At 41.3% G+C, this 71,266-nt stretch overlaps 2 protein-coding genes across 9 annotated transcripts; one reads left to right on the top strand and one right to left on the bottom strand.

Moving 5' to 3' along the window:
* Positions 1 to 12,324: 12,324 nt before the first annotated feature.
* On the top strand, positions 12,325 to 38,223 carry AGPAT2 (1-acylglycerol-3-phosphate O-acyltransferase 2). Of its 2 annotated transcripts, XM_074210722.1 has the most exons (6): positions 12,396 to 12,809; positions 26,829 to 26,962; positions 27,683 to 27,858; positions 28,233 to 28,328; positions 30,942 to 31,014; positions 33,495 to 38,222. In XM_074210722.1, the coding sequence occupies exons 1-6, from the start codon at positions 12,610 to 12,612 to the stop codon at positions 33,665 to 33,667; spliced, it is 852 nt and encodes a 283-aa protein (XP_074066823.1). In that variant the 5' UTR covers positions 12,396 to 12,609; the 3' UTR covers positions 33,668 to 38,222. The 2 variants fall into 2 exon arrangements, with proteins under 2 accessions (XP_074066822.1, XP_074066823.1); XM_074210721.1 differs by lacking the exon at positions 28,233 to 28,328 and having other exon boundaries at positions 12,325 to 12,809; positions 33,495 to 38,223.
* Positions 28,677 to 70,813, bottom strand: EGFL7 (EGF like domain multiple 7). Of its 7 annotated transcripts, XM_074210719.1 has the most exons (10): positions 65,928 to 66,630; positions 62,312 to 62,378; positions 55,523 to 55,672; positions 55,083 to 55,205; positions 54,216 to 54,325; positions 52,748 to 52,843; positions 51,867 to 52,049; positions 50,489 to 50,553; positions 45,105 to 45,270; positions 28,677 to 44,136 (listed from the first exon to the last, which is right to left on the bottom strand). In XM_074210719.1, the coding sequence occupies exons 3-10, from the start codon at positions 55,600 to 55,602 to the stop codon at positions 44,114 to 44,116; spliced, it is 846 nt and encodes a 281-aa protein (XP_074066820.1). In that variant the 5' UTR covers positions 55,603 to 55,672; positions 62,312 to 62,378; positions 65,928 to 66,630; the 3' UTR covers positions 28,677 to 44,113. The 7 variants fall into 7 exon arrangements, with proteins under 7 accessions (XP_074066820.1, XP_074066818.1, XP_074066817.1 ...); XM_074210717.1 differs by lacking the exon at positions 65,928 to 66,630 and adding an exon at positions 70,697 to 70,813 and having other exon boundaries at positions 28,677 to 45,270; XM_074210716.1 differs by having other exon boundaries at positions 28,677 to 45,270; positions 65,188 to 66,655.
* Positions 70,814 to 71,266: the final 453 nt, after the last annotated feature.

Genomic DNA, 71,266 nt, shown 5'->3' with positions numbered 1-71,266 from the left:
GTGGAGACTGTCAGACAGTCTTGGGGGGGAGGGAAGGGAGGAGGGGGGAAAAATTGTAGAATTCAGAGCCTTGCAAAAAATGATGGGTACATATTACTACTGTATATAATTGGAAAACAAAATGTTAAAATAAAAAAAATTTGTAGGTATATTGGATGCAACATTTTAACAGCACCATATTTTAGGATTTTAAATAGCTCAGCTAGAATTCCATTACTTCTACTAGCCTTATTGTTCACAGTGCTTCTTAAGGCCCACTTGACTTCATTTTTCTGGGTATCTATCTCTAGTTCAGTAATCATAGCATTTTGTTTATCAGTGATGTTAAGATCTTTCTCATATAATTCTTTTGTGTATTCATGTCACATTTTCTTAATCTCTCCTGCTTCTTTTAAATACCTATCATTTTTGTTTCTGATCATGCTCATTTTAAAAATTTCATTTTTATTTCCTTTTAAAAATTTCTATTTTGTGTATATTTTATAATAGATACAATATGTTAGTATAGTAGTACATGAACATGATTTATAAATTAATATGCATACAATGTGGGTACATTCTTCCATTAAAAAAAACTTATAGGTGTGCCCAATCAAAAAAAATTGAAGACTATTGTCCTGGAGAATATGAAACAAACTTAATTTGGTATAAAAAAAATTCTACTAGATTGTGCCTTCTTTCCCCTTCATATGAAGTAAATTGTACTACTACTGACTGTTCTTAATTTTATTTATTTATTTATTTATTTATTTATCTATTTATCTATCTATCTATTTATTTATTTATTTAAGTTTTTGCAAGGCAAATGGGGTTAAGTGGCTTGCCCAAGGCCACACAGCTAGGTAATCATTAAGTGTCTAAGACCGGATTTGAACCCAGGTACTCCTGACTCCAGGGCCAGTGCTTTATCCACTGTGCCACCTAGCCGCCCTGTTCTTTATTTTAATGTCCTTTCTTGAACCACTGTTGATCATGCAGTCTGTCCATTCCCAGTCCTGATACACATCTTTTTAATATCTCTGGTTATTGACATCTCTCTCAAATTTCAATGATTAGGTGCTATTTCATGAAATCTTCCTTAATTTCCTGAGATAAAAAGTATTTTTTCTTTTTTTTTTTGCAAGGCAATGGGGTTAAGTGACTTGCCCAAGATCATACAACTTGGTAATTATTAAGTATCTGAGGCTGGATTTGAACTCAGATTCTCCTGACTCCAGGACCAGTGCTCTATCTACTGTACCACTTAACTAGCCCTGGAGTCAGGAGGACCTGAATTCAAATCCAGTCTCAGACACCTAATAATTGCTTTAGCTGTGTGATCTTGGGCAAGTCACTTAATCCCACTTCCTTAAATAAAAAAATTTAAAAAGAAGATTCTGAGTGTCACATATTTCTCCTTCCCTCTCTTCCTTACCCCTTCCCCATGAGAGAGAGTAATCTGATATAGGTTATATAGTACAGTCATGTTTAATACATTTCCATTTTAGTCATGTTGTATCAAGCCCAGTTTTTGAAGCTGGATGTGATCAAACAAAAGATAGAAAGATTAAACATCAACATTTTGGGTATCAGTAAACTTAAAATGGATGCAAATGGGTGAATTTAACTCAGGTGATTACTACATAAGGGATAAGAATCCCTTAGAAGAAATGGAGTAGCCCTCATAGTCAATAAAAGGGTGAGAAAAGGTATCAAAAATCATATAATGTTATGTTTGAATCCAAGGTAAACCATTCAGCATCACAGTATGCTCCCACATCTGATCCCAGAGGGCAAAGTTGTTCAGTTCTGTGAAGACCTACATCCTCATGAATGATCTCAATAGGTGAGGGCATTAGATAGCCGAGTTCTAGATAGAAGAGATATTGCTACTTTATGAACTCACGGCACTATGTAGCACCAATATTTCCTTTTTATTTTATAGCCCCATCTCTTGAGTCCTTACCTTACCTTACCTCACCTCCTGCCTTGGGTTTCCTTGTCTCTGCCCCACTTTCTTCCCTGGCTCAGCATTCTAAAACAGAAATTTATTCCTTGGGAGAGGAAAAGTATAGCGTCAGCTACTTATAGTTCCATGGTCTCATGTGGGACTGAAACCAGGGGACAATAAATCAAGCTGCCCAGAAGATGAATAACCTTGATAGGTTCCCTGTAAAGCATGGGACTAAGTGACAGATATGTTCCCATGAGTCTTTCTGGCAGGAGCACCAATAGTTTCTTACTTAAGCCCTGGAGCTATCTTTCAGAAACTCACTTTATCCACAGGAGTGAGTTTATACAAATGAATTATAATTTTGTACAAGATAGGCAAGAACAGACTGGACAGCTCAAAATCTATTGATTTTTAAATAAATGCCCACAAAATGTTTATCTGATGTTTCATTTGTATGAATTCCAGTGAAAAAATTTCTCAAAAATTACAATCTCTCACATTAAAAGGTATGAAGGTAACCAGTATTATTAAAGAGAGATGTGTCTATTCCATTGACCTGACCAAAGTCCAGTTCATTGTCCACACCCTCTTTTTTTTTTCCACTACCTGGAGCCTGGCCAGCTCATTTCCGGCCATTTAGTTATTCAAAGGAGACTTAGTTGTTTCATGTTTGATCAGGGTTAACTTTGGCTCAGAGCCAAATTCTAGAACTAAATTCTTCCAACCCCACTCTCAGGTAAAGACTTGATGGGAAGTTAATGACTTTAAAAAAAATTCTTTCTTTTCTGGCATATATAATTTGTCCAGAGTGGGTTTACTCCCTGCTTTTTAGGCCCTGGATCTTATCTGTTTGCCAGAGAAATCTCCCTATCCTGATTTCATCCTTGTTTTCTGATTTGTTCTGAAAGAATGGGAGGAGAGGCCTTAGGGACACAAAAGTCAAAGCATACTATTTTTATAACATATCTCTTAAGAGACAGTATTTGAAAACAAAATACACATTTTGTATTTTACATATGTTCCTTTAGGTGAAGAACAGAACTTTTCCTCTGGAGGCCGATGTTGGGGGATGGGGGTGGGGGGGTTGAGTGTTGGATCTGGAGCTAAAAAATACCTAGTTCAAATCTGAACTCAGACACTATCTGAATGACCCTGGACAAACATATATCTATTTCATTTTTCTCACCTGTGAATTGTAAAAATAATCACACCAGCCTCCCAGCTCTTCTCAAACTATAAAGGATTATATAATACTAGAGATTTTTATTATCCAGATTAGCTAGAAACAAACCCCAATTAATAGACAGAGTGAGTTCTACTTATGCTCCTCTTAACTCTAACCCTTTATTCTTATCAGAAGTGAAAGTGGTATTGTTTAAAAGACAAAAATAAACTGTTTTCCCATCTTTATCCCCCCATTTGGGTGATTTAAGGGTAGATACTATATCTCCTTTGTGTTTCCTGGCTTTATATTTACTTACAGGTACCTAGTAATTATTAACTGAGAATGGGGGGTTGTCTTTTCTTTTAAATTTTATTTATTTATTTTTGAATTTTACAGTTTTTCCCCTGATCTCCATTCCCTCCCCCCACTCCCCACAGAAAGCAGTCTGTTAGTCTTTACATTGTTTCATGCTATACATTGATCTAAACTGAATATGTTGAGAGAGAAATCATATCCTTAGGGAAAAATAAAATAAAATAAAATAGATAGGAAAATTATATAATAAGATAACGGTAGGGTTTTTTTTTTAAATTAAAGGTAGTCTTTGGTCTTTGTTCAGGGGTGTTCTCTTTAGGAGAATAGCAGAGCCATAGCCATGCTCTAGGGACCAGTCAAATACTAAGTGCATCTCTGTTTTTTGGTTCAGAGCTCCAGAATTGGGGAACATGACATGAGAGGGAAGAGGAGTTGATCAGTTTGACTCTGAAGTACAAAGAATTCTCCTAGTGTAAATATACTCACCAGAGTCAGAGGGCATTAGAATGCTCCTTGGAATTCCTACCCCTACACTACTAGGTAACAGGAGATGCTTTATTATCCAAAACACAATTAGGACTGAGGAGAAGAACAAATCTGGAAAACTTAGCTTAGAGAAAATGGAGTCTGGCACCAGTCATGGAACTCAGATCAAGTCCTGGGATTTGGACTTGGCCTAACTCTAATCCAAGGTAGCACTTAACACTTCAATATGAAACGCTCCTATTTGTACCCTCAGAAAATTCTAGTCATAGAGGTGAGGGGGGAAGAAACTCCAAAAGTTAGGGGAGAAATTGAAATTGATATAATTACATTTTTTTGTTTTTTATTTTTATTTTATTCCCCCCAGTTACATGCAAAAATAAATTTCAACATTTCATTCCAAAACCTTGAATCCCAAATTCTCTCCCTTCCTCCTACCCTACTTCCCAATGCTGAGAAGTTAATTTACTTGATATAGATTAAAAATATGTTTTCATGAAATACATTACCACAATGGTCATGTTGAAAAAGTAAACATAACCCCTCCACCCAAAAAAAGAGAAACATCAAAAAAAAAAAAATAAGGTGGGGAAAAAAAGTATGCTTCAATTTGTATTCAGGTACAAGGACTTATGATAAAAAAAATTATCATCTGTCCAAAAGATATGATTAATTTTTAAACCAATTTTATCAATCAAAATCTACTTTTTAAGATGAGTCCCTAAAATAATGTCTGTCATGAGGTAGGCTTTTTATTTGTTAGTTCAAAATCATAAAGGCATAATATATAGCTAATATCCTCATTAATGAGAGGTAACATAGAGGAATGAATAAAATATGAGAACTGAACTCAAGAAAATCTGAGTTCAAATCATCCCTTTGATTAGCTGCTAACTGTGGGAAAAGTCACTGAGTCTCAGGAAATTATCTTAGTCTTAATTTCTGTATTAAAAGTCATTTGTCACTGAGCTAATAGAATAAATGCCTAAATTCTTTTTTGTATTGTCCCCAGGTGTGTTCTGACAGCTTTCCTGGGTAGGTCACAGCAATCGATTCTCCTCTAAGTCACAATAGAACAGAGTATGACTTTCAGATCCTTGACTCTCAGTCTGTGGGCACAAAAAGACTATTGAGGGTCTTTGGAGTTGATGCAAAGTGGTTCACCAAATTGTAAATCATTATAATTAATAAGCAAATATATCTTCTGCACACTAAATAAAAGATGTAAGCATATATGCCTTATTATTTTAAAATTATGTAGATAGTAGCTATGATTAAAAAATAAAAGCTATCTTAAAATCTTCTGGATTCATAGGACTTTTTATATGTTTTCTCAAACAATATATGCCAATATCATAATGCTATCATTTGACTCATATTAAAAGGTGGTTTTAGGCTTGGTTCTCATAGCTAAAAAGTCACTCCAAAGTGATCTCTGAAGTGGGAGCATGAGAAAAATACATTGTGGAATGGGAAGAAAATTTTAGAAGTTCTATTTTTAAATATTTTATCTAAAAAGAGCAAAATTAAGTTTTACTAATATCTTTTAACTGAATTGTCAATAGCCCCCTGACTCAGTTTCTATGATAAGCAGTTATAGTCATGTTTCTCTTCTCTTAGGTGATGTATCCTGAGGGGAAAAAATGTGAATTCCACACTTTGGGCAGATTATAATATATTTGAATTTGTGTTGCCCAAAACATCCTTATATAAAGCATGGAAAAAAAATAGATACAAGAGAGAAAGTAGTAACAGAAGGACCATACCCATGTGGCTTCATGTCAACTCATGTGGGAAAAGTAGGTCACTCATGATGGTCTCTTCTGTTTGAGGCTTACAGTACTTATTGATTCCTCACTTAAAGGAAGCCAGGCAATAGAAAGAAATAAAGTTAAGTTGTTGTAGGCTTTTCTATGCATGCTCTGCTCCAGATGAGAACCCAAATGCAAACTTTTCTTTGTTGTAAGGTAAGTTTAAAGGAAATAGAATACTTGCAGGTGCTCCAGGGTCCATAGGGAGGATTTCACCAATAGTAACACACACCTAAGGGTTTTCTCTGGCTACTTCCATTACACAAAATTGGTCAATGAGGTAAAAATAATTTAGTATCATGATTTAATAAACTGAACTAATGTTCTCCAATTTAGATCTATGTATTTTTGTGTTAACTTTTTCAACTATGACAGACATTAAATCAAATATGAAAGTAAATTTAGAGGCAATGCAGAATTCAGAAAGATCTGGTTTCAAGTCCTTGCTTTTACACATATTGGCTGTGTGATCCTGAGCAAATCACCTGACTTTTCAGAGCCCCAAACAATTCTCCAAGAGTAAAAGTTGCAGAGAAGATGCCAACATGCACTGGTACAGTTTTCTTCTCTGGGGATTCCCTATGCTACTAGTGAAAGCAGAGTTAATTCCTTTCTTATCAAAGTAAAATCAGGTCCAGACAGAACCATAAAGTGTTAAACTGAGATTTTCAAAATTAATGAAACAGATTTGATGACATTAGACCCCCCCAAAAAATAGTTTTCTTTACCATTTATAAATACAATTTGGTGAAGAATCATGCTCCCTGACTTCCTGAGAGGTTATGAAGTACAGGTATCCCAAACTAACGTTCTTTTCCACAAAATTATAGAATCTCAACTAAGAAAAGATATCAGAAGCAATTTGGAACAGGCCCAATTTATATCTGACCAATAATCCCGTGTATAAAATGTTCAACAAATATTCATTCAGCCTTCAGATGAAGACCCCAAGAGAGAAGAGAACCCAATATCTCCAGAGGCAATTCACTGACTTTAGGAAAACTCTTGTGTTCAGAAGTTTTTCCTTACATAGAACCCAAATTTGTCTATTTAACTTCCAACTGCTGCTCCTACTTTTGTCCTTTGGGGCCAAGAAGAGTCCTCTTCTATCAGATAACCAGCCAGAAATTCCTGCCATTACAGTTATTCCTTTAGGCAAAGGTTTTTCGTCCAGAAGGACTCAGTTAAAATATGGGAGTGTATTTGATTTCATTAGCAACTATTCCCATATGAAAAGAGGTTGATTTATCTACTTCTTTCAGAAAAATGAGCACAAAGGAGGGGAAAATGGGGGAAAACTAATGGGGGGGGTTGTACGCGTGGTTCTCTTGCTGTAATTTTTTCAAAAGTTCAAAACCTATTTTGTGTTCTGGACCCCTTTGGCAATCTTACTTACAGATCCATTCTCTGGTGGGGAAAAGGATCAATAAATAATTGAAGGAAATAAATTTCTGCTAGAGGTTAGTGAAAATAAATATGTAATTTTTTCCCCCTTCTAAATTCACAGACTACTAGATCAATTCAGAAATAGGGTTTGTAGACCCTAAGTTAAGAATTCTGCCTATGATATTCATGAACTGCACAGAAGTTTCTGATTTATTGCTTCTTTAGTTTCTTTTAAACTTAGAATGTGCAAGCCTTACACACAAGTCCTGCATCCTAGCCTACCTGTGAGACTGCCAATTTAAGTTGAATTAGTATGAAAATCTTAAACCTGTGAGTGGTCATTGAAACGCTCTGGGGAGTTGGCAGCAGCCTCATCTCAATTCCTCCCAAAATGCAGGGGGAGGGAGGGGTGGGGAGGACTGAGGAGAAGAGAGCTATTCTTTATTATTTTTATTTTTTGTCTGCTTTACTAAGTGTGGAGCAGGTTTTACTTCCCCATATAAACTCACTAGGAAGAAGTTGTATTTTTCACACTCTTTCTGATCAATAATTGAATGAAGAAATGAATGAAATGAATGTTAAATTGAAGGACTCGCTCATTCCATCAGTGTAACAATCAGGAACAATTTTGGGCTGTGTGCAAAGGAGAGTGCCATCTGTATCCAGATAAAGAGCTGTGGAGTTTCAACAAAGTTCAAGGACTATTCCCTTTAATTTAGAATAAAACAGATATCTTATTGTCTGATCCTGTCACCTCTTAGACTTCTCTTCTTTAAGGATATGATTTCTCTCTCATCACACCCAATTTGGATCAAGGTACAACATGGAAACAAAGTAAAGACTGACAGAGTGCTTTCTGTGGGGGGGGGGGAGAAGGAAGCAAGATAGGGAGGAAAATTGTAAAACTCAAATAATATCTTTAATAAAAATTAATTTAAAAAATAAAAAAAAGAAATGAACGTTAAAAAAGGTAACCCAATAGAGTTCTGTAAGGACCACCACCTCCTTTCTTATGCTAGTCTGATCTTTTTCTTCTGTGTATTCCCTAATTTTGTTGCTTTTATTACTACATGAATCTTTTTTTTCCTTCAACTTGGAGAACTCATATTTTTTGAGCTAGAAAGAGTTTGAAAGATATCCTGTCCAACCCTTTTATTTTTACAGATGGACAAACAGAGTAAATGACTTACCCTAGTTCCTTTAGATAGATAGTATCTACCAAACTTTATGACTCAAATTAGCCCTATCCCATCATTGCTTAAGCTTCAGTGGCAGTCTGGGCTTCTAGGGGACAAAGTCACAACCCACATTACTTATTTCAGAAAAGCTGAGTCTGCTTGTACCAACCTGCAGGGCAAGTTATTAATTCCAAGGCCATGCTACTTATACAACTTGGGTGGGGGGAGATGGATATCAAGTCATCTCATTTCCGTTCCTTTTCATAATTTCAGTTCCACAAACGATAACAATAATGGTGACTGATCTTTAGAGTGTAATTGATTTCGGTCTTGTGACAACCCAACATGGTGAGAGGCATTATGGGGAAGTGGAAAGCACATTAGCTTTGGAATCAAACTATCAAATACCTCAGTGACCCGGAGTAATTCACTTAATTTTGCTGGACTTCCATTTCTTCAGCTGAATAATGAGAGGGATGGACTAGATGACTTCTAAGGGCCCTTACTCATCTAGGTAGAACAGTGATGCTGCTGGCCTCTCTTCCCTAAACTGTAAAATGGGAATAATAAAATAATAATAATAATAATAATAATAGCAGCAGTTTATATCTCTCAGGATTAAATGAAATGTTTGTAAAGAGTTTACCAGTGTCTGGCACATAGGAGGCACAACAAAAAAGGCTATAATTATTCTAACTCTAAATCTAAGTTATAAAATACTATAAATATAATCATCTCCATTTTACAGATAAGGAAACTGAATATCAAAGAGGTTAAGTGATTTACCCCTGGTCATTAAGCCAGAATTTAAACATAGGACTCATTTCATTACAGATCCTGGGCTCTGCCTACCATACCATGCTATTTCTCAGCTGTCTGCTAACTTTTCTAATAGTGCCTGCATTTTCACAAGATATTCTCCATCTTATTTCTAATGTATCTCAAGCATTAATTTTCTTTTCTTCTTTTTCTTTGCAAGGCAAACGGGGTTAAGTGGCTTGCCCAAGGCCACACAGGTAGGTAATTATTAAGTGTCTGAGACTGGATTTGAACCCAGGTACTCCTGACTCCAGGGCCAGTGCTCTATCCACTGTGCCACCTAGCTGCCCCCAGTCTCTTTCTTGAGGGCCCAACCTTGTTTCTTTTAGGGCATGGGTTTTGGGGCTTATCAGTATGGTTGCATGCATCCTGTGGAGCTCTTATTCTGCTTCAAAGATTGCTTCCCCATTCATTCCTGCCCCAGCTGTATCTTTTCCCTAAGCAGCCTTATTCAGTTCAGTCCCTAGGGTTTGTGTGCCAACTCAGCATTAATTACCTGAATTTACCTTCTCTAGCAAGGAATCATGTGTTCTACACCTTCCCTTTCTTATTTCCTCCTCCCTTGGTTTGAAAAAAAAAAAGCTACTGGATCTTAGAAGTCAGTGGGTACAGACTATTATTAACAATTAGGCTATATTATGATTAGGGGCTATCTACCTTCTGACAACACTACAGGCCATTGACCTTTAAGATAGAATAGCCAGCAGGTCACTTTTTGGGTTGAGTCAGTGTTTAAAGGGGGAGTTGCTTTATTGAGTCAGGTTGAGAAATCTGGTGCCTTGGTTTAGTGGTTCAAATAAATGTTTAGGGGAGATAAGGAACATGGGGATACCCATAGCTCCTTCACCTATAACACAACCTAGGTTCAGGGATTCTGGAGTTTGTGGGACAGGTCTGTGAACTTGGATGGAAAAAAAAATAAAAAGTTTCCCTCACTAACCCTCTACCTGAAATTTAATATTTCTTTCATTTAAGAATGGAGACAACAAATCATTATTCTGAAAAAGGGTCCATAGGTTTCACCAGACTATCAAAGGTGTCCTTGACAAAAAGGTTAAGAATCACTGACCCAGGTGTTATTTTCATTTGCGCTTAGCTCTGAATTAAGGAAGGGGACTTGTATAACATGCAAAACTTGGTAACTTTTTATTTGTGATTTTGGTGAAGAAATCTAACCTTGCTCAGGGTAGTGAAGACATTGTATCCAAAACCTTACTAAGAGACCAGGCCATTACTCTCTTATCAACTTGTTCCAAGAATACTGTGGGCTGATATTTTATTGAATCCCAACTTCATTATTACAGATTTAGAACTGGAAGGGACCTCACAGATCATCTACAGTTCCTTGTTGTCTCACGTGAGGTAATCTTTTCCATTCAGATATATTTTCTTTAGGGGAAAGAGCATAATATACTATATCCCTTCCCCATGAAGGTGTTCAGTGAATACCTATGATTCATTGAATAGTAATGTTGGATTAATAAAGGCACAATTTGATAAGTATTATTTAATAGATTTTATTATTTTTTAATGTCTACAGGATCTGAATATAGAAATAAAAAGTGGGAAGGAAGGAAGCTCCTTGTAACTAGGTGACTCTAAAATGTATCCAACAGTGCAAGAGCCTTTTGTGAGAAGAGACCTTTGTACTTACCCTGATCCCCCTAATAACAGGGGAACGTTGAGGTATAGTGCAAATCACTGAATTTAGAGTGAGCTTTTATTGTTCAGTTCTGGCAGAATTAGTGAGACTATTTGTATGGTGTTTTCTTGGCTTTTCTTCCTTCCCATCAGTTTACAGATGAGGAAGCTGAGGAAAACATGATTAAGATCAGAACTCAGGTCTTCTTGATTTCCAAACTCCAAGCATGTTTACCCATCCACTGCTCTAACCATCCACTTCACTACCTAGTTGCCTTAGAGAGAGTTGGCCTGGTTTAAATATTTGCTCTGCTACTTATAGTGTGATGTTGGGCTTCTGTTTCTTCAACTGTATAACAAGTTGGACTAGATGAACTCTGAGGTCCCTTTCAGCTCTAAATCTAGAACTTAGTAATGTCTTTTCCAATGAATCAACAAGCATCTGTTAAGTTTCTCCTAGTTTTTACTAGGCACTGGGGATATGAAGAAATAATCCCCAGTCACAAACTTCCTTTGTGTTGGGGAAAGATAGATGCATATTAAGAATATATAGATGAGGGGCTGGCTAGGTGGCGCAGTGGATAGAGCACTAGCCCTGGAGTCAGGAGGACCTGAGTTCAAGTTTGACCTCAGACATTTAATAATTACCTAGCTGTGTGGCCTTGGGCAAGCCACCTAACCCCATTTGCCTTGCAAAAAAAAAAACCCAAAAAAAACAAAAAACGAAAATATATAGACGAAATATAAAGAAATGAATAAAAGTGAAGGGAAAACAATAATGAAGTACAAATAAGTTTGAGCCGAAACTTAGTAACAGTTTACTAGCAGTTGAGGGAGGTGAGGGAATATGATGCCATCTAAAAACGGAATTTCAGCAGCAAACTGTTACCTAACCCACTAGGTTACCCAACTCCTCACCCAAAGGACTGACTCAAGTAGCTTAAGTGGGTGACCCATTCAGGAGTCACTCACAGACTTTTTTTTTAGTTTTTGCAAGGCAAATGGGGCTAAGTGACTTGCCCAAGGCCACACAGCTAGGTAATGATTAAGTGTCTGAGACCGCATTTGAACTCAGGTCCTCCTGACTCCAGGCCGGTGCGCTAGCCACTGCACCACCTAGCCGCCCCTCACTCCTAGCCCTTAATTTAGCTTCTGCAGGGCCCTAGTCGGCTAGGTCCCGGCGGGCTGGCGGGAGAAGCGCACAAGGGTCCCCGGGCCAAGGGAAGCAACGAATGCGGCGGCGGCGGCTGTGTGGGAGCAGATGGGGCTCGGCCCGGGCCCTGCCACCCAAAGGTCGGGCCCGGGCCAGGTGGAACACCCTAGCTTGGGTGAGGGAGCCCTTTCCTGACGGCTCTTCTCCCGCAGCCCCGGAGTCCTGTCCCCCGGAGTCCATCCCCATCCCGGGGTGGCGGTCTCTCGGGGGCTGCATGTGAGAGCCGGGAGGGTGGAGGGGAGCAGCGCGGGGCGCGGGGGGTGTCGGGGGCGGGGCCGGAGGGGCGGGGAGTGGGCGCGGGCCCCGGGGGGCAGCGGGGCGCGGCTCGGGCAGCCTGGGCGGGGCGCGGGCTGCACCTTGCCCATTCTTTCGCCCGCTCCCTCACTCCACCCCCCGGCCGCCCGCGCCCGCCCCTCCCTGCCCCTCCTCCCAGGCAATAAGGGGAGCGGAGGGGGGAGGGGAGGGGAGCCGCGCGGCAGCAGCCAGGGCGAGCGCAGCCGGCCGGCCGTCGGGGGCGGGGGCAGAAGATCCAGGACATCCCCGGCCGGGGCCCGAGCGCGCGGGGCCCTCCCCGTCGCCAGCCGCCCCCGGCCCGGCGCCCCGGCGCCCCGGCGCGCCCGCCTTCCCCAGCGCCCGGCCGTCGGGCCGGCCGAGCCGCGGCCAGCATGCCCTGCCTGGAGCTGTGGGCTTGGCCGCCGCCGCCGCTGCTGCTGGCGCTGCTGCTGCTGCCGCCGCTGCTGCTGAGCCGGGCCGCCGGCTTCTACGCCAAGATCGGCGCCTACTGCCTGCTCTGCCTGCTCTTCTCGGCGGCGGCCAGCGTGGTCTGCTTCCTGCGCCACGGGGGCCGCACCGTGCGCAACATGAGGCAAGCGGGGCGCGGGGCCGGGCGGGCGGGGGCCCGGGGCCCGGGGGGCCGCGCGGGCGGGGGCCCGGGGCCCGGGGGGCCGCGCCTTCCGCCTCTCTCACTTTCTCGCCGGCTTTCCCTTCTTCCTGCCCCGCCTGCCCCGGCTTCCGAGCCCGAGCCCGCGCCCTCTGCCCCGGGGGGCCCGGGGGGCTCGGGAGGGCGCTGCCGTCACAGTACCCCGGCCCTGCCCCGGCCGCCCCCGCCGGGCCCCGCCTGGCCCCGCTCAGCCTCCCCCCGCCGGGCCCCGCTCAGCCTCTCCGCCGGGCCCCGCTCAGCCTCTCCCCGCCGGGCCCCGCTCAGCCTCCCCGCCAGGCCCCGCTCAGCCTCTCCCCGCTCAGCCTCCCCGCCGGGCCCCGCTCAGCCTCCCCGCCGGGCCCCGCTCAGCCTCCCCGCCGGGCCCCGCTCAGCCTCCCCGCCGGGCCCCGCTCAGCCTCCCCGCCGGGCCCCGCTCAGCCTCCCCGCGCCGGGCCCCGCTCAGCCCCTCCCCGCCGGGCCCCGCCTGGCCCCGCTCAGCCTCCCCGCGCCGGGCCCCGCTCAGCCTCCCCGCCGGGCCCCGCTCAGCCTCTCCCCGCCGGGCCCCGCTCAGCCTCTCCCCGCTCAGCCTCTCCCCGCCGGGCCCCGCTCAGCCTCTCCCCGCTCAGCCTCCCCCCGCCGGGCCCCGCTCAGCCTCCCCCCGCCTGGCCCCGCTCAGCCTCCCCCCGCCGGGCCCCGCTCAGCCTCTCCCCGCTCAGCCTCTCCCCGCCGGGCCCCGCTCAGCCTCCCCGCCGGGCCCCGCTCAGCCTCCCCGCGCCGGGCCCCGCTCAGCCTACCCGCGCCGGGCCCCGCTCAGCCTCCCCGCCGGGCCCCGCTCAGCCTCCCGCCCTCCTTCTTCGCGCCTGGGGAGGGGGGAGCCTGGGGGAAGCCCGAGTCCCTCTGGCCCGAGTGGAGGAAAAGTGGACAGAGGGGGGCGCGGTGTCCCCACTAGGTTGGACCGTGCCAGCCTGGGTGCTTGGCACAGGGGCTTGGGGGGCTCCTCGCTGGGACAGCTGTAAGTTCCCTGGGAAGGAGCTCCCAAATCCACCAGCCAGACCCTCCCAGAGCCATAAGTGGGAAGTGACTTGCCCAAGGTCACACCGCTGCGAGGGGTCGCGGAGTCCGAAGCTAGAAAGAAGACCAGCGACTCTGGTCGAGGGCCCCCGGTCTATTTGCTCTCCTCCCCTTTAAGGGGATTCAAGGCAGTCCTTTGTCCGGAATCTTGGTTTGGGGTGAAACACTGACCGTTTCTGTTACTCCTTCCACCTCCCCCACCCCAAAGATCTATCAGATAGACATCAAAGAGATGATCGGGGAGCTTGGGGGAATTCAGTAGCTTCCAGATCCAGTGAAGGAAGTGGGACTGGAATTTGCCTTCTGCAGGAGTTCATCAAAACACTCATTTAGGCTGACCTAACCCGGAGTAGGCATCATATTCTTCGAGTCCAAGTGCCACACCCATCCCAAATCAGACATCACCTGAGATAGGTAAATCATTCCAGAGCCAATGGGATCAGCCCTCTTCCTGAAAGTTAGTTGGAGCTGTGGCTTCTGGAAGAGGCTTGAGGGTGTTGTGGTTTTTTCTTTTTTCTTAAGGGACATTCTTTCTTGTTGTCTCATTGACCTTTGAAAACGTCCTAGTGTTTTTATTACTACATTTCCTTCTTTATCCCACTAGACAGGTTTCTGCCTCCTCTGTATAAAAAGCCCTTTTGCAAATTTTAAAATAAGCCGTATGCCAGTTGATGATTTTTTTTTAATCATCCTTATCAAATTGGCTCTACAGTCTGAAGCAGTGTCATTCTGGCCAGTCTTCTGAGGCAGCATGATAGTCTGGCCTAGTAAGATCCCTAGGATCCTGAGTTTAAAGCTGGAAGGGACCTTGGAAGCTATCTAGCCCAGCCCCCTAATTTGAAAGATAAAGAAACTGACCCCTGAGGAGATGAGATAACTTGCTCCAGGACACAAAGTATTATAAATTTAATGTTGGAAAGGATCTTTGAGACCCATCTATTACAACTCCCTCCTTTTACAGAAGATGAAACTGAGGCCCAAGCTCAAACTACTGAAATCAGCTCTACAGAGCCAATTGTTACATTTCCAATGTGGGCCTTTATACAATTTGCTACAAATCTGGACTTTATATATTTTATTGTCTACATCAGTGATGTCAAACTCAAATAGAAACTTAGAAAACCAAAAACTAATGTTATCTTTGTTATTGTATTTTTAATTACTTTGTTAAAAATTTCCCAGTTGCATTTTTATCTGGTTCAGACACTCAGATGTTTTGATGGCAGCATCTTTGACCTTTTCTGGTTTAGATTTAAGAAAGTGATGGGGGAAAAAATTCTTAAGTAATACAAAATGAACTTAAAAGGGTTTCTTGGCCATATTTTTTTTCCTCCAGAGAGCCAGTTATTAAAACATTTCTCAGTTCACCTCAGCCCACAGGGCTAAAGCAATTTGCCCAAGGTCACATAGGATCCCTCATGGGAGGATTCTTAGAGGTCATCTAGTCCCTCACCTTCGTTTATCTAAAGTCATATCAGGTAAAAGTTATTAGAACCCCAAATCAAACCCAGGTCTTCAGACTTCAAATAACTCTCTTCCACCTCATAGTTCCCTGGTGGACCTTGGTTGAGCAAGAGTCCCTGTAAAGAAGTGGTATACTCTAATTTAGCCTCACTTTCCTCCTAAATTTGTAGCTTGTCTTCAGCTAGATCTAATTCTTCTAACCCCCAACTTCAGTTTTGCAAATAGGAAAACTTTAGACCCAGAGTGAAAAAGGGACTCCATGCTCACATAGAGTGGCAGAACTGAGATCCTGATCTACAGTCCAATGATTTTTCCAGCTATACTTGGCTGATTAAGTTTAGCTAGGATCTTCATATTCTCCTCAGTTGGTTTTAGTGGGCATAAGCACATATTCAAACCTCCACTCAGCAGTCCTTTGGGAATAGATCTTGTGACCCCTCCAGAGCTCCTTCAGCAAAGAAAGGAATACTGTTGGGAGACACACTCTATGGAGGCATCCTCTATTGAACTTCTCTTCTGGAAGGTACCCAGGAATAATTTAGTGAAAAGGGTCCCCTCTTCACCAGGGCAAATATAGTCAACCTCCTATTGGACCCATGCCCTGTTGACTCTTGAGATACTGTTGCACCAGTGTTCAGAGGGCAAATAGCTCAGCAAACATTTGTTAAGTATGAACTCCTTGAGCAGGGATCATTTTTTGCCTTTTTTTAGCCCCAGTACTTACAGTTAGCCATGTGATTGTGGGGTTGAAAGGGAATAAGTGTTTATTAAGCATCTAGTGCTATAAATATTAACTTATTTGATCTCACAGCATCCTTTTGACATAGGTGGTATTATTATTCCCATTTTATAGCCAAGAAAACTTAAGGCATTCTTCAGTTAAATGACTTGCCCAAGATCATACAGTTAGTGTTTGAGGGTGCATTTAAACTTGGGTCTTTATTGATTCCATTATACCATCTAACTGTATCCTAGAAGGTGCTTAATAAATATTTTGAGGCTTTACACAGAACCCTGTAATTAGTGCCATTTAATAAGTAGAGCCAAATGCTTTCTATTCCCTTTTTAAATGACTTAAAATGAACCAGTTTTCCCCTTATTTTACAAAGTTAAGATCTGGAGTCTAACCTGAAGGAGAGAACTCTAGCTTAGCTAATATATATTGGTCAAGTCCAGTTAAAGCGAAACTATTGCTCAAAGTGAATGACACCAAAGCTAGCTAGAATTTAAATAATTTCTAACTGAATGGTTTAAGCTTCCCATCCTATTTGATTTGGGGGAAGGGAAGAGGGCACACTGGAATCCTGCACAGTGGTGTTTTCTTGAGCATTGACCTACGGTGTGTATAGTAGAGATAGAGGAAGGTTATAGCAATTTCAAGAGGCCTAGGATACACCTGGGTATGGCAAACAGCACATGGGTTGATTCTATTCAATTCCATTTTTAAAAAGCATTATTCAAAGATCTGCTATGCCCAGGCCTTGTACTAGACTCAAGGTTGCTGGGAGACAGACTAACTCTCTAGGAGCTTTTTAAAATTCTCCCCTGGGTGTTGGATAAATCAGTGCAAAATGTATATGAATACAAAATCTTTTGGGGGGAAGTGAGGAAGCAAGTACTAATGAAGGTGGGGAGGGATGTTTAGGAAAGGCCTCTTGTTTAGAGAGGAGGTGATTCTTGAGTTAAGTATTAAATCTTGTGGATTCTGGGAGCCACACTGTCTTAAGGGGAAAACTGCAAATAAGCCAGTATTTACCATTTCTAAGTCCTGTTGGGCAAGGCTTTATTTGAGAATTTTTGTATTTTTCTTCCAAACCTTCCTGGGCTGATAATACTGAGCACTTCAAAGAAGTTTACTGTATCCTTTAAACAACCCCCAGACTTCCAATCCATTCTGACCTGGCCTAAAAGGACCAGGAGAATGGATGGGCAGTTTATGTAACCTGCCTTGTAGCATCCCTTTTCTCATTCCTCCTCCCTTCCTCCCCCCACTATGAGTGTTAGGCAAAACTGAAATTTGTCTTCTCCCCTGCACTGCTTAATATCTTGTGTCCCTCTGCATCCTAGGTTTCTGGAGCCCTTGTATGCTCCCAGTCTCATAGACCTCGACCTTCCCCTCCATTTCACAATATACTATTCAGACAATGCTGTAGTTCCAGACTTCCTGGATTCTCTTTTTCACATTTCTTTCTCTCCCCTCAAAAAAAAAAACTAATCCTGTGCTCTCTGGGTCATGTTGTCTGTTGGGCAATTTCTCCTGGCATAAACTAATGGAAGGTGAGGATTAATGAGTATCCTTGATTATGGGATTTTCAGATCTTCTACCTAACACCTGGAGAAGATAATTTGAAAGAGGACAGGGACTTTCTGAGCCCCTTTGAGAATTTGCTACCTGATTTTCTCTTTTAATGTGGAACCTTCCTTGGTTACACTAATCAACTAGTTTTCAGTTAAGGGAAGGCTCAGAAGGACTAGGTCAGACCGTCGTATTCAAAATCATTGATACTTGCTTTGTCCTTTACTACAATAAAGAGAATATAGGGGCTTTTTGGCAAGCTAAACGTCCCTTGAGTAGGGGAAGGGAAGATGTGGTTTGTTAAGGCCCAATCCTGAGGCTTTGTGGGTAGCAAGGAAATAAATTTCGAGGTTGTATAGATTGAAGTCTGAGATTGAAGGATTTCATAATATTGCTTGACCCTGTACTGACTTGAATGCCTCAAGCCTATTTCAGTTCTAGATTTTAGCCCTTTCTGTGTCATCCTCCCTTCCCCCCCCCCTTCTCTTTGCCTCTGCTAAGGTTGACTATTTGTTCCTGTATACCTTCTCTCAAGGAAATTTGCATTTGGAACTGATCTCTGACCCAGGTCTAGGGATTGAAGAGTCCTGGTATTCTCCCCTTATTTTACAAATGAGGAAATAGCCTCAAAGTGATTGTGATTTATCCCCACAGTCTGTGGTAAAATATGGGATTTGAGAACCCAAGTTCATTGTCCAAATTCAAAACTCTTTTCTTCTACCTCTCATGTGACCCAGAGAAATTTAAACCTTATCTTGTCAAACCTGGGGAGTAATGATTCCTTGGAAGCATTCTTTGATCAGGAATGTTTAGTTGTCCCAAAGAGAAGGAGCCTTCACCAATCATGAAGAGGTTTGGGCTATGTCTGTGAGGCAAACTTTCTCTCCTTTCTCAATTGAGGTCCCCCCCATTTTCATATAGTTTATTCTAATACAAGAAATGTTTATTAAGTACCTATAAGTACAAGGATTGCTTTTTTTTAAGAATTAAATATTTTATTTATTTGTTTTTCCAACTACATGCAGCAATAGTTTTTACCAGGCATTTTTTTTGCAAGGTTTTGCATTTTACATTTTTCTTCCTCCTCCCCTTCCCTGACAGAAAGCAATCTAACATAGATTTATAACCACTTTAAATATAGCTCCATTTTGAACATATTGTGAAAGAAGAATCAAATCCAAATGGAAAGAAAAAAATTAGAGGGAAAAAATGACATAATACATGAGACAACTTTTAAAAATTGAAGAAGGTAAGCTTTGAATGTCATTTAAACTCCACAATTCCTTCTCTGAATGTGGATGATATTTTCTATCACAAGTCTTTTAGAATTGTCTTTGATTAGTGTATTGCTGAAATGATCATGTTCATCAGAATTTCTCATCACCCCATGCTGGTGGTGTGTATATTAGTCTTCTGGTTCTCTTCATTTCACTCAATATCAATTCATGTAAGTCTTTCCATTCCTCAATGGATGGGCATCCCCTCAACTTCCAATTCTTTGCCATTACAAAAAGAGTTGCTATGAATATTTCTATCCTTTTTTGTGATCTCTTCAGAACACAGACATGGTGCTATTGCTGCATCAAAGGGCAGGCACAATTTTATTGCTCTTGGGGCATAATTCTAAATTGCTCCCCAGAAAGGTTGAATCAGTTCACAGTTCCACCAACAATGCAGCAGTGTCACAGTTTTCCCACATCCCCTCCAACATTGATCATTTTTCCTATTTAGTCATATTGGCCAATCTCATAGATGCGAGATGGTGCCTCAGAGTTGTTTTAGTTTGCATGTCTCTAATCAATAATGATTTAGAGTAGTTTTTCATATGACTACAGATAACTGATTTCTTCATCTGAAATTTGTCTTTCCATATCCTTTGACCATTTATCAATTGGGGAAATGATTTGTTTAATTGACAATGCTTCTTGCCCACACATCCTTTCCTCTTGGCCTGGTCTACCTGTCCCAGGCTTTAATGCCCTTTTTCTCCTTCTAGTCACCTTTGCTTTACCACCCATCCTCCCTAAAGTTCAACCTTCCCAGAAAGAGAGGCTTCTGTGAAGCAGATATATGGTATGTTAAATTATCTTCTTAGTCATAGACATTTAAAAGGATTCTATTCCAAATTAGACTGAGCAAAAGCATATTTTTAGGATTAATCCATACTGACTGAGCCACTCTATTATGCCAAAGTAGGGTTAATTAATTCAGTTGACTCATTCTTGTATAACTGCTTTTCCTTAGTCCTCTAAGAATTGAGAGTCTGAAAGGAGACATGATCCTTTCCTTCATGGTGCTTACAATCCAGTTAAGGAAGCTAGGACTCAGCCATATCTTAATGAGACAGCATAGAATTAGTTCTACTGAGTTCTGCTACAAGCTGAGATTCCTGAACTTAGCTCCTGGAACTGAACAGGGACAATTCATCATAGAACTATCCTCCAGTTTCATTATTCGTTTCTCCCTTTTGATCAATAAATACTTTTGTAAGATTGGCTCCCTGCCCTTGTTTAAGCAATGGGCTCTATGCTGGAAACCTAGAGTAGACATTGGTTAGAAGTCACTTTCTAGGCTGATGTCCAAATATAAAAGTCTCATATCTTTCAAACAGGAGGCCTCTTTGCCCACTTATTCTTGATTTGTGTTGAATGTTTTCTATTCTATTCTTATTTAGCCTCAGAGGGAGCTGAGGTGTCCTCTACACAGAGCAGAGCTGGGCAACTTGATAAGGGAGGATTCCTTTCTTCCAACCCCTAAATTCTTATCTTTCCCACTAGTCCACATTTGTGATTTACAATCAGTACTTGATCCTTTCTTTTCTCCATTATCCCATTAAAATCTATTTTGTTGACTCTGAGGCTATTTTTTAATAGCCATGAGGAGACTGTGTGTGTGTGTGTGTGTGTGTGTGTGTGTGTGTGTGTGTCTAGTTTATATAGATAATTTAAAGGGCATTAACATCTGGGACAGGTGGACCAGGAAGGGCCCCTTGTAGAAGGGGGAATATGAATTAAAGGAAACCAGGAAAACAAGGCAAGTTGCTTGACCTCCTTCTTGTTTCTTAGTTTCCTCATCTGCAAATGAGTTTGACAGAATATCCTCTGAGGTCCCTTCCAGCTCTAGGTCCATGGACCTTTTGTATAGCTTTTTTAGTATATTTAGATACCAGTCGTTATTTCAAAGGTGACACCCAAGATTTGTGATAGTACAATAGAAGAGAGCACTGGATTTCAAAACCAGATTCGGATTTATTATTATCTGTATTATCTTGGGCAACAGCTTCAGGCCTCCTTTTTCTGGTCTGTAAAACAAAAGGATTAGATTCTATGATCTCCAAATCTATGATCTTATAGAGTACCATTTTCTATTGGTTGCATTTATATTTACTCAAAGGGAGTTAGAGAAATTAAAACGGGAGGATTGTCAGCTTGCAGACTTATGTTGAAATAGATTACCTTTCCCCTACTGAACAGAAGGGTCATGGTGAAAGATGATACCATTTTATGCTGCCTCCCTAGAGGAAGATAGTCGCCCATCTAGAAAGTCAGCTAAATTAAAAAGATTTTTTTTGTTTGTATTTTTTTGAAAGTTGATTGATTGGAAGCCAAGGGACCAGTAGAATATACATTTTTTCCCTTCCCAGGTTCCCACTTTGCAGTGACTTCTTTCTTGTTTCTAGGCATAGAGGATGGTCCAGAGTTTTGAATTTGCTGCTTTCCCAAGCAGAGGGAAGAATGATAATCACATGCTTTATCTGATTGTAAATAGTCTTATCCCAGATCCTATTTCACACCTTATAAGAACAGACATGGATTGGACAGCTCACACTAAAAAACTAGGGTTGCTTTCAAGGTCGGCCTTGAACATCTTCCAAACTAACTGCTGCTGACCAGAGGAGAAAGGCTAATTCTGTCCAGTATGGCACAATGGAAAGAACCTTGGATTTGTAGGCCAAAGAGGGCTGTGTTTGAATCCCACCACTTAGTCTCAGAAGGTATATCCTTTGGCAATTCAGGTAGTCAGTCAACAATAATTGTTTAAGTTTTTACTATGTTCCAGATACTGAACTAAGACCTAGAGACACACACACAAAAAGGAAAAACTGAGACACTGCCCTCAAGAAGCTCACTTTCTAAAAGGAGAGTTACTACAAAATAGTTACACTGTAAAAGAAGGTAATCTTGTAGGAAAGGCACTAATAGAATGGGAGGAAGAGAGGGAATGAAGAAAGATCTCCTGAAGAAGGTGAGGAAAGAGAATTTTATTTTTATTTTTTTCTAGTTACATACAAAGATAGTTTTCAACATTCATTTTTTTTGTAAGATTTTATTTTATTTTTTTTTTTAGGTTTTTGCAAGGCAATGGGGTTAAGTGACTTGCCCAAGGCCACACAGCTAGGTAATTATTAAGTGTCTGAGGCCGGATTTAAACTCAGGTACTCCTGACTCCAGGACTGGTGCTCCACCTAGTCCCTCCTTTTTTGTAAGATTTTGAGATCTATGTTTTCCTCCCTCCCTCTCTTCCCTTCTCCCTCCCCTTGATGGTGAGTAATCTGATATAGGTTATACATGTATAACTATCATTAGCCATGTTGTAAAGGAAGATGCCAAAGAAAAGGGAAGAAATACCATGGGAGGGGGAAAAAACATAAAACAAATTTTAAAAATTGAAAATAGTATGTTATGAATTGCATTCAGACTCCAAAGTTCTTTCAAGACAACTTTCTTGGCCTGGGAGTCTTATAGTAAAAAGACTTGGAGTCCGGAGGTGGGATCATATTTGAGGAATAGCAAAGAGACTAGTGTCTTTGGCACTACAGAATACATGAATGATATGACTAGAATGTAGAAAGGGATCAGGTTGTGAAGGTTTTGGGGTTTTTTATTGATAATTTATTTTATTTTCTAATTAAATATGATGAAAATTTTTCAGATTCATCCACTTGCATATTTATAAATTAAACAATTTTCTTTCACCCTTCCCACCCTTTCTCCTTAGTGGTTAACAATCTAGTGAACATTGTATTGTACATATACATTTGGATTTAACATATTTACATATTAGTTATATTGTGTATGAGGAATTGGGATTAAGGGAAAAGAAAGAAAATCATGGGATAGGAAGGCAAAACATAAGAGAAATTTAAAAAACAATAAACATAGTGTTCATTCAGCTTCTTTGTTTTGTTTTGTTTTTTGGTCTGGATGTGGATGGTGTTATCCATAACAATGGTTTCCCAGGGTTATCCTAGTTCTCTGAACAGTGGAGAGGAGCTGCATCCATCTGTTCTTGTTAATGTGTACAGTGTTCTCTTGGTTCTGCTCCCTTCACTCAGCATCATTAATGTAATTCTTTCCATGCTTCTCTAGAGTTGTGAAAGGTTTTAAATGCCAAAGAGAGGATCTTCTCTTTGATCTTGGACATCATAGCAGCTGGAGTTTATGGGGTCAGGGTCAAATCTGAGCTTTAGGAAAATATTTGGCAACTGAATTGAAAGATGAATTCCAGGAATTCCAGTGGGGAGAGTGAGAGTGGGTAGGTAAACCAACCAGAATATTGAATTAGTCTCAGTGTGAAGGTGATAAGGAGGACAAGTGTTGAGAAGATAGAAATGAAGATTTAGCAACACATTAGGTGAAGTAAATGTAAGATTAGGTAAGGTAAGTGTAAATGAGGAGGCCAGAATGACAACCAGGGGAACATAGACCTTGGGTATAAGAAGGGTTTTGGGGAAAAGATAATGAGTTCTGTTTTGGAGACATTGCATTTGAGTTGCTTATAGGATAATTTAGTTCAATATAAATAAAACATTTGGATGATGTGAGATTAGAAATCAGGGAAGAAGTTAGAGTTAAAGAGAAATAGATCTCATTATAATTTAGCTCATGGGAACTTATGAGATCACTAAGAGAAAAAATAGAAGAGGGCCCAAGAATGAGACTTGGGCAATATCCACAGTTTATGGGAGGAAAAGTGGTCAGAAAGCTAAGAGAATCGAGAGATGTGTCATAAAAACCTAGAATGGAGAAAATATTCAGCAGAAAGGATGATCAATGATATTAAAGCTTGTGAAGTGGTCAAGAAGGATAAGGATTTAAAAAAGGCTATTGGATTTGTCAGTCAAGATCATTGGTAATGGAAGAGAGCGTTTCAATGGAATGATGAAGTCGGAAACCAGACTGCAAAAGCTATAGAAGAGACTGAGAGAAATGAAAGTGGAGGAACCAAGCATAGACTATTTTCTCAACTAGTTTACCCACTAAGGGAAGGAGATAGATATTTAGACTGGTAACTCATGGAGATACCTGGATCAAGTGAGGGTTTTTAAGGATGGAGAAGACAATGGGGATATTTAGAGGCAATAGGGAAGCAGGCAGGAGATAAGAGATTGAGGATTAGTGAGTTGGTGTAGATTCTAGAGGAGACAATCTGTTGAAGAAGACAGGATGAGATGGGATCAAAAGTGCACATAGATGGATTTTTCCCTTGACAGGAAGTAACTTTTTTATATGTGAAACAAGGCTGAAGGAGATAACAGGTATGGGTGTCTGATACAAGGTGAAGAAGAGGTGAATAGGGGGAGCTCCTATCAAATGACTTCAAGAATTTTCATGAAGTATGGAGTCAAAGTCTTCAAGTGAGGGCCAAGAGGAAGAGACATAATGGAATACTTGAAGACAGTTTTGAAATAGCAAATATAGTGAGTAAGATAGTGAAGCTGTTGAAAAGCTTGCCTAGCTGCAATTAGGGGTCCATTAAGTTTGTGTAAATTTGTAGTTAATCTAGTGAGCTCCATTCAGCAGTAGGTACATAGGAACAATAGTGAGAATATTCAGAAGTCAGAGTTTTATAAGGCAGGATCAGTGATATCAATGGAATGTTGAGAATATTATGGAATTGATAGGGAGTCAGGGAGGTAAATGAAAGAATGAAGCAAAGGCGTGCCTTGGGAAAGATTTATGAGGGATTGGATGTTATGGTGAGGATAAAGAGGTTTATGGTTCATCTGGCAGAAAGATGGAGTTATGAAAGATTGCAACCAGATAAAATAATTTTGCATCATGAATATGGAAGTAGAATCTTTGTGGGTGATGGTAATATCAAGGTATGGCTATCTCTATGTGACATAACTGAAGTAGAGTAGAGAAATAGGTAGTTCTTGGGAATGGAGTAGATTGAGGAACCAGGAAGTTCAGATATTTGAGGGAGTATCAATTGTTGAAGTCCATCCCTTAATTTGAGGACTGAGGTTTGGGCAAAGAGAGTCTATAGGCCAAGCATTGAACTCTTTGAAGAAGGAAAAAGAATATCCAAATTTACTGAGAAGCACAGATAAATCTTCAAGTAGCAGAGAGAAGGGTTGCAAAAATTACATTTCAACAACTATCCAATTATTCCCATTGAATTGGCTGAAAAGTTACCCAACAAAATCAGCCCAGGAAAACAATAAGCTTCCTCACTGCAAAAAAGATTATCCAGAGTAACAGAATGGTTTGCTGCAGGCTTCTGTTAGTTACTATAGCTAGTATTATGTGAGCAGGACAGGTCACATGTGGGGTTCCATTCTGCACATCTGTAGCTTGAAAAGATTAAAGAACTCTCTGTCCCCTGTGGACCCTTTGGAAGGATCATCCTTTACTCATTTCTGTATCTCTGTCCTTTGATTTCAAGATCAGACTACAGCACATTTCCTTTATAAGACTCAGCACATATCATCATGAAGATGTTGTTGCTCAGACATGTCCGTCTTGTCCAGCACTTTATGGTCCTATTTGGATCATACCTAGTTTGAGAAGTGGTTTGCCTTCACCAGTTGATTTTACAGATGAGTAAACTGAGGCAAGCAGAGTTGTTACTTGACCAGGGTCACACAGCTAATAAGTACTTGAGGTAGAATTGAACTCAGGTCTTGCTGACAGAGAAACTTGAATGTTAGACTACCTATATTCTTGCCTTCTTTCTTCCAATTTTAAGTTTCTTTTCTCCTAAGGGTAAAATTTTCAAAAAATTTTTTCAAAACCAGCTCACATGTTCATAGTCTTAGGGTTGTGTTCCAACTCTTCATGATTCCATTTGGGGCTAAGCTGCCCAAGAAACCTTGGAAAAGATTAAATCCAACCCCCTCATTTTATAGATATGGAAACTGAGTCCAAGAGAAATTGAGTTGCTCAAAGTCACAATGATAGGAGTGGCAGGGTCAGTATTTGAACTCCAGCTCTTTTGTTTCAAAACCAGGGCTCTTTCTACTGATATCTCACTACATGCAGTTGTTTGGATCTGCCCCAGAACAACAGCCCTAAGGAATCTCACCCATGACAAGCTCTTTTAAGAATCACCTCCCTCTACCTAACTCCTACAAGATCGATTAGACAAGAATTGTACCCATTTTACAGATGAGAAAACTGTGTTCAGGAAAGGTGAATCAACTTTGGGGGCACACAGTGAAGTTTGAGGTAGAACTAAGGCTGGAATCTGGTCTTCCTGATTTTATGCTTCGCTCCTCCATTGAATCTTAATACCAGTATACGTGTTTGTATCTCTCTCATCCTTTCTGTCGTATAACTTGTATTTATTTTCTCTGCTTTTGCCCATTATCAAAATCAGTCTTTTTCTCTGACAATGGCTAAAATAAGTTGGGGGGGGAGAAAACAAACATTTATTAAGATCTGAAGTATTTAATCTTATTACACCCATTTTATAGTTGAAGAAACAGAGGTTAAATGATTTGCCAAAAGTTACACAGTAACTGTCTGAGGCTAGATTTGGTGATGGTAATAATAATGATGATGATGATGATGATAACAAAAAATACTGGGTCAAGTGCTAGAATACAAAAAATAATATTTAACATGACACTTCCTATATGCCAGTCACTGTGGTGTGAGTTTTAAAATTATTATCTCATTTGATCCTTACAACAGCCCTCCAATGTAGGTGCTATTATTATCTCCTTTTATACAAATGAGGAAACTGAGGCAAACAGGTTAAGTGACTTGCCCAGGGTCACAAAGCTAGAAGATATTTAAGGGTGTATTTGAACTTGGGTCTTCCTAACTGTAGTTCACCCAGCACTCTATACATTGAAATGCTTCTGGGTGGTAAGGACCTCACATTCTCTATCCTCTCTCCTATAGTATCATCAAGAGATTTGTCTGCGTTTTTAAATACTTTTATGGCATTCGGTTTGAGAAGCGAGGTGAAGAGAAATTGCATGATGATAAGCCATGTGTCATCATCTCCAACCATCAGAGCATCCTGGATATGATGGGTAAGCTGGGCCTCCCCTAGAATTCCCCTGGAATATGGGTTGGGGGGAGGAAGACTTAAAAGGATGGTGCCTTAGAAACTGTGTAGCAAATCCTTCCTCCCTAAATTTTACAAACTGCTGGCTGCTTTAAGATGTTGGGGTGTGCTAAGTGGGAAAGGTGGGGAAGAGATCCTGTTTCTGGATGGGGTTAAGACTGACTTATTGGAAGGAACCAGGATCATTGGGTTGGTTTTCATGAGTCTTTGTCTACAGTCTGGCTGAGATCAAAGCTGCTCTTAGAGATAAAAAGGGAAGGGATAGGAAGCAAATAAAGTTTTAAAATTATTTATTTCATTTCACTAGAAAGTAGTTTATAACTTTGGATTTTATTTGAGATTTCTTTTCATTTTCTTATTGATTAGATTTTTTTTTTTGAGATCATTGCTAAGTTAACCATTCAAAAAAGTTATTCTTTTTAAAGGACAGTTTAGAGTCTGGGCACACCTAATATGATCCTTTATGCTTTTCTTATGTCCTACTACTCTCTATATAATTGCAGTGAGTCTGACTTAGTTCTCATAGTTCCCAAAATCCTTCCTGTGTTTTTTGTAATTTCCATACCATCTTTCATTCATTCTGTTCCGTCTGCATTGACCCCGTGAATAGGCTAGCTGTGCCAGGAAGCTTCTAGGGTAGGATGCTCCTTTCTTTTCCCTCCCTGTGACTCTGCCCTGGTCTTAGGTTTGATGGAGATCCTCCCAAAAAACTGCATCCAGATTGCCAAGCGGGAGCTGCTTTACACAGGCCCTGTGGGCCTAATCATGTACCTCGGGGGTGTCATCTTCATTAACAGAAAACGGACAAGCACAGCCATGTCAGCGATGGAGGAAGTGGGAAATACTTTGGTCAAGGAGAATGTGAGTCTGGCTTGGTGTCCAAGGAGTTCCTACTAAAGGGCAAGTGCAGCATGGTAGAAACCTGGAAATTTCTTTTTCTAGAAGTTCAAGGCACTGGGTTCTAGTTCTAGCTCTGATGCTAACTAGCTGTGTGACCTTAATAAAGTTATAGAAAGGTTACTACTATTTGAGCCTCATTTTCTTTGATATGTTCAAAGTGAGTTTGAATAACCCTTTATCAGAGATGCTATGGAAAGGATTTCTGAATAGGGTAGGAGTGTGGGGGATGGAGTCTGACGACTTTTTAAGACTTAAGATTTTAGAATCCTGTGATCCTTAAAGGGGTTGATATCAGAAATAAACTCCCCCCCCCTCTTTTTTTCCCCCTATGACAGCTGAAAGTGTGGATTTATCCTGAGGGAACACGGAATGAAAGTTGTGACCTTTTGCCATTCAAGAAGGGTGCCTTTTATCTGGCTGTCCAGGCCCAGGTGATACATTTGGGGTCAAATTGGGGAAAGGCTTCTTTGTAGGGTGATCTTTTGGGAAGGGTAGGATTTGGGGTGAGGCAGTTAGGGTAATCCAGAACCCAACATTGTTTTTGTCTTTAGATCTCCAGTGCCTAGCTTGGTATTTGGCACATAGTACTTAATAAATATTTGATTGATGGGCAGAAGGAACTGACTTTTTCTTCCTCTCCCCATTATCTTCAACTCTCAGACTTTATTCCTGACTAGTCAGAGTAGTCACTCAGTATTTCCTCTAGGAGTGGGACAGACAATCAATTCATAACACATTTATTGCCTACTATGTGTCAGACACTGGGTCAAGTGCTTAGAATACAAAAAGAGGCAAAAGATAGTTCCTGCCCTCAAGGAACCTACAAATTAATAAGTAGTGACAACAAACAACTGTATACAGACAAGCTATATGCAGTCTTAGGGAGGAAATAATTAAACCAGGAAGACACTAGACTTACAAGTGACTGGGAAAGGCTTCCTGGAGCTAAAATCTTTAGTTAAGAATTGAAACCAGGAGGCTGAAAATGAAAAGGGAGAGAGCATTGAGATGGAGTAGCAAGGTCCAGTGTCACTGGATCCAAGTGTATGTGGCAAGGAGTGAGGTTTAAGAATATGGGAAAGGTAGGAGGATGTTGGGTTATGAAGGGCCTTTAATGCCAAGTAGAGGATTCTGTATTTGATTCTGGAGAAAATAGGAAGCCATGGAAATTTTCTCGAACAGGAGAATGACATAGCTGGACATGTGTTTCAGGAAAATCACTTTAGTGTCAAATGGAGAGAGATTTAAAGACAGGCAGATCCAAGAAGGTTATTGCAATAGTATAAGGGTTAGCTGATGAGGATGTGCACTTGAATGATGGCAGTATCAGAAGGTGGAGAGGAGGGGTCATATTCATGAGATGCTACTAAGGTAAAATGGACAAACATCAGCAACAGATTGAATATGGGGGATAAGAGGTAGTGGGGAATGCAGAATAACTCCTAGGTTTTGAGCCTAAGGAAGGATGGTGGTGTCCTCTACAGTAATAAGAAAGGTAGGAGGCTGGAAAGATTTAGGAGGAAAGATAATGAGTTCCATTTTGGATGGACTACTTTTATTGTTCACTGAGTATTGGGTTTGAGATGTCTGAAAGACAGAGATGCAAGACTGGAGCCTGACTTAAATCTATTTAACACTAGATTTGAATATCATCAGCATTGAAACTGTCATTATGATGATATCACCAAGGAAAGTAGAATTGAGGGAGAAGACCAGAGGGCCCAAAAGAGAGCCCTGAGAGATACCTGTGTTTAAAGCATATAATCTGGGTAAGGATCCAGCAAAGTAAGGAGTAGCCATTAGATAGGTGGGAAGAGAACCAGGAGAAAATGGTACCCTGAAAACCTAGAAAGGAGACTTAGATAACAGCTTCCAGGATTTTGATGGGGTGGTAGTTATGAATAGCATGAACCACAAAGGAGGTAAACTGATACTTAAAGCAGGCTAGAGAAGTTGTATCAGTAGTGAAGAGCCAGGTTTCAGTAATAGGTAGTAAGTAGAAGAAATAAGAGAAGAAAAGATTTAGAATGAAGGGAAGGGAAATTTATTGCTTATGGAGCAGGCATTCCAGATGACACAATGGAATGACTGGATGGTATTAGATTGAAGCTTTTGGGAGGGAGGATTGAAGGAGTGGAAATAAGGAATCAGTTGGGTGGGGAGTAGAAGGAGAAATAGATATGGAGTTTGGATTCTAACCTACCTGAGTTCAGAATCATTGGAATGTGAGGGGTATGACCAGGTATAAGAATGCTCATCACTCTCAAAGGGGGCTAGAGATCAGACTGGAAGCAAGCATAGGATAAAGCATCAAGCAGCAGTCAAATATGATAAGATGGGAGCCCTACTTCACTACTCCTCTTCTTTCCAAAGGGTAGAGATTTGGCAGGAAAAAGGGCAGAGTTGAAAGTAGAATCAGATTTCACTGTTCAAATTCTGATGTCCCAGCAGCAGAGGACTTTTCAAGTGGTGTTCAGTTGGACTGGATAGAACTCTTCACCCAGCCCCAGCTCTCAGCTGTTTCAGAAGGGACCATAAGAGAGGACTACATTTTTTAAGCTTTATTTTTAAAGTCCTCTTGGCTAACAGCCATTGACTTTGGGGTTCCTGAAGGTGGGAAAATCTTTTCTGTGAAAATTAGGTGATTATTTCTAAAGCAAGTAAGAACAGTAAGGCAGTTGGTCTTTAAAAGAAGTCTAGAAATGGCATAGGAATCACATGATCCTATCTACAATCTCAGCATTCTCCACTGATGATGGTGGAAAAACTCAGATGACAAGTGAGTAGGGTGGATAGTATTTGGATTTTGTTTGGCAGCAGATGAGGATTGGTTGATGACTGGCTAGGCTTTCTCATCTCTGGGAGTGGAGAAGCCTTATAAATGAATAGTTCTCCTGGGCCTGTTTCCAAGGGAGTGGCCCCTGAGAGAGATGCCTGAAGCCAGAGAGAGGCCTACTACCTTCCATCTGTCCCATCATGAGAGCCCCATTTTTGAGCTTCTCTCCAGTTTTTTCTAATTGATGGTTTGTTTGCTTCACCTCTAGGTACCTATCATTCCTGTGGTATATTCGTCATTCTCTTCCTTTTATAATCCAAAGAAGAAAATCTTTACATCAGGTACTTTATGTGACTTCCTGGGTTATGTCTCTCTGTCATATCCTCCTTTCATTGATCTATTTCTCCTTCCTGGGTTGTTAGCCAAGAAGCCCTCAGAATTTGAGTTGAGTTTCAGTAAAATTTGTAAGATTGAGGGGCAGCTAGGTGGTGCAGTGGATAGAGCACCGGGCCTGGAGTCAGGAGTACCTGAGTTCAAATCCGGCCTCAGACACTTAATTATTACCTAGCTGTGTGGTCTGGGGCAAACCACTTAACCCCATTGCCTACCAAAAAAAAAATCTGTAAGGTTGATTGTTTTTATTGAGCCCCTGTGTTAGTTATTATAGAAAGATTTTTGCCCTCAAATTCCCTAGGTATTTGAGAAGAGAGAAACCCAAATTCTTTCTCTATTACTGAGAGCATAGGATTTTGGATGGTAGAATAAGTTAATTAATTCCCTTCTTCCCCCATTTTACAGATGAAGAAACTGACCTAAGAAGGGAGGGAACTTGGCTTGTCCAAGGTCACATTTACAACAGGGGTAGGTCAGAACCCATGTCTCCAAAATTCCCAGATTAGTATTCTTTCTATGGATCATACTTCTTAATTGGTCCTGCTGGGCTCTACCATCTGGGAGGATAAACAAATTCATCAGGTTTGCCTTTCCCTAGGGACATAATAAAAAGAAGGCACAGAGCTGACCCAATATTGGCAATTGCTAGGATATTAGTAGTACTGAACAGCTCCCTATGGGCATTTTTGTGTTTGAAATCCTGACTCTTGCCTTGTACTGGTTACTTTATTCTGTCCAGAAGATACAAATAGGTGTGTCAAAAGATGGGTTCAATAGAAAAGAAAAATCAATTTGAATCTCCTGAGAGGGAGATATGTTTTGTATTTTAAAAGGAAAAAAAATCTCTTGGTCTCCAAGCAGGAATTAGGTGAAATAAAACATTGGGTATTTTAGACAGTCCCATTCATCCAGTAATTTGATACTCCACAAAGCATTTTTCATACTCATCTGCTAAAAAACATCCTTTGGAGAGTGATAGTAGAGCCAATCTGGTAGATGAGGAGACTGAAGTAAAGAAGAGTTGACTCAGTGTCTCTCTGCCTTTCCTAAATATAATGAGCTTGGATTAGTCACCTATTACATAAAACCTTCTTTGTCCAGAATTAGAACCAATGAGATTGGAATGGCTTGATGGATACTTTTCTTGAGTTGGAGGACCAAGGAAAATCAAGCAAGCCCATTGTCCAGGAATCACTAGAAATGAGAGGCACCTAATGATTTTGGATCCTTGGGATAGAAGCTTACTCTGAATGACCCCAGATAATTACTAGCCTTAGTATATATGGCTTAACACCTTTAAATACACAGCCTGCCTGGGAGAACAGACCAAAGTCTAATCCAGGGGAAATAGGTTATCTGTCCTTTTCTCCTATCTTTGATCGTCTAATCAAAATGGAAGCTGTTCTTCACTTGACCCACAAATTTCTGATTTATTATAGTCGTAACATTTGAACCTCAATTTCCTCATTTGTCCTGCCCATCCCAGGAATTTTTGTGAAGTTTTAGTGATTATTGACAGGAGAGCACTTAGCAGAGGGTCTGGAGTCCAGCACCAGAGCCATTCATGGAAATTACTGTGTATGCCTTTGCCCCAGCAGTCTTGAAGTATAGAAGATTCAACTTGGTTTATGAATCCTCTAAGTAGGCTTTGGCCCTGTTGATAACAGGTAGACAGATATAGCTGTACCAATATCCAGAATAATTGCTTTCTTTTTCTGGAAAATCTTGGGGGTTTGGAGGAAGGAAGAATCCAAAAATTGTAGGTCCAAACCACTGGCAAGAGCCAAGGTAAATCATTATATTGGATGTGCCCAGAGTAGATAAGTAGAATATCTTCCTTCCTTGTTCCTATTGTCCAGGGCTTCCATGAGCAGATAATCAAGAACAAAACAATAACCCAACCAGTTATGAAAGACTGTCTCTAGGGGATGCTCCAGAAATAGCCTTTTTTTGGGTGGGATTACTTTGGTATAACTCATACCCAGCAGACTTTCAAATATCCCCTCCTTTATAGGCATCTGCATGTGTTTCATCTCTGTGTATGTGGTTTATATAAAAGGAATAAGACAGTTGTAATATTACCTTAAATTACTTCTCCCTCTTGCATTAAACTATGTCTGTTGAATCACTCTAGTGTCTAGCCGCAAGCCTTCCCTGATCTTTTCTCTTCCAATGGTGGCAGCAAAGAGCTAGATGGAAATGTCTGGTGGTGGGTTTGTGGGGTGGGGGAGGGTCTTGCTTAGAGCATGAAAACCAGCTCCTGTGACCTGTTTGGTTGGGGGAATGGGACTTGCCAGGGTCCTTACACATCCTGTGGTGCTTTAAGAAGGGCTTGACCTAAGGCACCAGTATGCATCCAAGTTGACTCAACAGTAATCCAGCAGCAATAGCAGCAAGACACATCTCTCTCTGCCCTTCTTGTTTCTAGGGAAGATCAAAGTAGAAGTGCTGGATCCAATCAAGACAGAAGGCCTGACAGTGAATGACATCCCAGATTTACTAGAGACCTGCCGTTCTGTCATGAGAGAGACATTTTTCAGACTATCTGACAAGCTGAATGAAAATGGGACCAATGATCCAACCTCGCAGCCTGTGCAGTAGCCCTAGGCACCAACCCCTGCCCCTCTGCCCAGGGTGAGAGAGGATGAACAGAGGAACCCCCCTTCCTGTGGCCAAGTCATAGTTAACACTGTCCTGGTGCCTCCCCTTGGCTTTCATTCTGGGTCACCCTCTCCAGAGGCTCTCTTCTTACCATATTCCTTTGGGCCTTCTCTCCCTTGTTAGCCATGGATGTGGTTCTCTACACTATACCTTTCTCCTCATTAATCTTCCCTTCAGTTGGCCCCTGAGATATCCTCTCTTTTATCCCACATGCTGAGTAGTGAAGTCCTGTGCTGTGGGTGACCCTTACTAGGAGAACCAGATTAACTCTGGAGTTTGAGGTCTTGTCCAGGCCAATGAACGACTTTGGGGAGAATGGGGTGAAGCCACCTGTCTTTGTGGGGCTATATGGTATGACTTGTTGCCAATAAGTGAAAATCATACCCCTATCATCCTTACTGTGCCCACTGGTGTCCAGCTCAGGTATTAGGAACAAATTTTCCAGGCTGCCATCGGCACAACAGGTCTGAAAATGCCCAATCTTCTACTTGTTCTCTGAGCCTTTTTGTCTCTTACTACTCAAGTTCTGGCACTCTGGGGAGCTACCAAAAAAATCCCCCTGAATGTTAGCCTATGTTGCTGACAAAGGCCAAGACCCCCTTTGGTGATGCCAGTTCCCACAGACCTATATAATTAGAGATGGCACAGCCATGTCCCTGAATTCCCTACCTGGTTATTCCTGGCATATTGTTGTAGAAGTGGTTGGGTAGATGGTGATGAAGAGAGACCTATTTTATGTTAGCAGTCTTATTGCAATGGGCCAGGGTACATAGAACTCAGAATACTCTCCTGTTTAAAGAGACACTCTGTTCCTTCCTAGACTGTGGTCAAGGAGAGAAGTGAGAGAATGGACTGAGCAATGAGTTCCCTCTCCTCCCTGACCCAGGAAAGTTGGGTCAGCCTAGTTATTAGAGATGTGAGGCCTTTGAAAGTAACTGGCCTGCAATAGAAGTTCCTCCTCTAAGGACTAGGACAAGGAAAATTTCACCACAGCTTGTGGAGTTAATGGAGGCATGGGTTCAGTGGATAGTTTGACTTTAGTCACCCAGTCATAGGAGATAAACTGATAAGTACATTGATTTTCTCTTGTGTTAAGTTTGAATGCCATCTCTGATAGCAGAGTAGCTTGGTAGCCTGGAGGAAACAAAGTTCAAACTTTCAAAGGTAACAAAGTCCAGACCTTGGCCCCTTTGCTAGTGCTCTGGTGGTGGCTTTCCTGTCAGACTGCCCAGATGAATCCTGAAGGGTATGTTGTGGGGAGATGCACTCATGGTCCAATGTTCCCTTGAATCTGGAATTGCCAGGCAGCCTTTGGTGGTAGTCTTTCTGCCTCAGGGAGGAGGGCAGGGCTTCGATCTGGGTCTTCTCTTCTGCTCACACTTCAGAGGTCTTCCAAAGATCAATATCCTGCCTTACTCTATCAGTGTTTACAGAGAAGAAAAGTTGGGGAGTGACCTGATGATCATGAGGAGGAAAAGTTCAAGCATCTTGGCTCTAAAGCAATTTAGAATTTAAATCTAATAGCACTTTTACTGAGGTGGGAGGGCAAAACCAGAAGAATTGAGGTGAGGGAGGGTAAGAGGGAATCCTGGTATCTCAGCTCTGGAAGAACAGCAAATGGGGTCCATGACTGCCTGTTGAAATTCTGTTGGAAAAGTGCCTCTGCTGGTCAGGTCTAGTTTTGTGAAAAATGTATATTTGATTTAAATTGCACAATTTTTGTTTTTCATAAAGCAATTATTTGAAAAACTATGTGTGGTAGTCACTTGTGGAAATTATTCTCAAAGTCAAAAAGGGCTTAGTTTTGGACTTGCAATTCTTAGGGTTTCTCTGAGTCCAAGACATAAGGAGTTCCTGACTGAGTTTCTACTTCCAGTCCCAGCACTTTTGCATTTTCCAGAGAACCATGGGACAGTTCCAGAAAGATGATCCATCCTGGGGTGGGTAACTTAGATAATATCAGACCAAAAGACTTGCTGACCTCTGACTTCAATGGTATATGGGGAACTCCCTGAGAGAAGACTCTTCTCCAATTCAGGTAGCCCTCCTTTGCAACTTAGCATCTCAGAAGAATTGTCTAGAAACTTCAGAGATTCAGGGACTTGCCCAGATACCCATTTCAGAGGTTAGTTCAGACCTTTCTGGCTCTGAGGCCAGCTCTCCATTCCCTAAGCCTCAGTGCAAAACTGGCCAGAAGATCTGGGTTCAGATTTTGCCTCCAATGCATGCTGGCTTTGAGACTGAGCAGGTCACTTGATCTCTCAATGGTCTAGGTAAGACTCCAATTTTCAAGGTTCAGGGAAGGTACAGACCTACCTTGGGGGAGCTCCCTCTGCTAATGAAATACCAAATCCAAATTATATTCCATTTACTATTGACCTATGGAAAAAACTCTTGTTCTAATCTTACCCACCCCCCAGTCAGAGATGGGTGAGGATCTTTCAATTCTTATGTTTTGGATATTGGCCAAGCTCTTCACATACGGACTTGGTCTGCTTACAGAAGAACCCTGCACAGACTTAAAAACCAGAGGCATTGTTATCCTATTTTACAGATAGGGAAACTGAGGCTTAAGTTTAAGTGACTTCTCCAGAATATATCAGAAGCAAGATTCAAAGTCAGTTATTACCATCTTGACACACAGTTCCTCTAGATTGCAGAAGGAGACCAAGTCCTGTTTCTCCTGGGACCAGCTGTTCTGAACTCTATGCACAATCTTTCTACCTCTCACCCCCACACATACACAAAACCTCAGTGGTGAAGTTTAACACTAGGCTAAACTTGGTGTTTATGTGATTGATTCATCTGGGACATCCTCTCGAGAGATAGGCCATGAGCACAGTCACCATTCTATTTCCACTTTGGCAGATATGAACCAGGTTCATTGTGAAATTGGATAAAGTTTTCTTCTGTCCTTTGCCCCACTCCCCCCATTGTGCCCTACCAGTAGAGTAGCCTGGAAATCACATACAAAGTGCCCCAGGATTTAACATATACCCCTCCCAAAGGACTTTGCATCTTTTAAAAGATAAATCTTTAGATTTAATTTCATGCAAAAATATATCATATAAGACCAAGACTTACTGTGATCCATCAACCAATAAGAATTGATCACCTACTAAGTGCCAGTGCTAGGCTAGGATCTGAGGATATAAAGACAAAAATTAGGTAGACCATGCCATTCCATCTATAAATAGATTTCATCTGTTTTATTTAAGCTTTTAATTGATTGCCCTCATTAGGGATTTTTAGCCCATTGTGTATTGAAATATTTGGAAAGGACTGACACATAGTAGGCACTTGATAGATGTTCCCTCCCTCTTTCTTCACCTGTATAATACTTCTAAAACTAAAAACCATTCTATATGTGCAATCTTAATTGATCCTCATAAAACACTGAGCTCCTGCTGTTACCTACACTTAGCCTAGATGGAAATCCAGTTTTAACACCCACAACTAATAACTGATGAAGAACTCAAGTACTCATATCTCCTAATTCCAAGTCTTGTATATATTCTTTTCCATTATATTGGGTTTAATACTCTTTGGGAGTGATAATTAGCATTAAGTATAATTGGTCATCTAGTTAAATTCCCAGGTGTTCTAATGACCCCATGAGAAATACACCAGCCATTTGTCAAGCAAAGCATCCATGAGGGGAATGAGAGTTCCTCCTAAGGGTTTCCTCCAGATCTTAGAGTAGTTTTAAGTTATTGAAGCGTATTATTCAAAAATAGCAAAATATTTGAAATGTGGGAAGTTATATACCTCATCTAAGTACTTTCAGTGATATATTTTTACTTCCTGGTTGCATTCTCAGGAATGAAAGGTGGCCCTAGGAAACATCAGGCCTCTGATATTTTTCCTCTCTACAAGTATTATGTTTATGTAGCATACATTATTCTTATTGCTGTGGATATGAAGATTATAAATCATTCTCCTTGCTGTCTTGAGACCTTATATTCTAGGGAGAGATACAACATAACACACAGGTTAAAGTATAAAATCTGGTAGAATGTAATTGGGGACAAAGGAGAGAAAATACTCAAAAATTTCAAAGGACCCTTGACTGGGAGGTAGAAGAGATAGAGTGGAGGGGTTCTGGGAAGTCTTCATAGAGAAGGAAGCACCAATGGGCTATTCTTAGAAGAAGGAGATGGTTGAATGCTTTTTGATGGGCAGAAGTTTAACTTTCAGTACTTAGACAAGGGAATTCTTCCAGGAAGATAGTCAGTTGTGCCAGGCTATCTAAGGATCAGATGGGTCAGTGCTGGAAGGAACCTTGGAACTCCTCTGGCCTGAAGATCCTAGCTCATCTATAAACATTTACTGGAAGTTTGCCAGACCCTAGGAATATAAAAAGTAAAATAATACCTACTCTCATGGGGCTTACATTTTAACTGGGGAGACAAGTATACATATAAAAATGTGTGGAATAATATAAAGAAAGATGTAAATTCAGGATAATTAAGGGAAGGATGGCACTAGAAGCTGGAACAGGGAGGGGCAGGGGTGGGGATATGAGAAAAGGTTTCATTTAGGTAGAAGGTATTTGAGTTTCATCCTAAAGGGAAAGAAAGAAATTCTTTGAGGCAGAGGTGAGGTGTATATTCTAGGCATGAGGGAAATCAGTGCAAAGACATAGAAAGGAGTTTGGAGTTCAGTGTGTATGTGTAGAAAGGCCAGTTGGGCTGGATTGTAGAGTGGGAAGAGGCATGAGACTTTAGGAGACGAGTTTTTCAAGGGCCTTAAAAGCTACCTAAACAGAAAAGTTTGTATGTGGTCCTAGAAGCAATAGGGAGTCTACTCGAATTTAATGAATAAGGGTGTGATTATCAGATCTTAGTTTAAGAAAAGTTGTTTTGGCAGTCACATAGAAATGGGCTGGAACCTGCCTGCAGGTAGTCCAAAGGTCTGTGGGTCACAGATGGGGTAATAGAGATGATATGGGAGGAAACTTCCTGGCTTATCAAGCTTCCTCTACCTCTCCCCAAGGTTCATCAGTGTCAGAGTCCTCTGTTTCTTGGACTGCTTGTCCTTCATTCTTGAAGAAAACCATGACATTAGGGAAATGATAAAAGATATACATGTGAATTGTATTCAAGTGAGGAGGTTCAGTTCTACTAAGTCACCAGCCTCACTTTATCCACCACAGCCAGTAAGCAGATATAGATCAGGATAACTGAAGAAGGCCCTGGATATGAGGTAAATCAGTTAAGTGACTGGCCCAAGGCTACACAGCTCGAGTTTGAGATCAGATATGAACTCAGGTCCTCCTGACCCCAGGGTTGGACTGTACCTCCTAACTGCCCTGCATCTTGAATAGCTTTAAATCTTTGCCCCATTATAATTTTCTGTCTTCCTAATTCAAGATGCTCAGCCCTCTCATCCTAAAATTTCCCCTTTGGAAGGAAGTGAGTTATGCTTCCTACACCTTATACCTGAGATAGAAATTCTTGCACCCTAAAAGTGCCGAATGAGGGCTCAAAACTTGGCAGCTTGCTTTGTAGAAGATGTTGTCATTAGTAATTGACAAGGCACTTTATTTGTCCTTTAGGCTAACCCTAGGATTTCCTGGCTTCCTATGGACACAGTATTAATATGTAAGAAACAAAGTGAGTTTGTAACTCTACCTGAGAGTTGTATTTATACATCAATTTATGAAGGACTATGATTTTGTTATCATCGAAACTCCCTTTGCTAATGCTACTCATAACTCCTATAAATTAGGCAATCTTTAACTATAGGTGGGAAAGACATTTGAGTTCTATTCCAGTTCCCTCTGACAATCTAATGAAGCCTACAGACACCTTCTCTGAATGTTTTTAAATGCATAAAATAAAATGCTTAGTATTATAAAGGAAAGCAATTATATTGAAATAAAAATGTTTTTTTCCATTCAAGTTGATGGATTCCCCTCTTGAAATTCATCGACTCTGGAGATCCACATGCTGCAAGATAAGAATCTCTGATCAGACAGTCTTAACACCGGCCCCACCCCCGGAACAGCAACTTACAGAGACTGAGTTAGGATGGTAAATTGAGAATTGGAAGAGAATTTATAGCTCATCAGATCCAACCCCCTTGTATTACATTAAGGAAACCTAGGCCCAGAGAGGTTAAGTGACTTTGCCCTAGATCATAAAGCTAGCGAGTGTCTTGAGGCAGGAGTCAAACCCAGATCTTCCTGAGTCAAACCCAGATCTTCCTGAGTCTATGTCCAGCACTGTAGTCACTATACCTCCTAGCTTCTGCCCTCACCTAAGTAGTAAGTAACGAAGCCAGTATTCAGACCCAAGTCCACAGAGTATAAAGCCAGTATTCTTTGCTTACCACATTACTCTGCTGCCTCCTGAGACCCACAGAGGTGAATTGACTACCCACAGTGAGGGATTTGAAACCAGGACTTTTTCCAGTAGAACATACTGGTTATTACATTGGTACCTTTGTTCCAAGTGACTGGCAACATTATATGGTGCAAAGTACTATTTACTTGGAGTGAGAACACTTGAATTTGAGTCCTAATTCTAACAAGTCAATGTGTGACCCTAGAGATCTAACTTCTCTCTGAACCTCACTTTCCCCATCTCTCAAATGGAGATAATACTTGAACCATATTCTTTTTTGGGTTGTTGAGACTAAAGTGATTTATAAAAGATAAAAAGGGGAAATAATTTCTGTATCAAATTTCCCATATTAGAGTTTGATATCCAAAACATAGAAAGAATTAACAATATATGTGTGTACAAACACAGAATTAGCAAAAACAAAAAAGTATTTATATTTTTGTTATTCTTCTTATCAATCGTGTCTAACTTTTTGTGATCCTTTGTTATTTTCTTGGCAAAGATATTGGAGTATCTGTTCCATTTCCATTTCCATTTTCTTCTCCAGCTCATTTTAAATACAAGGAACTGGGACAAACAGGGTTATGTAACTTGTCCAGTAAATCTCTGAGGCTGGATTTGAACTCAAGTCATCTTCCTGACTCCTACTTGTTGCTAATTCTAAGGCCCATAACTCTACTACACCACCTAGCTGCTCTGAGAATGAGTGCATGTGTTGACAGATACACATATAGATATTCTGCGTGTGTATGTATACACATATATATGTGTGATCAAAAGCAATCATAGCCCAGTAGATAAGTCAAAGATATGAATAGTTCTCAAAAAGAAGAATTGCAAACTATTAGCTGATTAGATGTATGAAAGGATGCTCTAAATCAAAATAATCCTGAGGTTTTACTTCATATCCTACAATTGACAGAGATGAAAAATTGGAAGGACTCAAAGTTGAAGGGTTTATAGGAAGATAGGCACACTAATACATTGTTAGTACAAAGATGGTGAAGCAGATACTCCATCAGACCTGGAGTCAGGAAGATCTGAGTTCAACTCCTACCTTAGATGTGTATTAGCTATGTGACCCTGGACAAATCACTTAGCTTCTGTGTGCCTCAGTTTCTTCCTCTGTAAAGTGGGAATAATAATAGCAGCTACCTCCCAGGGTAATTGTAAAGATTAAAAAAATGATAATTATAAAGCACTTAGCATAGTTCCTGACACCATGGTAAGCTCTATATGAATTTTATCTGTTATTATGATCTATTATTATTATTATTGTTGGAACTGTGAATTAGTACAACAGTTTTGTAAAGCAGTTTTGAATTAGCAAAACAAAATGACAAAAATGTCTTTACCCTCTGACCTAGATATTCTACTACTAGACTTAAACCCTGGTAGTATAGTATAACAACGTAAGAAGGTGGTTAATAAGGAGAAAGAGCTCATACATAAAAAATGTGTATTTTGTGATAGTTAAGAGTTAAAAACAAGTAGATATCAATTGATTTGAGGAATGACTAAATAAAATGTACATGACTGAAATGGAATTTTACTACTGTGTTGTAAGAATGATGAATAGAGAAGCATAGAAAGATTTACACAATTTGATACAGAGAGAAATAAGCAGAACCAAGAAGAAAGCACAATGACAACAATGGAATGGAAAGAACTACCAAAAAAGCAATAGAAAGGGAATCTTGCTAAAATTACACAGTAGAAGCATGTCTCCAAAGAAGAGATAGGAGAAGACATCTGCACCCCATTCCTCTGGAGAGGTAGGGAGTTCAAGTGTGAGACATTGCACCTATTTCAGACTTTTTTTGATGTATTAAGCATTTTTTCTTTTTAAAAAAACTATTGTTTTTTGTTGTTGTTGTTTTTGTAGGTTTTTGCAAGGCAAATGGGGTTAAGTGGCTTGCCCAAGGCCACACAGCTAGGTCATTATTAAGTGTCTGAGACTGGATTTGAACCCAGGTACTCCTGACTCCAGGGCCGGTGCTTTATCCACTGCGCCAGCTAACCACCTCAAAACTATTGTTATTTTGAAGTAGTTTTGGGGGCATAGGAGGGAGAGGGATACAAGGAGAAACTTTGGTGATATTTTAAAAGAAAGTTATCAGTAAAACTTTTTGAAGGAAAAAGAGACATGTGAGCCTCTATTGTTATCTTCTGTCCTCTTAGTGACCTCTTGAAGGAAGTATCCAAATCATTTTAAAGACAGAGGAACAGAAGTTCAGGAGACTCAGTCCAAGGCAAGAAAGTAGTTGATGTTCCAGCTTTCCCAACTCTGAAGCCAGGCCTGTTAAGGGGGCATATTCTCCTTAAACCAGGGAGTGTGCTATTCCTTTTAGGAAATTTGAATCCTGTTCCCTCTGGGAAGGTTTTCCTCGGTGACACTTCCCTGTATCATGTATTCCTACTGGCAAAGACCTATGGAGCTAGTGCAGTGGTATATATCATGGGGTAGCTTTTATCTGTCTTCCCAGAGTGCAGCAGAGTAGAAATGATCACACTTCAAGAGACTTGGGTTTCCTTCTTCTTTCCCAATCACAAAGGGACATTGGTCCTGAATAGCAATGAATGAAGGAGACATCCCCCTGCATACACACACACACACACACACACACACACACAGAGACATAAATGCCTGTCACCCAGCTCCAAATTTCAAAGGAAAAGCATTGTGAGGGTCAGGCTAGACTTCAAAGACTGACAAAAACATTGGCCAGATGCCATGATGCCAAAATACTCCCAATTATATTTGCACAGTCTGATAAAAGTGATTTTATTTTTACAATATTAAACAAATACCAGTTGCTCCTGCATGGATCAGTCCAGTGAAGCAGTGAGATACAATTATACTATTTTACCCACTGGACACTGCTGCCCTCTTAATTTCCCTGAGTTGGGGTGCCTGTCCTGAAGCTGGAAGCCAGTCAGCAGGATGGCAGCAGAAGGTCAATGGGGAAGAGATTGCGTACCTTCACCCAGATGCCATAGGACAGCTTGCTCTTGGCTAGGTCCTGAATGACGAATGGGTGAGTCATCCCCTTGCGGGTGGGTGGGCTGCCCTCACACACAAGCTGAGAATAGACTTTGGCACTGGTTGTATCAGAGGTAGAGGCTGCTGTCCAAGTAGGGAGCAGCTTTAAAAGGAGGAGGGAGGGAAAGACATCAATGGAGTTGGGGCCAATCAAGACTCAAGATAGGACTCCCTACCCTTGGCTCAGGCCACAGTATACATGGGAACAAGGTTGTGAGCTTGATTCCTGGACCAAATTCACATGGAGGAGAAAAAAAGACCAATTCCTTACATACAGATCGCATGCTTGATTTGATGTCACACAATTGTGGGTTATTGACAACATAGGGGGATAGGAAATACTTGCATGACTTGAATCAACTGAGCTCATATCCTCTTGCTGGCAGCTCAGGATGTGCTCCACCTTGGAATGTTATGGAGGGGAAATTGGCCTGGAGTGTCCCAAAGGAACCTTCCAACTCCCCCCCCCATAACACACAATTTATATTTGCCTTTCTCAAATTCTGACTGTTGCTTCTTTCAAACTGTCCCTACTGGACTGGTTTCTAATCTGATCTATGCCCTCATAGTGCCTTGGTGCCAATAATGCCTACCTTCCCCAAACTAGGGGGAATGGGTGAACACCACTAAGATGGGGGAACTTTTTGTATTCAGAAACAAGATGGGGAGACGGGAGGAAGATCCAAGTCCCAACATCATGAAGGAAAAGGAGGAGATATAAGGAATTGGTGAAACTGGATCAAGGAAAAAGATATGACTGGGTATCAATTCATCCTAATATCACAAACTACCCCTGAAGCCTGCTTCTTAGTCTGTTTGTGGAAAGGAGCCCAGAACGTTTTCTTAAAAAGGATTAATGGTATGTGGCTTGAGAATTAAACTCAATACAAACATCCTGAAAAGGAAAAGATATAGCAGGTTTCCTGTGGTCCCATTCTGGGATCTTGACTCTCAATCCCCTACCAGGTGAGGCCTCTGGGGTTAGCTGGAAGTCTTTTATTGCTTATTTTTGCAGGAACCTAAACAGTAGGAAGAAGCAGAGGAGAAACTGGCATCAATGGGGGCAAAGGAAGTCAGAACCCATGTGACCACCATTATCTTCAGAGAAATACAGCCCTCAGTGCTCTGGCTTCCTCTCCAAGAAATGAAAGATGATGTGTGGGCTTCCATCTTTATCTGCATCCCATCCCTATGGTCTTCCCAACCTTTAGAACAAACGGATGAACCTGAAGCATGTTGGGCACCATATTTATTTTAAGAAGGCAGGGATGGTAAAACAGTGCCATGGTCTCTAAAGCAGGACTCATCAAAAACTTCTTAGGTTTTTTTTTCTCCCTCAGCAGCTGACTTAATGATGGTCACTCATTGATTTGGCCAATGATTTGCCAGGCATCTGTTGGTTTCTCTGAGCTTTAGCCACTACCATACTATGCTAGACCTCATAGGTGGGCAGCTGTGTTAATGTGCCTTGGGCCACGTCAGGACTAGACTGAAGCCTTCCTAAGAATCATTGTGCAAGGTACCACCTTGCTTTTGCAAGCCCAAAATCTGTTTCAAGCTGATATACATCAGTGTTGTCAAAATACCTCTCCTTTCCCTCTCCCCACTCCTTTTCTTTTTCTCTCACGCTCTACTTGTGCTTTAAGGATCCCAACTAACATCCCAATTCCTCTGGGCATCCTTCTAGGATCAACCCTAGGGACCCACAGGGATTTCAGACTTATCCCTGTAAGGGAAATAGAGAAGAACACAACTGGTCCCTGCATTTAGTGAGCTTCCCAGCATGGTAGAGAAAAAAGAGTCACTACATAAAAAGATTATGAGCCAGCAATACAAAGGAAGGCTCAGTATGAGAAGTCAATTTGTTTCTTCCTTTCCTCATAGGGGAGGTTTCACTGGAAAGTTTCACTTAGGTGGCTCACTACCTGCAGACAGAGAGAAGGAAAGGACAAACAGAGAGGAAGGGGCAAAGATGCCATCCACTTACAGGTCTCTAGCCGTTCCTCCAGGAACAGAATCTGCTCACTCAGGGAGTCTATACGGTCCAGCTGCTGGAAAGAGTGGGATAGAAGGCTGATGTGGTCGGAAGACAGCCCATCCTCTGAGGCCTGAGGTGCCAGGCTTTGGAAGGGAGCCAGCATCAGCTGTAGCTTCTAGAGGAGAATCAGTAAATCCAGTCATCAAATCAGCCAGTACACATTAAGCATCTACTGTGTCCTAAGCCTCATGCCGGGTGAAGGCAATACAAGTACAAAGAATAAAATAATTCATATCCAAGGGATTATATTTAATTTCAAGAGAATATATTCAAACACAAGCTTATATTCTAATGGGAGAGAGAAATATATTTAAATGTATAACAAAGTTAATAAATACACATTTACATATATGTATACACCCAATTATCAGTAAAATACAAGATTGTTTTAGAGGGAAAGAACTAGGGAATGTGATTTCAAGTTATTGTGGAGGATGGGGGGAGAAATGTCAAAAACTTGTTTCAGGCTTTCAGGAAAAGCCCAGAATGAGGATTCTCACAAAGCCTCTAGGCTGACTGACCCAGGATGACCAGCCCAGGATGCTATGGAACCTGTGCCTGGGTATTTCTTGTCCCAAAAGTTTTAGGGAAGAAATAGCTCCCCTGGGATCTTGGTCAAAGGATGGATCAGCTCTGAGTAAGTTCTCCTGTTCCTACCACTCATAAAATGGACCTTTTAGGGAATAAGTTTTAATTGGTTAATCATTGTTCAATCTCCCCAGCCTCCTCTGATCTTAGCAAATAGTCATAGGCTTTTAAAGTTCAGAATCCAATAAGGACAAGATCTAAATTAACAGATTTTGCTATCTCCTATCCCATCCCCAAGTGTCCAACTGTTAACAATAATAACATACTCTTATTTTTCTGATAATATTTCTATATTAAGTACATGATCTCATTAGTTTCCTTAATCTTTAAGGCCCCTTTATGATCTAAAATCTGACAACTTTGTGAAGGAAGTAGATAAGGAATTATTTTTTTCCACTCAAAACAGGAAACAGAAGACCAGGGACTTGCCTAGTGTTTCACAGCTAATGAGTAGTAGATCTGGGTCCACTGTATGAGTATGATGCTGGGCAGATGGATTTTGGGAAGTGTGGGTATATGTGGGTGCTTTGTTTCAGTTAGAACTGTGATTTCATAAATTTGGGAAACTCCAGTATGGAAATTCCTTTCACCATTGTAGAGCAATGTTTCATTTGTAACATAAACTGTAACTGTAACATAACTGAGGGGTTTCAGTGACTTCCTGGGCTTACACAACTAGTATTGTTCCTCTATCAGAGGAAGGACTGTTTCATACTCCAAAGACAGCAGCACTCTGCCATATAGGTTTTTTGTTTTTGTTTTTGTTTTTTGGCAAGGCAATGGGGTTAAGTGGCTTGCCCAAGGCCACACAGCTAGGTAATTATTAAGTGTCAGGCCACATTTGAACTCAGGCCCTCCTGATTCCAGGGCCGGTGCTCTATCTACTGCATCACCTAACTGCCCCTGCTACATAGTTTTCTAACTGGTCAGGAGAAGAGCTTACAGTGAGTTAAGTGGTGCTTTAAAAAGTGTTCTTCTAAGGTTCCTTGATGTGAGACTACCAAAGAGTTACAGGTGTGTGTGTTGGTGGAACATGCTGGGTTTATTTCAAAAAATCAAAAATTTTGATTTTTCTCTTGCTCTGGGAGGGCTAAGGACTATTCATTGGCTGTAGACTTTTGGATTAGGTGCCAGATTCCTAACCTGCTGATGTTGACAACTAGATAATTTGGCTCACATTCCATTGTTCTTCCCACTGTCTTCCTGTTACCAAATTCTTGGGCTTGGCTGATTAAACTGACTCACAGTTTGAAGAAGCCACCATACTGTCAAAATGCTAATATGAACTTTTAGCAAGCTGACACATGTGTCAGCTTTGGCTGTACCAAGTTGTTTGGGGCAGGGAGGGGGAATGGGTAGCATTTATCACTTTTCCTGTAAGGTGACCAGGCCGGGGAGTTTTATAGGAAGAATGAAAGGAAAGATGCTTCTCCCATCAGCATAGCCTTGACATTTTAGACCCATCAATTATATAGAGTTTCAAAGTTATTCATAAGTCATGCTAGGTACTGCAGATGGAAGGGAGAAGGGAGGCCCCATAGGACCCTGTAAGTGGTGGGGAGGTGCCAGGATGCACATCCTAATTGATGTCTTTACCTTGCACCTTAACCCCCATCCACCTTAAATATTTACTCAATGCTTAGTGTAATCAGGGTTGAGTACAGAATGTACTTGAGTTTGAGGTAATCTTCAGTGGTTAGCTCCAGTCACTACAGAAATCCATGTATCATTAATTGGGAGAGGATGGGGAGACAAGAGCACTGGATTTGGGTTCTAGTCCTAGCTCTTCTATTTAGTTTCCTGATTTATTCATTTGAGGTGGGGCAGGGAAGGCAATCAGAGGAAAGTGACTTTCTCAGTATCTCACAGCTAGTAAGTGTCTTAGGTTATATTTGTACTCAGGTCCTGTTGATGCCAGGGCTGGTGTTGATATAATCACTATGCTACCTGGCTTCCCCTAGTTTCCTAGCTATAAAATAAGGAAGAGTGCGATGAAACAAAAAATGTCTTGAAATAGATACTGTGGATTTTTAAAATATGTATATATATTTTGAGGGATTTGCATGAACTAAAGCTAAGTGAGATGAGCAGAACCAGAAAAACACTATATACCCTAACAACAACATGGGGGCAATGCTCATTCCATCAGTGCAACAATCAGGGACAATTTGGGGCTGTCTGCAATGGAGAATACCATCTGTATCCAGAGAAAGAACTGTGGAGTTTGAACAATAACCAAAGACTATTAACTTTAATTTAGGGGGAAAAAACCTGATATCTTATTGTCTGATCTTGCTATCTCTTATACTTTATGTTTCTTCCTTAAGGATATGATTTCTCTCTCATCACATTCAATCAATGTATACCATGGAAACAATGTAAAGACTGGTAAATTGCCTTCTGTGAGGTGTGGGGAGGAGGGAAGTAAGATTAGGGGGAAAATTGTAAAACAAATAAATCTTTAATAAAAGAAAAAATATGCAAAAATAATAAAATGTAAAGTTAAAAATGTAAAAAAGTATATATTTTGTATATATAGTATATGTAAAAATATTAAATATACTTTTAAAATATATGTATATATTTTGACAGCTATCTTAAAAATTACTTTTGTAGTCCTATGTATTTTATTTGATTCATTTAAGAATGTATTTTATTCATTTATTCATTTAAGAATACTCATTATAATGGTCATTATACTGAGGAATTGGTAGACTTCATCAAGACAGCTAAGAGGGTCAGAACACATACCTTGGACTGGATGGTCTCTAGATTTTCCTTCAGCTTTTAGCTCTAAGATTTTAGGATTGATGGATTCTAAGAGAGTATGAATGACTTAGTGCAGCCAGTCCTCATTAGCATCTACACAGAGCCTTGATTTATACAGTAGAGTCACTCCTATAAAAGCTATACTCCCACTGCATGTAACTAAAAAATATCATCAACTGAATTCTGTTCTAAATTCTCCCTGGGGAATTTACTACCATATATGCCTTTGACTTCAAAAATCTCAACTTGGAGAAGATTATTTTTTGTTTTAGGTTTTTTTTTTTTGGTTTGTTTTGTTTTTTTTTTTTTGCAAGGCAAATGGAGTTAAGTGGCTTGCCCAAGGCCACACAGCTAGGTAATTATTAAATGTCTGAGACTGGATTTGAACCCAGGTACTCCTGACTCCAAGGCCAGTGCTTTATCCACTGCGCCACCTAGCTGCCCCAAGAAGATTATTTTTAACTGCAAAATCTTCAAGGCCTACAAGAAGGCAATGTTACCCTTGAAAAGGAGAGAATTCCTAGTCAGGCTAGAAAACTAGAAACCACTTTGCTGAGGGGGAAGTTAGATTGTTTTCTAGGGAGAATTGATCATACAGGATTTTTGGAGTTGTAAAGCTTGCCAGTCACAAGATAGAAGTTGAAGAGCCGGGGCTACTTTATAATGCATATGACATACTATCAGTGTTTATACGTTTCTTTTCTCCACAACATTGTATTTATTTTTCATTTGGTCTTTGCTGCTTTGAGTTTGATCAATGAATTGAGGCTTTGTTGTATAAAACTCCCTCCTCCCCCTTTTAGTGGTAGAGTATGCATTGAGTTAAGAAATAACTTGAAAAAAAGTTCTTCCAAGATCACTTGAAATGAGTGTGTATCAGGGGAAGGTTCTGGGCTTCCAGCAATTTGATTTCTCTATAGCTGTATGAAGTCAAGGGCCTTTGAATATTTGTAGGCCCAGACTGAGTATCAGGCATACAACCTGCAGCTCCGGATCACTGTGATTAGCATATGAAAATTTCCTGAAAATTTCACTGCTCATTGAGCCCAAACTGAAAGTTGAGTCTGTAGTGAGACCAAAATTTTGTCAGTTATCAAAGGGTACAGAATCCTTGTTCTGCCTGGTTCAGAGACAATTCCCTCTCTTCCTTCTGAGTAGAATCTAACCTTAACATTTTTCCTTGAGTTCCCTTTCTCCCCACCCAGTCATTCCTTCATTTATTCTTGGGAGGAGAGCCACATGGATAGTTTTTGACTTATCTAGATAGTGTAATAACTTACATGTTGTGCTTTGACCAAGTTTTGTTTTTTTTTTTTTAGGTTTTTGGCAAGGCAAATGGGGTTAAGTGGCTTGCCTAAGGCCATACAGCTAGGTAATTATTAAGTGTCTGAGACCGTATTTGAACCCAGGTACTCCTGACTCCAAGGCCAGTGCTTTATCCACTACGCCACCTAGCCGCCCCTTGACCAAGTTTTTAAAAATTGTTCTCCCCAGGTAAGTGACTCTAAAAGGTGGTAGAAGTGGAGCAGTGGGGGAGAAGTAAATTGGATTTTGTCTTCTGCTAAGAGGCTTAGTGTCAGACTATAACTTCAAATGGCAATGTGGATAGAGCTAGCCAGAGTCAGGAATCCTTGGGTTCACAAACCTGCCTGTAGCTAAGGTGTGTAGGCAAGTCAGTTTACTCTCTGAAACCCAGCCCTGATTTGTGGGTCATGTGTGATCTAGATACTGTTGCAATAGGCTTTGGTGATGATAAATTAATGTTGCTCTTGAGGAAACTACCTAGTTAGGGCAATATTATATGGAGTAGCCTTTAGAAAGCCACTTGCTTTCAAGTGGAATACACATAGGAAAACCTGGGGGCGGGGAATATAGTGATCAAAGAATTCTAGGGAGGTATCCTCTGTAGATTTTTTCTAGACAGAGGAATTCTGTCTAAATCCCAAATCTATTCTAAGAAAACATCAGATGCTCACCTCCTCCAACACTTCCACTCGATTCCTTAGCTTTTGCATTTCTTCTTTCATTTCATCAGAAGCCTCTAGCAGAGAATGGGAGGGAGACTGAGTCACAGAAAGTTAAAAGACAGATTCATATTCCAAATATTGTTTCCCTTCCCTCACTTCCAAGTAGGAAATAGAAAGTGAACTCTGGATTCCTTCAAATCTACAAATTGCCAACCCACTGGGCCCCCAAAATATCTTCTGTGTCAACCCTAAATCTGCCCTACTTTATCAGAAGCAGCTCTCATTCTGTGTGCTTCCTCTCTGGTCAGAGATTAAACATGGATGAAAGTCCTTTGCAAACTCTAAGGCTCCATAGAAATGCCATCTATTAAGGGGCAGTGGGAAGAGCAAGAAATTTGGTGTCAGCAGGCTTTGGTAGACTCATTAACAATTCATTTGATATTTATCAAGTGCCTATTGCTTGCAAGCCCTATAACAAATACTAACAGTACAAAAATGAAAGGACAAAGATCCTGCTTTCAAGAAGCTTATAATCTTCTGAGGAAGTATAAATCAAACAAATACAATTCAAGGTAGAATATAATAGAGGTAAAGGAGAGATTCAGACAAAGTTCTATTTCTGCCACTATTCTGTATGTTACCTCAGGCAAGCCATACTACTTGGAACCTCAGTTTCTCCATTTGTAAAATGAGGAGGCTGGTCCTGATGGTCTCTTAAGATCTCTTCTAGCTCTAAGGCTCTTTGGTTTATAATCTCTGATGTTCTTAGTGTCTTATACATATAGCTACTCTTTCTACCCTATTCTCTACTCAAACCTGGGAGATAGGGAGTATACAATCCATTGCTGAGATCCATGTCGTCATTCTTGCTGCCCAGGCTGCCAATGGCGCATTATTACTCACGGTACGAGTTTGATGTGTCACAGCGCGTACCAAAAGTAATAATGACCCAGCGTCAGCCACCCATGTTGTGGCTTCCCTTGTGTGATGGAGAGAAGCTGGGAGACAAGCTTGGAATATTCCGAGATGATGAGCTGCGTTGAGCAGGTGTCCAGGATAGCATCCCTTAAGGTCAGAGAAATTCACATCCAGGAGGAAAGAAGACAGAGAAGGGGCCACCTCTTCCCTTTACCCCACCATGTAACTCCTTAAGTTTATTTGAATATCACACTGTTGTGTCCCATTTCCTCAACTTTCCTACAAGCTTCCTAAATACAAGGGCCAGATTTCCTATCTTCGGATCTCCCCAGGGTAACTAGCACCTGGGACTTTCCTGTCTGGTGCTGCCAAATGACCATTTAAGACCTTTTAGGTCTTAGGAGCTTGATTAGGTTTTGCCAGATCAAGTGAAGTCTCCCTGGATCTGAGGAGGCAGGCAGCATGTTACCTGGCTGAGGCTGCCTAGTGGGACAAAGTGTTGAAGTCAGTCCTGGGGAACCACTCTGGAGTTGGCATAGTCTCCCATCTGAAGATAGCTCATATCCTTCTTTGCACTGACAGTGGTAACTCCCAGGAATGTTGATGCAATTCTGGGGGCAGCCATGATCAGGTTGGCTACACTCATCCACATCTGAAACAGATGGAAGGAAAGGGGAGGAAGGATCAGGATGGGGTTCAGAGTTTACCTTTCCCTGCTGTGCCCATTCTATCCCAAGTAGTGATGAGTTTTGAGGTCCTGGGACTGTTCTGGGAGAATTGTTCCCTGGAATATAGGGATAGGAACTGCTGGTGCTATGGGCACCATATTCCTGGCTCACAAGAAGCTTGCATACAACTTAGTATTTAATTGCCATCCTAAAGCAACAGTAGGCAGTGAGAGGGGCTATAGAGGTGGAGCTATAGGAGAGTTTTTCAGGTCACAGGACATGAGTAGGGAGGGGACTGCCTGTGCTCATTTGGGGGGGGCAGGATTTATGTACTGACCCCTTATCTTCTGACCCATGGCCTAGCCTCCTGAGGATGGGTTCAGCTACTTCTGGAGAAGGCATCTCTTCAATAGATACTTTCCTAAGAATATGTAGCCAAAAAGTTCACATTCTCAGGGTCCTGAAGATGATATGGTCTGTCACAAAGGATCTGGAGCTAGTCATAAAGAGATCTGGGAATCCCAGCCCTACTACTAAATACTTGTGTGCCTGGGGGTAATGAAGCTTCATAAGATCGTAAAGTTATAGGCAGTGAAAGTAGATTGGAAATCCCAGATTTTTGGATGTAAAGGGATCACTAATAAAGAAATCAGACATGGGTACATCTTAGAAAGGACCTTACCTATTTGGCAAGTGTCTCCTCGCCACCCTGCAGGGCATTTGCATCTACCTGGCCTGGCACATCTTCCTCCATTCTGGCAAGGTGATTGGCAAATTGCTGTAAGAGGAAGGAAATCAAGGCACTGATGGTGGAGGCAACTGAGTTGTAGAAAAGACAAGCAGAATAGGCATTTTCCCAGCAATGAAAGGAGAAAATGCCCCCTTCACCAAAATGGTCACTATATCACTAGATTAAATTCTGGGCTCTAAGAATTGACTAATAAATTCTGGTTAATTCATGTTACTAATATTATATACAGAGTCCCTGCTTTCAAGAAGCTTATAATCTACTGAGGAGAGTATAACTCAAATAAATACAATTCAAGGCAGAATATGATAGGAGCAAAGGAGAGATTCAGACAAAGTTCTGTTTCTGCCACTGACTCAGTTTGTCATACTGCTTGGAACCTCAGTTTTTCCATTTGAAAAATGAAGAGACTGGACCTGATGATCTCTAAGGGCTCTTCTAGCTCTAAAGTTCTATGGCTTATGTTCTCTGATAGTCATAGTATTTTATACTCAATTCTACTCCCCCAGGCTCTACCCTATTCTCTACTCAAACTTGGTAGACAAGTTTATGATCCCAAGTGTCTCCCAAGATGTTCCTAGTATTCACAGTCCTTTTATCAGTGTAGATTCCAACCCCTTAATGCCTTCCATTCCTATGTATTTCTCATCCACAGTCTTTGGGGACTCCTCGATAGATACTATACCCAGTGTACCAAAGACCTTCTCCTGATTCTTTTACTATCATATGAATATCAGTCTAGCACTGAGGACATCTCATTTGACATCTCCTTCATTCTTGCTACGTGATCAACCTCCTTTTCTGGTCTTGTATACTTCAGATGATGCTATTTCTTAGCATCGTGGGTATTAGGTTATAGCCTGGTGGTTTTCTGTTGTTTGTTATTTTAATTTATCCCAGGTCATGATGTTCTGTAACTGACAATTACCTGAGATACTGGGGTTAATGCTTCAGTAAATACTAGGTCTCATTTTACAAATGAGGAAACTAAAGACTAGAAGAGTTGAAGGAATTAGGATGTGACACAGCTAATTAGTAGCTGAACCATCTCTAAAGGTATTAATCATTTACTAATTCCTCAGTATAAGACACTCCCTATCTTTGGTCAGGTAAAGCACAAAAAAAGGCTTAAATTGTAGTCAGAAAATCTGGTTTAAATCTACTATTTACTACCTGTAGGACCTTGTGCAAGTTCCTTCTCCCTCACTGGGTCTCAGTATCTCCATCTGTAAAATGAGGAGGTTAAGCTAGATGATCTCAAAGTATCTTGAAAGTCATTCTATGATCCTACAGGAGCCTATCTTCCAAAAACAAGGCTCTTCTCCCCATCTACCATCATTCCCATGGACCCTTTCTTTTTTTTTTTCTGACTTTCTCAGCCCACTAAGAGACCAAGTCTTACCTATGCCACAGCCAAGGAGCCCATTATTTCTTCTCCAGCCTGGGCAGCAAGAATATTGTTGTGGGGAGAGAGTCCGAGAAGTATATCTGTAAGCAGTCTTATAGATGGTCCTGTGGGAAGGTGACAGAGGAGGACCCAGATGATTGTTGCCTTTCAAATGCCCCACCCAAACACAATAGCCTCATTTGTCACTATGTTCTAGACAAGCCTTGATTCTATATTTTTTCACAACATTGTGACTCTTCTGTAGAAAATAGGATTTGGAGGAGAGAATCCCCAGGACCAATGATAAGACTTCTTGAAAAAGGATACCCAGTTTATTCCCAATATGTAAAGTGGAAAGTCTTCTGGATGAAGTCAAGAGATTTAGATTCTTTTCTTGGCTCTTCTATTCATCAGCTGTGGGATCTTGGGTAAATTATTTCACTCTTTTCTGTCTCTCTAATATAGGGTGGAATTAGATTATCTTTGAAGTCCTTTTCAGATCTAAAATCCTCTACCTTTTTGGGTCCTGCCCACAATCCTGAGGCTAAATTTACTAAAGTGTATTGGTTGCTGTTCTAGGGCTTATGTAGACTAGGTAACCAAGTAGCACACTGAATAAACATTGTATTTAGAATCAAAAAGACTCCCTCATAAACTCATTAGTTATGTAAACCTAGAAAGAGTGTCTTCTTCTAGCTCTCCTCTCAGTACTGCCTGGCATAGTGCCAGACACACCAGAAGATTATAGTCAATTATTTATTATTGGTAGGCTAATGATGTTCCTAGTGTGGCAGTTTTAGCCTGATGGATGTTAGGGGCATGGAGATAGCTTTGGGGTTTGGGTATAATCCTTATCTGGCTCAGCTGGAGTTGTTCACTTACCGATAGGTACTGCAAGCTCTATGATCTTCACAGGTGGTGATGTAGGGCTGGTAGACTCTCTGGATATAGGACTCTGTGATGGGAACAGTTTCCCTGGTGACTGCTATGGAGCATATCCTACGGCTGAACAGAAAAAGTTAAGGATAAAGCAGTAACAATTGGATCTTGTCCTGAACCTCTTTGGCAGTTTGGTGAAGCCCAGGAACCCTTTCTCAAAATCATGGGTTTAAATGCATAAAAGACAGAATTGCAAAGAAAACTCACAATATTAAAATGCAGTTGGTTTATGGATTCTAAACCAAATTAATGAATCCCAGATTAATAATCCCTGCCAGGGTAGGTATTTCAAACTATAAAATAGAATCTAGGCCATCAGAATAAATTTCCATTGCTCTATCACCATTCCTGCCCCCTATTTTTGCTCCATGACCATGATTTACCCTGGCCGGTAGAAATTCTCTGTGCGGCCCATTCCCAAAATGAAAATCCAAGTCGCTAGGAAGGCTCCAGGACTCCACATTTCCTGTATCCTCTGGATAGTGCTTTTCTTGTTCCAGTTCTTACCACATTTGCACAGCTACTGGGATGACCTGAAACCAGAAAACATGAGCCAGATGATCTCCCTTGACTAGGACTTGGTCCCTCTATAAGGAAGCATGAACTCCCCACTAATTACCCTCCAGATTCCCAATCACAAAAGTATTCTTGACATTTTAACTCTGTCTTTAAGCTCAAATATTATCTCCTGTGTTTAAGGCAACTAAGTAACACAGTGGTGGATCAGATGAAGAAAAGAGTTCAAATCCCACTTCTGACTCAACTGTATGACTATAGGTAAGTCAGTTAACCTCTCTGAGGTTCACTTTCCTCAGATGTAAAAGAGGAGAGTAATGGCAGTAGTGCCTACATCACTGGATTCAGATGAGATCATGTAAATAAAACAATTTGGAAACCTTAAAGCTTCTTATAAATATGTGTCACCATATGTCTTCCCATCTAGAATGGGAGCTCCTCACAAGCAGGGACCTTGTCTCTTTCTTTGAATGTTCTCTCTCGACAATGCCAACGTAAGATTATGCAAACTGGTGGCACTCCATAGTAAATCTGGTGCTATCCAACTCTTTACCACCAACCAGATATCTCTGAAATTGATATCTCTCTTCACCTTCTATACAGATTGTCACTATGGCATCCCTAAACAGCGAGACTCCATGATGTATTAAAATGGACAAAAATTTGTTCATCCTTATTTTAAATATTAAATAATATGATCTACCTTCCACACATGTTCTAATGATCTGAACAAAGTAGAGGAAAGAATACCACAGGTTGGTAATGCCTGGATTACTCCAAGAGGCCCATCACTGTCAAACTGAATACATTTTGGAATCCAAAGTGCCCTGAAACTTCTCTTCAGCCAGATGTTAAATTAGAAAGGCAGGGAAGAGTTAGCATCAAGAACAAAGCATCCTGGTCAGGCCTGGAAGCATTTAGAATAATGATTAGCTCAGAGAGCACTGACTAAAGGCAGGAGAATCCACTGAGACACAGAAAGTTGAAATCAGAAAGTTCAAACAAAGCTGGATACAGAGAAGCCTTCCCCCCACACAAATGCCTAAGTGCAGCCTGTCACAAGGACCTATTTTCAAGAATAAAGACAAGGAGATGGATTATAATAAACATGCTAGTTTTAGGGTAATGGGCACTTATAAGATACTGGAAACAAGTTTGGGGTTTTTTTTTGCCTCTTTAGATTAACACCCCCCATCAATGTTTCTTTAGGGACAGTGTTTCCCAAGGAGGTTGATTTAGAAAGTCTGCCCAGCAGATGCAAAGGAAACCAGGATGTATTCCACAAAGGAATATCCTCGTGGTCATATATTTAGATAGTAAAGAAATTCCTTATATGCTGGCCATGGGAGAGATTTCTAACTCTTTCTCAGTAGGAAACAACAGAATAAGGAACCCTGAGGAGATGATCCTAATTTGACCATTTGATTTTTTCTTTCTTTCTTTCTTTCTTTCTTTCTTTCTTTCTTTCTTTCTTTCTTTCTTTCTTTCTTTCACAAGGCAATGGAGTTAAGTGACTTAGCCAAAGTCACACAACTAAGTATTAAGTGACTAAGACTGAATTTGAACTCAGGTCCTCCTAACTCTAGGGCTGGTATTCTATACACTGTGCCACCTAGCTGCCCCCAAACTGCATAAATTGACTTCCTTAAATCAGGCCATCATCATCTTTTCTGGCTCTCCAACATCTACTCTCTGTTTCAGGTGAGCTTTTCTATCCCTTATTAGCCAGCATGGATAGGACTCACTCACCTACATCCCTTTGTTCACCCTCCATCCCAAACCTGGAATGACCTATCTGGTTGCTTTCTCTCCATTCAGAGTCCATCTTCTGTATGAAGCCTTCCATATTCCTTCAGCCTATAGTCACTTCTTCCTTCTCTAAATGCTACTCAACTACTGAAAGTACTCAGTGTTGGCAGGACATAATTCAATGCAGAATTATTTTCTCTTCCACCTGTGTCAACTAAATCACTACAACTAAATGGTGAGGTTCTTCAGGGCAGGAATCAAAATAACTCCTGTCTCCCCCATAGCACCTAGTATAGGCTGAATACAGCAATTAGATGCTGGAGAGAAAGTGAAAGCATGGTGGACCCTGGATTAGGTTCCAGGAGACCTAGACCTCAATGGGTGTCCCTATACCAGTCACTTGTCACTTCCTCTTTCTAAGACTAAGTTTCCTTTTATGTAATATAAAGGAATATGATTGAATGAACTCTACATCCCTTTTAGCAATAACATCTTATTTCTGAGATTCCTTCATATTTGTTTTTGTATTTCTTACTTACAAATCCTATTCTTCTGGGCATACCCTATTAGCCTGGTCCTAGAATGTAGAGTTGGTCTCTGGGCCTTTTATAGGCTCAGGCAGCCAGAGAAGATTTTTGAGTAGGGAACTGAGGTGATCGGGATTGTCATTAGAAAGATTAATTTGGCATATTATGCTGGATGGATTAGAGAAAGGAGACTAATGACAGGGAGATCAGTTAAGCTATCAGGATGGAAAAGCAGGCAATAAATGTCCCCCTTAAACTCTCACCATCTTTCTCCCACTCCTGAAGATGCTCCACCCCTCAAAAAAGATATCTGAAAGGAAGAAAGTATCCACAACAATACCTTTGAAACCTAGTGGTCTAGTTAGGAATTTGAAGCCCCAAGGAACAATGTCAGGTAGCATCACTTTTCAACTTCTTAAAGACATAATAGGTTTTTCTATTCTCCTCTCTCAAATTCTGGGGCTGCTGAGGGAGTCTATGCACCCATAGAAACAGAAAGCAAGGGGGCAGTGGAACCCTCCCAGTAGCTCTAACTCCTCAGGCCAAACCCTTCAACACGGGAGGGTAGGTTACCTCTCTCTATGTACCTGGTGATTGATCTTAAACAAATTACTTTCTTGTAGGCTTAGGGTATTTGGCCATGGGGGCTGGGGGTGGGGTGGGGTGAGGAAGAATGGACAGAATGGAAATATGTCTGTCTCCTAGGGCTTCAGAGGACTATGAGAGCCTCTCTTCAATGACCCTGGGGTACCAGAAGGGATTTAAATAGAAACTTTTATTTGTGTATGGAGGCTCAATGGTTTATTTATCTAAAATTATAAGGTAACTTGGAGACCATCTAGTCCAATCCCTTCATTTTACATATGAGGAAGAAGAAAAAAATTAATTTCTCCAAAATCACAAGGGAAATGTCCAACAAGAGATTTGAACTCAGAACCTCTGAGCCAGTGTTCCTTCCACTTTCTCACATCATCACTTGCTAAATCATACTGAAGCAGAAGTGTGATCCTGTCCCAAGTTCCTTTGTATTATGAAACTTCCTCCAAACTGTGAATGCTGTCTCTTAAAAGACCTGGAGGTTATAGGAATTCTTTGGGAAGGAGTACTCAGCCTATGCTGAAATCTAAATCTTCCTAGGAGGCCATATAGACCACCAGCTTTGCCTAGTAGCAGTTTTGCCTCTACTTTCCCTCCTGGACTTCCCTCTAAGAAAGCTGATTCTTCCCTAGTGACCACCAGGTGGGGCATTTTTCAAAGGCTCAAGCTGCCTCGGTGAAGAGTACCCTTTTACACCTCTGAACCCAACCCACCACCCCAGGCATTCTTGTACCCCTTTGATTGGGTGAGATACCAGCCCGGGTGCCCCAATCCTTCCCCGCTGAGCTGGCTCCTCTCCACTTGGCCTGCAAATAGCGCCTGGAGAGCAAAGAGAAGGAGGAAAGGAGTGGAGTCGGAGAGTCTCGGGACTAAAGTCAGGTCTGGGAGTTGTGTTTAACCCAGATTGTTTTCTGTCTCCGGTCCCTCTTTGCCTTTCTCTGTTTCCTCTGGCGCTGTCACCTTCCTCTCCGTGTGTCCCCTTATCCCATCACTTCTGCTCTATCCACACGATTGTCTTTTCTCCTGCTCTCAGTCCTGCCGCCCCTCTCCACCCATCTTCCTCTCTCGGAACTTCAGTCCTCCCTCCCTTTTTTCTTTCTTAGTCCTCTCTCACTCTGACCTCTCTCTGCCTCACGTGCTCCGTCCCTCTTTCCTTCCTCGTCTCTCACTCTCTTTTCTATTTCCTTTTGCTTTCTCTATCCTTCTTCTCTCTTTGAGCCCCCCTACGCTTCCTCTCTCTCTGCCCCCTCTGCCCCTCTCTGCCCCGTCCCCCGCACCCGTTCCGCTATATTTTTGCTCAGCCCCTCCTCTTTCTCTGAGCTCTCCACTTCCCGCCCCCTCGGCTCTCCTGCTAAGTTCCCTCTCCCCTTCAGTGTACACTCACCCCCACCCCGTTCTTCTTCTCTGTCTGTCCTCTCTTAGTCCCCCCTCTTTTTTCCACTCCGCCCCCTTCCTTGTCCTCGGTCCCCTCCCCCAGCCCTAGAGCTAGTTCCTCCTCACTGTCGGGTCTCTGTCCACTTCGCCTCCTCTCCCCCAAATTCTCTGGGGATCTTTTTTGGCTCTCCCCCCCGTCCTAATCTCCACAGCCGGCTAAACCCGAGGCTCTCCAAACCCCCAATTCGGTCCCCTCACGAGGAGAAGACTTAAGACTTCTTGTCCCCAGTCTCGGTCCGGTGCCCCGGCTGTCCGGGAAGCGCACCCTCTCGGGGAGAGGTCCCTGCCCCGCCTGATCTCAGCCCCCTCACCCCCTGCACCCCGCGCCAGCCTTCACTCACCACGAGTAGGTCCCGGCGCGGAGCGCACGCTGAGCTGTGGGGGTGCCCTGCTCCGGGGAGCGCGTCGAGGCTCCACCGAGCCGCTATCCCAGGCCGCCTCAGCCCCGCCCCTTGTGGCTCCAGCCCCCTCCCCCCGGGAGAGGGATCCCGGCCACCCGGCACTAAGGGCAGATGGAGGGGAGGGCTAGAGCGTGAGCAGCGGGGTCCCCGCTCCTCCCCGGCCCATCCCACCTTCCTGCCTCGGGGATTAAGCCTCCTGCCCAGCCTTGCTGTCCCCGGAGCGAACCCTCTTTCTTAACCCCACTGGGTTAGGCAGGATTCCCACTGACAGTTTTGGACGGGGTCGGGGAGATTGATTTTATTTCTTAAATAGCTGGGGGCAAATGGCTAGGAGGGGAGAGGTGTATTCGGAGGTTGTCCAAAAAGTTTTTGTTCTTTTAACTTCAGACGTTTTAGCCTTTCCCATTACCCCTAATAAGGTCACCTCAAGGGTGTGTGTGTGGTGGGGAGAGAAGCTGAAGTTCGAGCTTCAGAGCTCCCAAGAGGAGACAAGTAATTTATGTTGGAGACAGTATTCTTTTGGAGATTAGAAGAACTCTGGCATGTGGGCATAGGATGGAGGCTCCAAATGATAGCAATAACAATAATAGTTAGCATTTATGAAGTTCTTTACAAATATCTCATTTTATAGCCACAACCCTGGGAAGTAAGCGCTTTAATATTTTCTTTCTCGTTTTCAACTGGATTGAGCAATCAAAATCTCTTTCCTCAACTAAACCAAAATCCTAATTTTAGGGAGGTGTCCTACAGAGAAATGAGTCTTCTACTCTCTAAAAGTTGAATCTGGAGAGTGAAAATGAAAAAAATAATGAAACCAGCTATTGTTAGAATTCAGAGTTGGATACACCACTACCACCCTAGAAGTGATTTCTTTCTCTTGGCCATTTCTGTCTATGCCCTTGCCATTCTGTCCCTTGTAAGGACTCATGCACCTGAATTGAAGGGTCTGGGATACAGCCAGGGACTAATATGCACTTCTCCATCTTCCCTTCACCCCCTCTCACCATGGGTATCTTGGGTTGTGGGTGCATAAATTAATCTGCCGAACTAAGAATGATGAGGTCCATAAACTAATATTTTAGGTAAACTAAAGTTTTCTACCAAGGCTTAAAAGATTTCATTTACCTTTGGAAAGCAATGGGGTGAGATATAGTGGGGAGGGGGGGGAGAGCTGAATTTAGCATCAAAAGATTCAAATGCAGTTTGGCTCAATTCCTTTCTGGGTCTTGGATCTTCCTATGTGGTCTTGGATAAATCCTTTCACCTTTTTAAACTTCAAGGTTGTTTGTATTTTGTTTTTCATTTATAAAATGAAGGGTTGGAAGATATGAGCTATTAGGTGAATTCCATCTCTAAAAGCCTTAGCTTTTGTAAAACTGAAACTGGAAAAGGTTGCAGTTTTTCAGTCATTTTACAGTCATGTCCAACTCTTCATGACCCCTTTTAGGGGTCATTCTGTAGTGGTTTGCCATTTCCTTCTTGTTCATTTTACAGATTAAGAAATTGAGACGTATAGGATTAAGTGCTTTGCCTAGAATTCCATAGCTAGTAAGTTTCTGAAGCCACATTTGAATACAGGTCTTCATGACTCCAGGCTTGGTGCTCTAATCACCTGACTTCCAGTGCCACTCCCTATCTGGTATTGTCTGTCATTGTTCTAATGACTTGACTTCTAGCCATGTGGTCTGGTGCTTTGGGAAGCATGCTGATTTTTTCTGGGGGAAGGGATAGTGACCAAAGAGGGGGACAGAAATAGTTGAAAGGATAATGTTTTTGTCTAGATTTAGAAAGTGGTTAGGAATCCAGGAGGATGGATAGACAAATGACTGACCTAAAGGAGTAGATGGATGGGAAATGAGAAAATCCCTCTCACTCTTGCAGCCCTTAGTGTAAAAACCTACTGTGGGGTGGGCCAGCCATATCATGTACTTTCCTCTGTGTTACTCACCTGGTCTTCGGGATTCAGTCATTTGTCTGGATTCTTGGGATTCCTTTAAATCATTGCCTCTGGCTTGCTATTGAAACAAGGGGAACAAGATATTGTGAGTCATAGTCTTGACCAAAGACTCAACTGCTTAATTTCAGAATAAAATCTGGATTGATTAGAACAAGGTAGAAATGAAAGTCAAAAAAAGCACAATTTCCTATGGTGTACTTAGTTTCACCCTATTCTAAGAACACATCCTAACTCTATTGCTTCCAGTTAGCAAATTCTTAAATTGAGGTCCTGTTTAAACTTCTCTTATCACCCCTAATCCTTTATTTAGACTGAAGATTGAGGACTACCTACTTGATCCTTGTGCGCAATAATCACTGATAATATATTTGTATTGTCCGAAGAGGGTGTGAAAGTTTAAAGCTTGGGTTGGAGACCTGGGCTTAGTCAATATTTACTCCAATTACCGAGACTAGCTGTCAATGAATAATGAGCCTTTATCCTAGAAGTTTGAAGCAAAGTTTGTTTGCTCTTGGTTCTTCTCTTCAGTTAGCATTAGTTGTTTTAAATGCACATCTAACTTTTAAGTATTTCTTCATCCCAAGCCCTGCTGACTTTAATTAATGTGACATTTTAAAGTGAGTTAGCCAGTGACTAAACTTGGTGGCTCTTGCTGTGATGTTTTCAGGGCTAGTCCCCTATTAAATCATGTTGGGCAAGTAGGAAAGGTGTGTGTTGGCTCTAGGCATATCCCTCACTTTGTTGTCTCTCTTAAAGAGTGCTAACACTCAGATCTTCAAAACCCCCAATGGCCATCATCATATTTGGTGAGACAACCTACCTGACTGGGGGGAGATCTGGGCCTGAAGCAGTCTGAGAACCTAGGTTCAAATCACAGCCCTGCTGCTTATTAGCTGTGGGACTGACCTTGAACAACTCACTTCAGTTTTTGAAATCTGTTTCCTAGTCTTTGAATTACAAGGGAGTTGGTCTTCTTGAATTCTAAGGTCTCTTACATTTCAGAATCTCCTTATTCTCCAGTTGTCTATTCCTCCTTTCTCAGTCAAACTAAGGGATTTGGAACCAAACTCCACCCTAGATCAAACATAGGAGTCAGAGTCAGTACAGACCTTAGCTATCACCTAATTCAAGCTGTCCATTTTACAGTTAAGGAAACTGAGACCTGAGAAGTAGAATTCCTGACTCAAGGTCAGGAAAATGCTAAAATTAAAAAAAAAGCAGAATAAGCATTCAAATAAGTTTTTCTGACTTTAAATTCAAGGCTCTGATTTAGTATTCTTGAATCAATTTGATAAAGGGGAGCAGGGGTCTTTGCCTTCAAATCCATACCTCAGCTCTCCTTCTAGCACTGCCTTCTTCCCCCCTTTCCACAGAGCATATCAGAAAAACTTTTTGCTTTAAAAATGTGAAGACTTTCATCAGCCAATGACTTCTTATAGATAATACATTTACCCCTTTCTTGTTATGGAAGAGTTCCCTTGAATACTTCTCATGGAGCTCTGGAATTAGTCAGAAGAAATAGTTATGCTTCTTATTTAACACTTTTCTTCCCTTTCTTCCTTTGCCTTACTCCCACTTTTTCTCCCCTTCCCTTCTCTCTCTCTCATCTCTCTTATAACCTACTTTTATAACCTTCAAAATGCCCTCATCAATTTTTGTGTTTGATGTTCAAATCACTCCTTTAAGGAGAAAGGGAATTATTATATTATCCACCTTTGATAAATAAACTGATTGAAGCCTGGAGAAGCCAAGTGACTTTCCCAAGATCATATAACTAATTAGTAGCAGAGCTAGATTTCCTACTTCCCAGCACAGAGCTAGTTCCTTTGCAATCTTATTCAGCCAGAGGTATTCAGATATTGCTGAGTTCTGCCCTGCTTGACTCCCTCAGGGTTAAAAAAGTAGGTGATTAGACCTTGGAAATCAAGATCTTGGACATTTTCCATTTATCCCTACCTCAAAAGGGATACTGTTACAGGGACCCATCCCCTGGGATTGGGAAGTATATAAGCTACCCTGAATAAATGAATAGTCCCTAGTAAAGAGAGGCATTTAGGGTCCCAGGACTGCCTAGTTAGGGGTAGTAAGTACCCTGCCATCAATAATATCTCAAAGCCAAAAATCACAGGACTATCCCTCTTTCCTACTACCTATTTGCAAATCCATTTTATTATCCCTTCCCAAACCCAAACCCAGTTCAATGATGAGGCTAGGGAAACAAGGATCCTTTCCAACCCTCAATTCTTCTGGATCCCTTATCTATGGATTGATGGCATTTAACCCTTGACCTGCCATTATCCATTCTCTGAACTCTAATTCCCTGGTTCTTTTCAGCTGTGGTCAACTGAAAAGAGTTCCAGATAGGGAGACAAAAGACTTGGATCTCAGACCTAGCTCTGACACTGGATGACTCTCTGGATGACTTTGAACAAGTTGCTTTCTTTAATTCTCACTTTCTCTCTAAAATGGGGATAATAAATTTCTGTCTTGTCTTCCTTATCTGAAACTTGGGGAGTTTAAATAAGAAAATAGATGTGAAAGAGTTTGGGGAGAAAATCAGGAGGTTTATAGCTAAATGTGAGGGATTATTATTAATGTTGTAAGGAGACTGGACTCAGTAAACAAGTCTGTGGGGCCCACCTGGACCTCTAGACCCATTCACAGAGAACTCAAAAAAAAAAAATCTTTAAAGATTAGGTTTGACAAAGTTGCCTGGCTTTTCTCAGATGACTTCTCCCTCCTTGACTCAAAGCATGTGTTTGAATCAGAACAGAAAGGATGGGATGAGCCATCAAATCCATAGATATAACATTAGCATTTTTCATTTTAGTTTTGCTTTTTTAAAAAAAGAAAATTTATTTCTGTACCTTAGTAATCACAAGGAGATCTGAGTTCTAGTTCTGGCTCTGCTTCTAATTTCCCTTGTGATTTTTGGGTAAATCACTTTTCCTGACTAGAATTCATTGTTCCTATCTAGAAAATTCATTTGGATTAGATAATGTCTAAGATTCCCTCCAGCTCTACATTTTATGTTCTATTTTCTAAGTTCCTTTCCAGTTTCGATATTCTATACTTCACAATCTGCATCATAATGCACAGGCCGCCTCACTATAGCACCATACTAGAATGCTTTCCTAGAACACCTTCCCATATCCATTCATCAACTAAGAAGCATCTAGCAAAGACTACCTTGTGTAAAGCACTGGGCAAGATGCTAAAAAGGGGAAGAAGAATTCTCTACATAGTTCTTTACTCAGTGCAATATAAATCACATGCTAGGAGACAGAATTTAAACTTACAAGAAAATGACTAATATAAGAAAATGTATTGATGACTATTTGGACAAGGAATTGAATCCTAGTCCTGGCCTTGAACTAATTAGCTACGTGGCCTTGGGTAAGTCCTTTCAGACTCTGAACCTCAGCATCCTTCAGAGACTTTACATTAAGGGAGTTTGGAAATTAGAGCCAGAAGACATCTTAGGGATCATCCAGTCCATCATTCTCTAGTTCAATACAAAAGACATTCAACAAATATTGAACTACTGGATTAACAAGTTCCCATTTCCTTCCCTTTCTGGGACCCCTCTGCCCACACCACAGCATACCTGCTTCCGAAGTTGTTCCAAGCCCCACTGCTTCTTCACCTTCATCTCATCCCCAGAACACAAGTCTCTCCCCCACCTCCACCCTGTCAGGGTCACCAGACACCTCTTCATCATACTGTCCAGGCTACCTCCACCCCTTTCAGGCTGCCTCCTTCCTCCCATCCCTGTTGCCTCTTCTCTCATCTGTCCTGGTCAGGTGGCAGCAGTCAGCTTCATGCAGAGATGGGAGGCCCCTCTCTCAAGGCAAGGAAGGGCGGCTTTTTATGCTTCCCTTCTCCTGTAAATCAGGATTGGGATGGACAATTCCAGGCCGGACTTCCTGTGTGTGTTACTCGCTGATAAAGAGAATTCTGTCAGCAGAACAAACAGGAGGCTGAGGGGATGGGGGCAGGGGGATGGCAGGAGGGAAGGAGGTGGGGAGGAGAGTCTAAAAGGAGCAGTAGCCCACTTCACAGGTCCCTCCTCAGCTTCTGAAGAGTGGACAATCTATGGGGGTCCCTAAAAATGTTCTTAGTATCTGTGTGATGTGATGGCGATATCCCTGAATTCTGGGAGACAAGGTATCTGGATTCTATTCTTTACCTGTCACTAAATCTCTTTGTGACCTCAAGCTAGTTCCTTCAAGCAGAAAAAGTTTGGGCCTCAGTATATTTATCAGGAATATTTACCCTGCCCCAATTTCTTCATCTATAAAATGGGAGTAATGATACCTGTACTTCTAATCTCTAAGGATTTATTATGAGGTAAATACTTTGTAAACCTTAAAGTGTTAGATGTGCACTGTTACTGTGTTACAGTATCTTTTTATCTAATGGGTAATTAGGAAATGTTGAATTGAATTTCTACATTACATTATTCAATAAAAACAGAATTAGAAGCATGAAGAGTGCTGGATTTGTTGTTAGAGGGCCTGAATTCAAATCCTAGTTCTGACACTTGCTACTTAACTTTTCTGGGCCTCTATTTCCTCCATTGTAACCCTCTGTAGGTTCCTAAGGTCTCAGATACCTATTGAATATGAGGTCTTTACATAAGGGTGATAGTATCTTCATCCTCATACCAAGGTCTTGGACTCCTGTTGAGGGCTGGCTACTGTTACTCCTCCTCCTCCTCCTCAGGACAAAAGCCTGAAGTTTCACTAAAATGACTTCCCCAAAGTACAATCTCCCTTCTCAGTCCACAGGGGGAGGTCCTGTAATTTAATTCAGAGGATCCAGTTTCAAACTTTTTCTTTGACACTTAGCATCTATGTGACTTTGGGCAAGTCATTTAGAGCTCTCTGGGCCCCTTTTCTTCATCTGTAAAATGGAGGGGTAGAAGAGAATGACCTCTCTCTCCCTTTCAGTTCTAAATCATATTATCCAATGGATCTCCCACAATATAGAGGACTTAGAGAGGGATTTGGCATCAGCTCTTTGTGTGAAACCCCTCTCCTCCCAGAATACTTGAGTCTGGGAACTTAAGTGGAATTTTTGGGCAAGGGGGGAGGGGAGAGTTGGTTGGCAGAGAGATTGCAGAATCTCTCTAATTCTGACTGGTGAAATCCATCAGGTTAGGAACAGAAGGCTAGCTGCTAGTGGGAGAGAAACTCAACTTTGATTTATCCCCTTCCCAAATGAGAATGATTCAGACAGAGAAAGAAACACTGAGCCTGTAGACTGCCCATAAACGCCCCTCAGGGAAGACAGCAAGAAAAAAGGAGAGGTGTTTCTGAGCCAAGAAACAGGGAGATAGCATATCTTGTACAGATTCCTTAGCTTTCTCATCCCAGTGAATCCCTTTACACTCAAACTTGTCCTCCAGGAAATCTAGTCTATAAACTCCATCGAGTTTAAGCTCTACAAGAGTTTATAAACTTTATAAGAGTTAGAAACTCTATAAGCACTTCACTGGAAAAACAAGCATGTCCTTGAGAAGGGTGTTGACTTGTTCAGGGGCACAATTAGTTAGGGTTAAGGGATTCATAATTACAGATTTAGAGTCGAAATTCTAGTTCAACTCCCCATTTTACAGATGAGGAAACTGAATCCAAGAGAGGTTAGGTGACTTGTTGAAGAGTGCACAGGTATCAAGTGGTAAAGTCAGGACTCGAACCAGGTCCTTTAATCCCCAATCCAGTCTTAATTGCACTCCTCCGGTCCCCTAGTCCAGAACTCTTTCCCCGTATCACCCACATTTGTTTTACTAATATTTGAGACCTTCCATTAGAATCCTCCCCTTTCCTGTCTCTTCATGGTGTGGTGAAGGTGACTCTGTACTGGTAGATTCTGCCAAACTGAAAAGGTTTCAAATGTAGACCCATAAACAAATCTTAGGTCCTTGGGCTTGAGAAGGGAGGTCTTTCCTCCATTCCCTCCCTGAGTCACTTGTTGATAAATGTGATAAATCATAGCAACTCCTAAAGACAGTTGGGAGAGTTTTTGTACTGGTAGAGTGATTACTCACACAGATAAGCAAGGGTCCCTTAAATATTCAACTCCTGTATTAAAGGCCCTGACTATGAACAAGGGCCTGTTGATACACAGAGTAGGAGGGGCAGGAAATGTTACCCACTTTGTTCTAGGAAAGTCAGGTAGGCTTGACTCCAGGGGCTCCCTTCCTCTAATCCTTTCCTCCTTTGAGACTGCCCAGCCCCGATCCTCTTGTCCCCAAATTCTTTCTTGGGCTTGCTCCACCCCAGAGGAGGTGGGGTGTTCTGACCTGATTTTAAGGCGTCCCAGACATTGCTACTGTTTAAGAACCAGCCCCTGAGAACTTGTAAACTCAGCTCTTTGTTGTCAACGTTCTGGCCCTTCCAGTTGGTGTGCCCTATGGGTATAGAGTTCTGCCTGGTGTGGCATTATGAGTCCCCTATCCATCCAACTCCAGCTTTCTTCTGTGATAATATCCTCTCCTCCAACGAAAACCAACCCCTTTCTTATTCTATCCATTCAAATCCCTGTTTTTCTGACAAAAATACAGATCTAATCAGTTGCTATAATTTTTTCTCCTCTCAGTCCTCCATATTACTTTATATTTGTATTGTATCTATTTTATATATATATATATATATGTATATATATATATATATATATATATATATATATATTTGAAATGAGGTCTCCCATTCTAGAATATAAGTTCCTTGAGGCCAAGTACTGTTTCCTTTTGGACTTCGTGGGCCTAGCACCTTGCATAATGACTGGCTTGTTGACTGATTGATTAAGTGGTTGAAGCACCTTATGTTCATGTGAGAAGTCTAGAGACTTAGTTCTGGGGTCCTATCTATGGGGGGGTCTTAATCCTATTTCTTTCTTGCAGACATATTTCTACTATTCCCCTCCCATATCTAATATTTTCCTGCCTCATCTGACTTGACTTGATTGATTGACTTGACTCAAATCCTTTCCTATGCTTTGGGTGTGCAATGCCTCCATCTTTCCCATCCCTTCATCTCCATCTATTGATATCTCCTATATCCTACCCTTCAGTGATTGTCTTCCCTAATTCTCTTTAATTTTTTTGTTAATTTAATTTTTTTGTCTTGGTTTATGATTTTGTTGGTATAAGACAGAGGTGATAAGCATAAGCTTGCAACACCTTGAGTGTGGTCCAAATCAGATTAAAATAAATGGGAAATAAAAAAAAATAAATAAAATCCAACAGAGTGTAAGTAATTTTAATCAGTGGTTTTCTAAATCAATATTCAACCTGCCTAGGTATCCTTATGCATGGTTTAGTGACTCTTGTTTCTATTTGAGCTCGACACCATTTGTTTAAGAAACCTCAGGATGGAAATTCTATCCACTGATGCAGATGCAGATCTCTTCTGACATTTATCATCTTGTAGAATCCTGTAGGCTAAGTGGCTTGCTTGTTTGTGGTCCAGCAGCCTGTATGTCTCAGAGGCAAGAAGTAAATCTAGACCTTCTAACTAAGGATATTTGGCAGTGCTGGCTCTCATGAACCCCCACAGCAATGCATTAGAGTTATTAGTGTCCATGTATGTTATCTCTACTGATATATTGTAAGCTTTCTGAAGGTAGACACACAGTATCCAGTTTATCTCTGTTTCCCCTTTGGGGCAAAATATTTTGCTGGGCCTACAGAAGATGCTCATTAGATGGATGAACAAACATTAGATCATTGAATCTTAGGGTCTGAAAGACCTTCAGAGGGTGACTAGTCTACTCTTGTTATTTACTGGAACCTTATACATTCTCTACAACTCAGATGGGCATAGATTTCTGTTCCTTTCTCTTTTTTTTTTATTAGAAAGTACTTCATCTAGGGTAGAAATGCTATCTATGATAGCCAAATAAAGGTCACCTTTAATAAAGTAGATTTATAATTTGCCAATAATTTGCCATCTGATCTGCTTTCAATTCCAAGTCAGATGTTCAGATTCTCAGTAAAACATGAAATATTTGTACTTTTCATAATTCAATCTAGCTTCCTTGATGATGACATGAATTCTTTCTAGATTCCCTCCTTAAGAGAAATATCAGTTCATAGTTCTGCTAGATGAACCCAGAGTTTTAGGGGAAGAAGCAATATGGTGAAGTGGAAAGAGCAATGGACTAGGAGACAGAAGACCTGGATTATAGTCCTGTCTTTCCAAATAACTCCCAGAGAAACTTTGGGCAGGACAACCCCTCTCTAGTCCTGGTTTAATATGTGGGAGTTAGACTAGGTTAACTCATTTATCCAGCTCTAAGATTTTATGGTTTGAAATTTCTCCTAAAGATGATTGTCTCCAACCCCTCCCCTCAAGAAAATAAGTGAGTTACCTTTTTCTAGTTCTGCAGGCCAGATGCACGGGAAATTGACTGAGAAATGCAGAGTCCCTGTCCTTGCCTTAAATCACTTGCTGCCATCTTTCCCCAGGCTCCAACTCAGCAGGAAAAGTCAGAAACCTTGACTAAGGCTGTATTGCACATCCCAAACTACCATGTGACATATGGGCACTGGTGACATCTCCATTTGAGCCAGAAGAGGTGGGAAGAGGAGAATGAATGTGTTGATAAGGGGAGAAAAAACACCATTTCCTGTTTATCACACCATTGGAACAGGTTAGGTTGAGCCAGCAGCTGACCAAGGTGAATAGGATAGTGAATGGCATTTTAAATAACAGGAGCAGAGATCAGAATGCCAGAGAGGCTGTCAAGTATTTCTAGGTTGGTGAGGAAAAATTATGATCCAATCAGTGAACTGACCACTATTTCCTAATTGGGAATGTAGGGGTAGGAAAAGAAACAGATAGATACCCATCATTTTACACTTGTGTTTATTTTACCAGATGACTTTGTGGAGCCATTTTTAAGAGATGAGAGGATTAAGTAGGGGAAAGTTCCATGCTT

Source organism: Macrotis lagotis, chromosome 1, assembly GCF_037893015.1.
Source record: "Macrotis lagotis isolate mMagLag1 chromosome 1, bilby.v1.9.chrom.fasta, whole genome shotgun sequence".
Classification (NCBI taxonomy): domain Eukaryota; kingdom Metazoa; phylum Chordata; class Mammalia; order Peramelemorphia; family Peramelidae; genus Macrotis; species Macrotis lagotis.
Note: the sequence above shows the minus strand (reverse complement) of the source record. Positions and strands in the feature narration are given on the sequence as shown.

Excerpts from the sequence above, each read along its gene's own strand:
- EGFL7 (XM_074210717.1), bottom strand. The coding sequence starts at position 55,602 with ATGTGGAGTCCTGGAGCCTTCCTAGCGACTTGGATTTTCATTTTGGGA. Across the intron at positions 52,844-54,215 it reads GCTCCTTGGCTGTGGCATAG|CAATTTGCCAATCACCTTGC; the intron begins GTAAGACTTGGT and ends TTCCTCTTACAG. Across the intron at positions 45,271-50,488 it reads GAGTGGAAGTGTTGGAGGAG|AAGCTACAGCTGATGCTGGC; the intron begins GTGAGCATCTGA and ends ATTCTCCTCTAG.
- AGPAT2 (XM_074210722.1), top strand. The coding sequence starts at position 12,610 with ATGCCCTGCCTGGAGCTGTGGGCTTGGCCGCCGCCGCCGCTGCTGCTG. Across the intron at positions 12,810-26,828 it reads CGCACCGTGCGCAACATGAG|TATCATCAAGAGATTTGTCT; the intron begins GCAAGCGGGGCG and ends TCTCTCCTATAG. Across the intron at positions 28,329-30,941 it reads ATCTGGCTGTCCAGGCCCAG|GTACCTATCATTCCTGTGGT; the intron begins GTGATACATTTG and ends CTTCACCTCTAG.